The 72,089-nt window shown below is 45.8% G+C and overlaps 1 protein-coding gene across 2 annotated transcripts; it reads left to right on the forward strand.

Moving 5' to 3' along the window:
• Positions 1 to 27,650: 27,650 nt before the first annotated feature.
• LOC125517504 (autophagy-related protein 18h) lies at positions 27,651 to 34,194 on the forward strand. 2 transcript variants are annotated; one of them, XM_048682714.2, is made up of 10 exons: positions 27,651 to 28,211; positions 28,888 to 29,349; positions 29,448 to 29,882; positions 30,006 to 30,251; positions 30,330 to 31,154; positions 31,230 to 31,393; positions 32,708 to 32,832; positions 32,913 to 33,536; positions 33,640 to 33,678; positions 33,801 to 34,194. In XM_048682714.2, exons 1-9 carry the CDS (start codon positions 28,038 to 28,040, stop codon positions 33,642 to 33,644), a joined length of 3,060 nt encoding a protein of 1,019 aa, XP_048538671.2. In that variant the 5' UTR covers positions 27,651 to 28,037; the 3' UTR covers positions 33,645 to 33,678; positions 33,801 to 34,194. The 2 variants fall into 2 exon arrangements, with proteins under 2 accessions (XP_048538671.2, XP_087380950.1); XM_087524824.1 differs by having other exon boundaries at positions 27,652 to 28,211; positions 33,640 to 34,194.
• Positions 34,195 to 72,089: the final 37,895 nt, after the last annotated feature.

Genomic DNA, 72,089 nt, shown 5'->3' on the forward strand with positions numbered 1-72,089 from the left:
AGGATGTTGATACTACTTCCTCAATCCATGAGCACCTTGGTGAACTTGTATCCTCCAACCTGAGGTGCCACCACTAATGCCAGATGACCCAGGTTATCCACCCGAGGCGGATGATCTTCTCGACTCCACACAATGGGCTGTTCAGACTAGCGCAAGTAACGGGGCACTGCCGGTTCAACGGAGTTCACTGCCCTTTTATGAAGCTTCTGATCACGCTTGCACAGACTTGTGGTGAAAACATGCTACTGCCTACTATTCAATTGCTTCGGGTTGCTCTAGTAACCCGATTGCTGTTGTTGCTGCTGACCCCCTGATGATTGTAACCACCTTGGTTGCCCTGATTGCCTTGATTGCCATGTCCGCTCTGATTACTGTGGAAACTTGAACCGGAACTGCCTCCACCGTAACCTGGCCCATGAGATCCGGGGCCTGAACCGCCGCCCGGTCCATGATCATACCAAAAAAATCTGAATTTTTGAATTCCTGCATAATATAACAATCCTTCCAGAGGTGCGTGGCCGGCTTATCCCGCTATCCGTGCTTCGGGCAAGGCTGGTTCAACAGGTGAGACAGGCGCTCCGAATTAGGACCTGGTCCTCCACCACGCAGGGGCGGTTTACCCTTACGACGCTGGCCCTTGCCCTGCGCGTTGGTATTAGCCACAAAATCTAAACCGCTATCCGCTTTACGCTTACCGCTGTGACCCACAGGGTTATGTTGCTGCCCTTTGGTACTGCCGCTCTTCTTTCCCTTCCCTGTCTTGTCGTCATCAGACTCGGGGTCCTTGGTACTATCAGAGTTGGAGTACTTCACCAGAGCTGCCATAAGTGTTCCCATGTCATTGCAATGGCGTTTGAGCCGTCCCAACTTCAACTTCAGAGGTGTAAACCGGCAATTGCCTTCCAATGTTAAAACTGCTGTATCATCGTTGATGCGGTCTGATGAGTGCAAAATCTCTGAAACCCGACGCACCCAGCGGGTTGTTGATTCTCCTTCCTCTTGGACACAGGCAGCTAAATCCACAATTGACATGGGCTGCTTGCACGTATCCTTGAAATTCTGGATGAACCGGGCCCTTAACTCGGCCCATGACCCAATGGAGTTGGCCGGCAGGTTTTTCAACCATGTGCGAGCTGTTCCCTCCAACATCATGGTAAAGTATTTGGCACACGCCACATCGTCCACATCCAGCATCTCCATTGCCGTCTCATAGCTTTCCACCCATGACTTGGGGGGATAAATCGGCAGTGTAATTCGGCACCTTATGCGGGCCTTTGAAATCCTTGGGTAGCCGTACATTGCGCAGTGTTGGGACGAGACATGGTACCCCCAAAGCACCGGAGGTAACCCCTGGTTCCACCGACGTTGTTGGACGAACCGGAGTAAGTAGGCGGGCCTCATGCTGCGCTGCTAACTCGGCCTCTTGACGTGCCCTAGCGCGATCCACTACATCCTGAGCATTGCCACCGCCACCCGCTGGGTTGTGGCCACGGGGCGGATTACGATTCCGCGCACTGCTTGATATGGCCGGTTCATCGATATGCCTGTTGTAGCTTCGGCTCGGGCGGGGAGTAGAATGAATCCTTTCGCGGCTATACGAATAAGCCTGCTGCTGAGTCAAGGCCGTCTGAAGGAGCTCCCCGGCCCGTCGTGTTTCAACTGCCACTAGGGACTCGCCATCGATCGGGAGAGCTGCCAATCGCGAAGCGGCGGCAACGATGTTATACAACAGGTTAGAGTAATGACCTAGAGGCGTTGAGACGTGTCATGATGGGACATCATTCTGACGAGGCTGAGGGGCGGATCCATCACGCGCGGCTGAACCGATGCCCCGGTCCCAGGTGCCTCCGCACGGTTTACCACTGGCTGGTTGCTGGTGTTGGGGAACGTAGTAATTTCAAAAAAATTCCTACGCACACGCAAGATCATGGTGATGCATAGCAACGAGAGGGGAGAGTGTTGCCCACGTACCCTCGTAGACCGAAAGCGGAAGCGTTAGCACAACGCGGTTGATGTAGTCGTACGTCTTCACGATCCGACCGATCAAGTACCGAACGTACGTCACCTCCGAGTTCAGCACACGTTCAGCCCGATGACTTCCCTCGAACTCCGATCCAGCCGAGTGTTGAGGGAGAGTTTCGTCAGCACGACGACGTGGTGAGGATGTTGATGTTCTACCGACGCAGAGCTTCGCCTAAGCACCGCTACAGTATTATCGAGGTGGACTATGGTGGAGGGGGGGCACCGCACACGGCTAAGAGACGATCAACTTGATCAACATCTGTGTTGTAACACCCTCGATGCGACTATAGCTCCCACGTGTCGAGGCACGACTTAGAGACATAATCGCATTGAAGGCATATGTCGCAAGTTAGGCAATCTTCACAACATCCCATGTAATATAAATAATAAAGGGGAGATAACATAGTTGGCTTACACTCGCCACGTCAATCAAGTACATAAATAACATTACATCATCCAAACACTCATGGCCCGACTACGGCGCCAAAATAAAAGAGAACCCAACATGCGACAACGGTCCCGTTCACCCCCAACTGGGCACCACTACTGATCATCGGGAAAGGAAACATAGTAACGTTGAGAGTCTTCGTCGAACTCCCACTTGAGCTCATACGCGTCTCCTGGAGCGGAATCATCAGGCCCTGCATCTGGTGTAATAGTAATCTGTGAGCCACAGGGACTCAGCAATCTCGCACCCTCGCGATCAAGACTATTTAAGCTTATAGGTATGGCAAGGTAAAAATGAGTGGAGCTGCAGCAAGCGACTAGCAAGTATGGTGGCTAACTTATTCGCAAAAGAGAGCGAGAAGAGGAGGCAAAGCGCGAGCGAGAAACTAGAGAGCAACCTGCGCAAACATTACTCCAACATCGTGTCCACTTCCCGGACTCCGCCGAGAAGAGGCCATCACGGTAACACACTCAGTTGATTCATTTTAATTAATTAAGGTTCAAGTTATCTACAACCGGACATCAACAAATTTCCATCTGCCCATAACCGCGGGCACGACTTTCGAAAGTTCAATCCCTGCAGGGGAGTCCCAACTTAGCCCATGACAAGCTCTCACGGTCAACGAAGGAATAGACCTCCTCCCAAGACGTTCCGATCAGACTCGGTATCTCGGTAATTCAAGACACTTCGACAGGTTAAAACAAGACCAGCAACACCGCCCGAATGTGCCGACAAATCCCGATAGGAGCTGCACATATCTCGTTCTCAGGGCACACTCAGATGAGACTAGCTACGAGTAAAACCAACCCTCAAGTTTCCCCGAGGTGGCCCCGCAGGCAGCTCAGTTCGGACCAACACTCAGAGGGAGCACTGGCCCGAGGGGGGTTAAAATAAGATGACCTTTGGGCTCCGGTAACCCAAGGGAAAAAGAGGCTAGGTGGCAAATGGTAAAATCAAGGTTGGGCATTGCTAGAAAAGCTTTAATCAAGGCGAACTATCAAGGGGTTCCCATTATAACCCAACCGCGTAAGGAACGCAAAATCCGGGAACATAACACCGATATGACGGAAACTAGGGCGGCAAGAGTGGAACAAAACACTAGGCGAGAGGCCGAGCCTTCCACCCTTTACCAAGTATATAGATGCATTAAGATAACATAGCAATATAATGATATCCCAACAATTAAATAAAAGCTGTTCCAACAAGGAATGGCCTCCGATCTTCACCTGCAACTAGCAATGCTATAAGAGGGGCTGAGCAAAGCGGTAACATAGCCAATCAACGGTTTGCTAGGACAATGGTGGGTTAGAGGTTTGACATGGCATTTTGGGAGGCTTGAAAGCAAGTGGTAGGCATCGTAGCAATGGCACAGCAAAAGAGCGAGCAAACTAGCATAGCAAAGATAGTAGTGATTTCGAGGGTATGATCATCTTGCATGCACAGTTGTCAGAGTTGGCTGGATCCTCAAAAGCAAACTCAACGGACTCCTCGTTAGCGAACTCGTCTCCCGGCTCTACCCAAACAAGACAAACAAGCAACAAGGATACAATCAACCATGTGCAAACTCAAACAACACAATGCAAATATGATATGCTATGCGGGATGCGATGCGGGATGCAAAATGCAAGATATGACAGGAAATGCATGAACCTGGACTCAACTTGGAAATCCAAGTGTGCCACTGGAAATATGAGATGAAATCTCTTGAAAACGATATAAAGAACGCCGGAATCGGAGTTACGGTTTGGAAATGGCAAGCGATTCAAATATGACACCGGTCTGCGATTTACAGCAAGTAGGCATCTAAAAGCAACGAAATGTACATGCTATAGCACCCAAACATGACAACAAAATACATGGCAGGGATGCACACAAGATTCTTGACAAAATTCTAGCACTGAGCTACGGCCAATTCATCCATTAACAGGTTCAAACAAGCATGGCAAAAATGCAAATGACAAACAGATCTCAGACTTAGTGAAATTAACACTTGTCTGGAATTTCAGATCAGGTAGCCCTCTTCGGAGCAACAAAACTACATGCTACAGGATCTGAACAAGGCAAAGTAAAGCACGGAATGGAGCTACTCAAAGATCTTAACAAAAGTCCCTTAGTGACCTTGAGCCAAAAGGAATCAGAAAATACAATTGCAAGCACGTGAACATAGCAAAAACATAATCAGTTTTCAGACTTAGTGAAAACTGGCACATGCTAAAATATAACTCAAGTAGGCATGTTTACGAGCTCGATGCACTCACTACGGCACAAGTCATGGCAATACAAGCATACACCCATAAATAAGGCACAAAATTCAAGCTAGACATGGCAAGAACAATAACATAACATGCACGGATCAACTACAACATCATCGGCAAAATTGCAAACAAGTTGACAATCTGCCCAGATTCACAAAGTAGCAAAAGTAGAGCTCGATTGACTCAAGCTAGGGTGCTCCATAATTGCAAAAAAAGACATGGATGGATAGAGCACTACAAGGTTAACAAAACATCCTTACTGATCATGCTCAAAATAGGCACGGATCACTAGGAAACAACACGAACATATGGCATCATGAGATGAACAGCTCCAGGACTCAGTGAAATTACTAAGTCCCTGAAAACAGATTAGCAAGTGCACCACTTTGTAAGCTTGCACAAGACACCACACATATCCTAAAAATGCATGGGTTGCACCTCTGGAGAGATGACAAAACCCTTAACAAAACACATGTAGAACTCGCGGGCATATCATGCACACATTAATCATGGCAAAAATGACAAAAGTGCTAAACGGAGTAACAGATCTGACAATTAACTCAAGTAGCCCTCTTCTAACAGCATTTCGGGCATCAAGATGAGCTCAAATGAAAATGATGCAATGGAATGAAATGATATACTCTCTGAGATGAACATTTTGATATTCTATATGCATGAATCGGAGCTACGGATGCAAAGTTACGAAGCCGCGAACATGTGCACATGGACTGAAATTTCTGGGACTTGGTGAAAAAATCAACCTCTCTGGGACAGATCTAGGGTTTGCACGGAAACCGAGGCACGGCCGGATCTTGCCGGAACAGTGCTCGCCGGCTCGGAGCTCGCCGGAGTTGGGGGCCGCGGTGGCCGAGGAGGGAGGAGGAGGCCGGAGCCGGGTGGTGGCGCGGCGACCACGCGAGGAGGCGGTCGGCGGCGGCCGGCGCGGCGCGGTTGCTGCGGCTGGTGGTGGCGCCGGCGGGCGAAGGCGGCGGGGCCGGCGGGCGGAGGCGGCGGGGCCGGCGAGGAGCTTCGGGCGCCGGCCGGCAAGGGCGCACGCGGGCAGCGCGGTGGATGGCGGCGGCGGCGCGCGGTGCGGGAGGAGGGAGGAGGCGGCGCGCGGGGCGGCTGGGCCCGGAGGGCCGGCTGCGGGCTCGCCGGGCCGCGGCGGCGGCTGGCTGTGGAGACGCCACGTGGCGCGTGCTGAGAGGGCGCGGGCGGCGGCGGACGTTGTCCGGCCCGCTCCGGACACGTCCGGCGGCGGCGGTGGATGGATCTAGGGTTAGGGGGGAGAGTGGAACCGCGAATTTGAAGGAGGGGGTCTATATATAGACATAGTGGGAGCTAGGAGAGTCCAAATGAGGTGCGGTTTTCGGCCACGCGATCGTGATCGAACGCTCTAGATGATGGAGCAGAGTTAGGTGGGTTTTGGGCCAAATTGGAGGGGTGTTGGGCTGCAACACACACGAGGCCTTTTCGGTCCCTCGGTTAACCGTTGGAGTATCAAACGAAGTCCAAATGATACAAAACTTGACAGGCGGTCTACCTGTATTAAACCAAGGCCGCTTGGCAAGTCTCGGTCCAATCCGGAAATGTTTAATCCCCACACACGAAAAGAAAGCTAGAAAAGACCACCGGAGGAGAACGAAGCGCCGGAATGCAAAACTGACAACGGGGAAAAAGCTCGAATGCATGAGACGAACACGTATGCAAATGTAACGCACATGACGACATGATATGAGATGCATGACAATGATAACAACACACGGAGACAAAACCCGAACCCGAGAAAATAAATATAACTTAACACCGGAAACGGCAAGAGTTGGAGTACAAATTGGGAAAGTTACATCCGGGGTGTTTCAACACTCCACCACTACGAAAGGATCTCGTCCCGAGATCTAGGACTGAAAGAACGCCGGGTACTCAGAACGGAGGTGATCCTCGCGTTCCCAGGTAGCTTCACGGTCGGAATGGTGTGACCACTTGACTTTGAGAAATTTGATTGACTTGTTGCGAGTCTTGCATTCAGTCTCTTCAAGAATAGCAACTGGGTGCTCACGATAAGAGAGATCTTCTTGGAGCTCAATGTCCTCGAAGTTGATGGTGCGGTCAGGAGTCTTGAAGCACTTTCGAAGCTGAGAGACATGGAACACGTCATGAACATTTGCAAAGTTTGAAGGAAGCTTGAGTTGATAGGCGAGGTCGCCTCTCTTGCTGACAATCTTGAAAGGTCCCACGTATCTCGGGGCAAGCTTCCCTTTGATACCGAAGCGACGAGTACCTTTCATAGGAGAGACGTGGAGGTAAACATGATCTCCGATCTCGAAAGCCAAATCACGGTGCTTACTATCATAGTAGCTCTTCTGGCGGGATTGGGCTGCTTTGAGGTTATCACGAATGACTTTGCACATTTCTTCTGCCTCTATGATTAAGTCATTACCCAAAAGCTGACGTTCACTGGTTTCAGACCAGTTGAGAGGGGTACGGCACTTCCTGCCATACAGAATTTCAAATGGGGCCTTGCTCGAACTTGCTTGAAAGTTGTTGTTGTAGGAGAATTCAGCATAAGGAAGACAATCCTCCCACTTCATGCCGAAGGAGATCACACAAGCCCTGAGCATATCTTCAAGAATCTGGTAGACACGCTCGACTTGACCGCTAGTTTGAGGATGGAAAGCTATGCTGAAGCGGATGTTCGTGCCCATGGCCTTCTGAAAAGAATCCCAAAACTTCAAGGTAAAGATGCTGCCACGGTCTGAAGAGATCACTTGTGGAGTACCGTGCAGAGAGACAATACGAGAGGTATAGAGTTCCGCCAATTGAGTTGCAGTGATCGACTCTTTGATAGGCAGAAAATGAGCCACTTTGGTGAGTTTGTCGATGACAACGAATATAGCATCATTGCCACGCTTGGACTTTGGAAACCCAGTCACGAAGTCCATTTCAATGTGGTCAAACTTCCATTCTGGAATGGCAAGAGGTTGGAGGAGACCTGCTGGCCTTTGGTGTTCTGCCTTCACTCTTCTACAGACATCACATTCATTCACGAATTGAGCGATCTCGCGCTTCATTTGAGTCCACCAATAAGCTTGCTTGAGGTCCTGATACATCTTCATGCTCCCAGGGTGGATGGAGAGGAGAGAATTGTGAGCCTCGTTCATGATCACTTTACGGAGGTCACCTTTGGGTACAACAATACGATCCTCGAAGAAGAGAGTGTCCTTGTCATCAAGGCGGTAGCACTTGTACTTGGGTTCACTCTTGGCAATCCCAATCTTCACCTTTTTCACCATAGCATCAAGAAGCTGGGCTTGGCGAATCTGGTCTTCCAAGGTAGGAGAGACTTGAAGGTTGGCGAGGAAACCTTGAGGAACAACTTGCAGATTAAGTTTGCGGAAAGGTTCACAAAGCTCGGGTTGATAAGGCTTGAGAATCAGACTGTTGCAGTAAGCTTTCCTGCTCAATGCGTCAGCAATCACATTGGCCTTGCCTGGAGTATACTCGATACTCGGATTATACTCTTGAATCATTTCAACCCATCGAGTTTGCCTGAGGTTGAGATTAGGCTGAGTGAAGATGTACTTGAGACTCTTGTGATCAGTGAAAATGTCCACTTTTCTTCCCAATAGAAGATGTCTCCAAGTCAAAAGAGCATGCACAACTGCCGCCAACTCGAGATCGTGAGTGGGGTAGTTCTTCTCATTAGGCTTCAACTGGCGAGATGTATAAGCAACAACTTTCTTCTCTTGCATCAATACTGCGCCAAGACCTTGGAGAGAGGCATCACAAAAGACCTCGTACGGCTTGGATTCATCAGGCGGAGTCAGAACTGGAGCAGTGATCAATTTCTCTTTCAAAGTGTTGAAAGCAATATCACACTCCTGAGACCAAACGTACTTGACATGCTTCTGGAGAAGATTAGAGAGAGGCTTCGCGATCTTAGAAAAGTTTTCAACGAATCTTCGGCAATAGCTTGTGAGACCAAGAAAACTGCGGAGTTGCTTCACGTTCTGAGGAGGTTCCCAATTCACAATTGCAGACACCTTCTCAGGATTCACGGCAATGCCCTTGGCAGAGATGATATGACCAAGATAAAGAACCTCATCGAGCCAAAATTCACACTTGGAGAACTTGGCGTAGAACTGATGTTCTCTGAGCTTATGAAGAACCAAACGCAAGTGCTTGGCATGATCTTCCTTGTTCTTCGAGAAAACCAGAATGTCATCGAGATAGACCAAAACGAAGTCATTGGTGTAGGTGTTGAAGATGAAGTTCATCATGCGAGAGAACGTCGGAGGAGCGTTGACGAGACCAAAAGACATGACAGTGTATTCATATGAACCAAAGCTTGTCCTGAAAGCCGTCTTCGGAATATCTTGCTCACGAATTTGAATCTGATGATAACCCATACGGAGATCAAGCTTGGAGAATACTCGAGCACCTTTGAGTTGTTCGAACAGCTCGTTGATGTTGGGAAGTGGGTATTTGTTCTTGATGGTCTTCTTGTTCACTGGACGGTAATCAACACAAAGTCGGTCCGTTCCATCGTTCTTCTTCACAAAAAGAACACCACAACCCCACGGAGAAGAACTAGGCCGGATAAGACCCATTTTCTCTTGAATATCGAGTTGCTTCTTCAGCTCCTTCAACTCTTCAGGTCCGAGCTTGTAAGGACGTTTGCACACAGGTTCCGTGCCAGACTCAAGATCAATAACGAATTCAACTGGCCGGTGCGGAGGCATTCCTGGAAGCTCTTCTGGAAAGACGTCTTGATATTCGCAAACGACTAGAATTTGCGAAATAGCATCCAATTCACCCCTTTCATTGAGAGAAAACAGACGGATTGTATTATCCCGAGCGGCAAAGACAATTACATCCTCAGACGAATGAGTCAATTGAATCTGCCTGGCTGCATAATCAAGCTGAGCCTTGTGCTTAGAAAGCCAATCCATTCCGAGAATAAGATCAATATCCGAGTTACCAAGAATCATTGGAGAAGCCAGAAACTTGAAATCACCCATCAAGATAGAAATATCTGGAACCATCATACTAGAACTCAGACGCTTAGCCGGAGAGACGACTTGCATAGCTCTAGGTAAAGCCTTAGTACTAAAATTGTTCTCCGATGCAAATGGGAATGACATGAAGGAATGCGATGCACCAGAGTCAAAAAGTACTTTTGCGGGAATATCATTAATAGGAAGGTTACCCATGATCACATCTGACGAGTCCTCTGCCTGAGCTGCATTCATCAAATTGACCTTGGCGTGCTTGGGGTTATGCTTGACCACAGCTGTACTTGCCGATCTGACAGGAGGAGGAGGAGGAGGAAGACGCCTCTAGTTGAAACACTTGTTGGCATAGTGACCCTTCTGTTGGCACTTGTTGCACGTGACCTCTGAAAGCGGACGGTGATACGGAGCACTCGATCTTGGAGCTTGAGATGAAGTCTTGTTCTGAAAGCCAGGGTTGGGTGGGTGGGAAGAACCACTGCCACCTTTACTCTTCTGCTGATACGGCTGACGGAACGGAGGAGGAGGAAGCCAATACTTTTGCTGCTTGGCCACTTGAGTAGAGGAAGAAGGAGTAACATCTCTGACTCGCTTCTTGAAAGCATCACACCTCAACTGAGCAGCCTCTTGCTTCAGTGCCATGTTGTAGAACTCATCGTACCTCAAGGGTTCAAAGAGAACAAGAGCGAGCTGGATATATTCTCTGAGACCACCCCTGAACTGGTATATCATGCTCTTCTCATCAGGGACGTCCTGCTTGGCAAAGCGGGCGAGCTTCTGAAACAACTTATTGTAGTCATAGACAGACAAAGAGCCTTGCTTCAGGTTGCGGAATTCCTCACGCTTGCTTTCAACCACGCTCTGGGGAATATGATGAGCTCGGAAATCTCGACGGAAATCATCCCAAGTGATAACACGTCCACCTCTGGAGTCCTTGTACTGCTGGAATCATTCTACAGCTTGATCTTTGAGTTGGAAGGAAGCGAACTTGACAAAGTCCTCAGGCCTGACGTTACTGCACTCGAAATGCTTGCACAGATCCACAAGCCAATCGTCAGCATCCGTTGCCTCAACACAATTGCTGGAAGTCTTTGGCCCATTAGCAAGGAACTGGTTGTGTGTAGCAAAGTGATTCTGATTGCTGCCTTGATTCCCTTGGTTGCGCTCTTGGAGAATTTGCATGATTAACTGTGTTTTTGCATTGGTTGCGGCCATCACAGCTTGCCATGCCTTTGGAGGAGGTGGAGGTGGTGGCGGATCAGGATTCAGAGTCGTGCGCGTTGGAGGAGCCATCCTGAAGAGGTTGACCACCATTAGCACATTGACAGACAAATATTGAAGCTGAATCCAACGGAATGAAAATTGCAACATATAGTCTTCACATCCGAACAAAATGAACGAATGCATTCCTCTTGAAATGGTCACATATCCATAAATTGAGAAGCCACGTAGAATTAAGGTAGAGAAATAAATCAACAAGGTACGGATCAAGAACGAATAATCGGTAAGAAATCCCAATCTCAAACCAATATCCGTGGAAGAAGAACTAGAGCTACTAGAATTCCCACCTATGAAACTCCCAAACCTTTCTGGTTATGCAATCGGGTGTTGGGGATACAGGGGAAGCATAATATCTCACCCAAACTAGCAATTCCTACATCCAGCTGTATCCATCCTTCAACACATAACCAAGAAACCTTCGGAAACCATCTACCTCAACCTTCGAAAAGCATCCGTTATACAAGTTATGGCGATACTCCCGAATTCCCGCCCCAGTACTGGGTGGCGTCGAGGTTATCTCACCAATGAACTGCATAAAAGAGATTTTTGATGTCGGCGTACTAAACTCAGGTATTCCAGAACTGCAACGATAAAATTATGATGACAACACCTCAGAGCTCAACTCCCCAGGACACTTCCACTAAACCCCTGACAGGAGGCACCAAGACAATGTTCTCATCATAAAACCATCGGAACGATTCCAAGATACCCGCGTGATCCTAAAAAATTTTTTAGTGAAATTTGAGAAGAGAAGAGTCAAAACTCTACGTCAGGATGCCTTACCAGAGCGATGAGGAGACTGGGAAGTAAAAAGAATTCCTAAACTCTCCGATATATAATTCCTAATGACTCAAAACATTTTTCTAGACACAACTCGGCCGCTAAAAACGATCAAGCAATGGGGCTCCTAAGGTCGGGGAAGGCTCTGATACCAACTTGTAACACCCTCGATGCGACTATAGCTCCCACGTGTCGAGGCACGACTTAGAGACATAATCGCATTGAAGGCATATGTCGCAAGTTAGGCAATCTTCACAACATCCCATGTAATATAAATAATAAAGAGGAGATAACATAGTTGGCTTACACTCGCCACGTCAATCAAGTACATAAATAACATTACATCATCCAAACACTCATGGCCCGACTATGGCGCCAAAATAAAAGAGAACCCAACATGCGACAACGGTCCCGTTCACCCCCAACTGGGCACCACTACTGATCATCGGGAAAGGAAACATAGTAACGTTGAGAGTCTTCGTCGAACTCCCACTTGAGCTCATACGCGTCTCCTGGAGCGGAATCATCAGGCCCTGCATCTGGTGTAATAGTAATCTGTGAGCCACAGGGACTCAGCAATCTCGCACCCTCGCGATCAAGACTATTTAAGCTTATAGGTATGGCAAGGTAAAAATGAGTGGAGCTGCAGCAAGCGACTAGCAAGTATGGTGGCTAACTTATTCGCAAAAGAGAGCGAGAAGAGGAGGCAAAGCGCGAGCGAGAAACTAGAGAGCAACCTGCGCAAACATTACTCCAACACCGTGTCCCCTTCCCGGACTCCGCCGAGAAGAGGCCATCACGGTAACACACTCAGTTGATTCATTTTAATTAATTAAGGTTCAAGTTATCTACAACCGGACATCAACAAATTCCCATCTGCCCATAACCGCGGGCACGGCTTTCGAAAGTTCAATCCCTGCAGGGGAGTCCCAACTTAGCCCATGACAAGCTCTCACGGTCAACGAAGGAATAGACCTCCTCCCAAGACGTTCCGATCAGACTCGGTATCTCGGTAATTCAAGACACTTCGACAGGTTAAAACAAGACCAGCAACACCGCCCGAATGTGCCGACAAATCCTGATAGGAGCTGCACATATCTCGTTCTCAGGGCACACTCAGATGAGACTAGCTACGAGTAAAACCAACCCTCAAGTTTCCCCGAGGTGGCCCCGCAGGCAGCTCAGTTCGGACCAACACTCAGAGGGAGCACTGGCCCGGGGGGGTTAAAATAAGATGACCTTTGGGCTCCGGTAACCCAAGGGAAAAAGAGGCTAGGTGGAGAATGGTAAAACCAAGGTTGGGCATTGATGGAAAAGCTTTAATCAAGGCGAACTATCAAGGGGTTCCCATTATAACCCAACCGCGTAAGGAACGCAAAATCCGGGAACATAACACCGATATGACGGAAACTAGGGCGGCAAGAGTGGAACAAAACACTAGGCGAGAGGCCGAGCCTTCCACCCTTTACCAAGTATATAGATGCATTAAGATAACATAGCAATATAATGATATCCCAACAATTAAATAAAAGATGTTCCAACAAGGAACGGCCTCCGATCTTCACCTGCAACTAGCAACGCTATCAGAGGGGTTGAGCAAAGCGGTAACATAGCCAATCAACGGTTTGCTAGGACAATGGTGGGTTAGAGGTTTGACATGGCATTTTGGGAGGCTTGAAAGCAAGTGGTAGGCATCGTAGCAATGGCATAGCAAAAGAGCGAGCAAACTAGCATAGCAAAGATAGTAGTGATTTCGAGGGTATGATCATCTTGCATGCACAGTTGTCAGAGTTGACTGGATCCTCAAAAGCAAACTCAACGGGCTCCTTGTTAGCGAACACGTCTCCCGGCTCTACCCAAACAAGACAAACAAGCAACAAAGATACAATCAACCACGTGCAAACTCAAACAACACAATGCAAAGATGATATGCTATGCGGGATGCGATGCGGGATGCAAAATGCAAGATATGACAGGAAATGCATGAACCTGGACTCAACTTGGAAATCCAAGTGTGCCACTGGAAATATGAGATGAAATCGCTTGAAAACGATATAAAGAACGCCGGAATCGGAGTTACGGTTTGGAAATGGCAAACGATTCAAATATGACACCGGTCTGCGATTTACAGCAAGTAGGCATCTAAAAGCAACGAAATGAACATGCTACAGCACCCAAACATGACAACAAAATACATGGCAGGGATGCACACAAGATTCTTGACAAAAGTCTAGCACTGAGCTACGGCCAATTCGTCCATTAACAGGTTCAAACAAGCATGGCAAAAATGCAAATGACAAACAGATCTCAGACTTAGTGAAATTAACACTTGTCTGGAATTTCAGATCAGGTAGCCCTCTTCGGAGCAACAAAACTACATGCTACAGGATCTGAACAAGGCAAAGTAAAGCACGGAATGGAGCTACTCAAAGAGCTTAACAAAAGTCCCTTAGTGACCTTGAGCCAAAAGGAATCAGAAAATACAATTGCAAGCACGTGAACATAGCAAAAACATAATCAGTTTTCAGACTTAGTGAAAACTGGCACATGCTAAAATATAACTCAAGTAGGCATGTTTACGAGCTCGATGCACTCACTACGGCGCAAGTCATGGCAAGACAAGCATACACCCATCAAGAAGGCACAAAATTCAAGCTAGACATGGCAAGAACAATAACATAACATGCACGAATCAACTACAACATCATCGGCAAAATTGCAAACAAGTTGACAATCTGCCCAGATTCACAAAGTAGCAAAAGTAGAGCTCGATTGACTCAAGCTAGGGTGCTCCATAATTGCAAACAAAGACATGGATGGATAGAGGCACGGATCACTAGGAAATAACACGAACATATGGCATCATGAGATGAACAGCTCCAGGTCCCTGAAAACAGAATTAGCAAGTGCACCACTTTGCAAGCTTGCACAAGACACCACACACATCCTAAAAATAGATGGGTTGCACCTCTGGAGAGATGACAAAACCCTTAACAAAGCACATGTAGAACTCGCGGGCATATCATGCACACATTAATCATGGCAAAAATGACAAAAGTGCTAAACGGAGTAACAGATCTGACAATTAACTCAAGTAGCCCTCTTCTAACAGCATTTCGGGCATCAAGATGAGCTCAAATGAAAATGATGCAATCGAATGAAATGATGTACTCTCTGAGATGAACATTTTGATATGCTATATGCATGAATCGGAGCTACGAATGCAAAGCTACGGAGCCGCGAACATGTGCACATGGACTGAAATTTCTGGGACTTAGTGAAAAAATCAACCTCTCCGGGACAGATCTAGGGTTTGCACGGAAACCGAGGCCCGGCCGGATCTCGCCGGAACAGTGCTCGCCGGCTCAGAGCTCGCCGGAGTTGGGGGCCGCGGTGGCCGAGGAGGGAGGAGGAGGCCGGAGCCGGGTGGTGGCGCGGCGACCACGCGAGGAGGCGGTCGGCGGCGGCCAGCGCGGCGCGGTGGCGGCGGCTGGTGGTGGCGCCGGCGGGCGGAGGCGGCGGGGCCGGCGAGGAGCTTCGGGCGCCGGCCGGCAAGGGCGCGCGCGGGCAGCACGGTGGGTGGCGGCGACGGCGCGCGGTACGGGAGGAGGGAGGAGGCGGCGCGCGGGGCGGCTGGGCCCGGAGGGCCGGCTGCGGGCTCGCCGGGCCGCGGTGGCGGCTGGCGGCGGAGATGCCACGTGGCGCGTGCTGAGAGGGCGCGGGCGGCGGCGGACGTTGTCCGGCCCGCTCCGGACACATCCGGCGGCGGCGGTGGATGGATCTAGGGTTAGGGAGGAGAGTGGAACCGCGAATTTGAAGGAGGGGGTCTATATATAGACATAGAGGGAGTTAGGAGAGTCCAAATGAGGTGCGGTTTTTGGCCACGCGATCGTGATCGAACACTCTAGATGATGGAGCAGAGTTAGGTGAGTTTTGGGCCAAATTGGAGGGGTGTTGGGCTGCAACACACACGAGGCCTTTTCGGTCCCTCGGTTAACCGTTGGAGTATCAAACGAAGTCCAAATGATACGAAACTTGACAGGCGGTCTACCTGTAGTAAACCAAGGCCGCTTGGCAAGTCTCGGTCCAATCCAGAAATGTTTAATCCCCACACATGAAAGAAATCTAGAAAAGACCACCGGAGGAGAACGAAGCGCCAGAATGCAGAACATGGGTTCGAGAACTATGTAGACATGACCGAGACACGTCTCCGGTCAATAACCAATAGCGGAACCTGGATGCTCATATTGGCTCCTACATATTCTACGAAGATCTTTATCGGTCAGACCGCATAACAACATACGTTGTTCCCTTTGTCATCGGTATGTTATTTGCCCGAGATTCGATCGTCGGTATCTCAATACCTAGTTCAATCTCGTTACCGGCAAGTCTCTTTACTCGTTCCGTAATACATCAACCCACAACTAACTCATTAGTTGCAATGCTTGCAGGCTTAAGTGATGCGCATTACCGAGAGGGCCCAGAGATACCTCTCTGACAATCGGAGTGACAAATCCTAATCTCGAAATACGCCAACCCGACAAGTACCTTCAGAGACACCTGTAGAGCACCTTTATAATCACCCAGTTATGTTGTGACGTTTGGTAGCACACAAAGTGTTCCTCCGGTAAACGGGAGTTGCATAATCTCATAGTCATAGGAACATGTATAAGTCATGAAGAAAGCAATAGCAACAAACTAAACGATCAAGTGCTAAGCTAACGGAATGGGTCAAGTCAATCACATCATTCTCCTAATGATGTGATCCCGTTAATCAAATGACAACTCATGTCTATGGTTAGGAAACATAACCATCTTTGATCAACAAGCTAGTCAAGTAGAGGCATACTAGTGACACTCTGTTTGTCGATGTATTCACACATGTATTATGTTTCCGGTTAATACAATTCTAGCATGAATAATAAACATTTATCATGATATAAGGAAATAAATAATAACTTTATTATTGTCTCTAGGGCATATTTCCTTCAGTCTCCCACTTGCACTAGAGTCAATAATCTAGTTCACATCGCCATGTGATTTAACATCAATAGTTCACATCACCATGTGATTAACACCCATAGTTCACATCATCATGTGATCAACACCCAAAGGGTTTACTAGAGTCAATAATCTAGTTCACATCGCTATGTGATTAATACCCAAAGAGTACTATGGTGTGATCATGTTTGGCTTGTGAGGGTAGTTTAGTCAATGGGTCTGCCACATTTAGATCCGTATGTATTTTGCAAATTTCTATGTCAACAATGCTCTGCACGGAGCTACTCTAGCTAATTGCTCCCACTTTCAATATGTATCTAGATTGAGACTTTGAGTCATCTGGATCAGTGTCAAAACTTGCATCGACGTAACCCTTTACGACGAACCTTTTGTCATCTCCATAATCGAGAAAGATATCCTTATTCCACTAAGGATAATTTTGACCAATGTCTAGTGATCTACTCCTAGATCATTATTGTACTCCTTTGCCAAACTCAGGGCAGGGTATAAAATAGGTCTGGTACACAGCATGGCATACTTTATAGAACCTATGGCTGAGGCATAGGGAATGACTTTCATTCTCTCTCTATCTTCTGTCGTGGTCGGGTTTTGAGTCTTACTCAACTTCACACCTTGTAACACAGTCAAGAACTCCTTCTTTGACTGTTTCATTTTGAACTACTTCAAAATATTGTCAAGGTATGTACTCATTGAAAAACTTACCTAGCGTCTTGATCTATCTCTATAGATCTTGATGCTCAATATGTAAGCAGCTTCACCGAGGTCTTTCTTTGAAAAACTGCTTTCAAACATTCCTTTATGCTTTGCAGAATAATTCTACATTAACTCCGATCAACAATATGTCATACATATACTTATCAGAAATGTTGTAGTGCTCCCACTCACTTTCTTGTAAATACAGGCTTCACCGCAAGTCTGTATAAAACTATATGCTTTGATCAACTTATCAAAGCGTATATTCCAACTCCGAGATGCTTGCACCAGTCCATAGATGGATCACTGGAGCTTGCATATTTTGTTAGTACCTTTAGGATTGACAAAACCTTCTAGTTGCATCATATACAACTCTTCTTTAATAAATCCATTAAGGAATGCAGTTTTGTTTATCCATTTGCCAGATTTCATAAAATGCGGCAATTGCTAACATGATTCGGACAGACTTAAGCATAGATACGAGTGAGAAACTCTCATCATAGTCAACACCTTGAACTTGTTAAAAAACTTTTTGCGACAATTCTAGCTTTGTAGATAGTAACACTACTATGAACGTTCGTCTTCCTCTTGAAGATCCATTTAATATCAATGGCTCGCCGATCAATTGGCAAGTCAATCAAAGTCCATACTTTGTTCTCATACATGGATCTCATCTCAGATTTCATGGCCTCAAGCCATTTTGCGGAATCTGGGCTCATCATCGCTTCCTCATAGTTCGTAGGTGCGTCATGGTCAAGTAACATGACCTCCAGAACAGGATTACTGTACCACTCTGGTGCGGATCTCACTCTGGTTTACCTACGAGGTTCGGTAGTAACTTGATCTGAAGTTACATGATCATCATCATTAGCTTCCTCACTAATTGGTGTAGTAGTCACAGGAACAGATTTCTGTGATGAACTACTTTCCAATAAGGGAGCAGGAATAGTTACCTCAGCAAGTTCTACTTTCCTCCCACTCACTTCTTTCGAGAGAAACTCCTTCTCTAGAAAGGATCCATTCTCAGCAATGAATATCTTGCCTTCGGATCTGTGATAGAAGGTGTACCCAACAGTTTCTTTTGGGTATCCTATGAAGATTTACTTCTCCGATTTGGGTTTGAGCTTATCATGTTGAAACTTTTTCACATAAGCATCGCAGTCCCAAACTTTAAGAAATGACAGCTTAGGTTTCTCGCCAAACCACAGTTCATACGGTGTCATCTCCACGGATTTAGATGGTGCCTATTTAACGTGAATGTAGTTGTCTCTAATGCATAACCCCAAAACAATAGTGGTAATTGGTAAGAGACGTCATAGATCGCACCATATCTAATAAAGCACGGTTACGACGTTCGGACACACCATTACACTGTGGTGTTCCAGGTGGCGTGAGTAGTGAAACTATTTCACATTGTTTTACCTGAAGGCCAAACTCGTAACTCAAATATTTTACTTCTCGATCATATTGTAGAAACTTTTATTTTTGTTATGATGATTCTCCATTTCACTCTGAAATTCTTTGAAATTTTCAAATGTTTCAGACTTGTGTTTCATCAAGTAGATATACTCCTATCTGCTCAAATCATCTGTGAAGATCAGAAAATAATGATACCTGCCGCAAGCCTCAATATTCATCGGACCACGTACATCAGTATGTATGATTTCCAACAAATCTGTTGCTCGCTCCATTGTTCCGGAGAACGGAGTCTTAGTCATCTTGCCCATGAGGCATGGTTTGCAAGCATCAACTGATTCATAATCAAGTGATTCCAAAAGCCCATCAGCATGGATTTTCTTCACGCGCTTTACACCAATCTGACCTAAACGGCAGTGCCACAAATAAGTTGCACTATCATTATTAACTTTGCATCTTTTGGCTTCAATATTATGAAAATGTGTATCACCACGATCGAGATCCAACAAACCATTTTCATTGGGTGTATGACCATAGAAGGTTTTATTCATGTAAACAGAACAACAATTATTCTCTAACTTACATGAATAACCGTATTGCAATAAACATGATCCAATCATATTTATGCTCATCGCAAACACCAAATAACATTTATTTAGGTTCAACACTAATCCCGAAAGTATAGGGAGTGTGCGATGATGATCATATCAATCTTGGAACCACTTCCAACACACATCGTCACTTCACCCTTAACTAATCTCTGTTTATTTTGCAACTCCCGTTTCGAGTTACTACTCTTAGCAACTGAACCAGTATCAAATATCGAGGGGTTGCTACGAACACTAGTAAAATATACATCAATAATCTGTATATCAAATATACCTTTGTTCACTTTGCCATCCTTCTTATCCGCTAAATACTTGGGGCAGTTCCGCTTGCAGTGACCAGTCCCTTTGCAGTAGAAGCACTTAGTCTCAGGCTTAGGTCCAGACTTGGGTTTCTTCACTTGAGGAGCAACTTGTTTGCCGTTCTTCTTGAAGTTCCCCTTCTTCCTTTTGCCCTTTCTCTTGAAACTAGTGGTCTTTTCAACCATCAACACTTGATGTTTTTCTTGATTTCTACATTCGCCGATTTTTGCATCACGAAGAGCTTGGGAATCGTTTCCGTTATCTCTTGCATATTATAGTTCATCACGAAGTTCTACTAAGTTGGTGATGGTGACTAGAGAATTCTGTCAATCACTATTTTATCTGGAAGATTAACTCCCACTTGATTCAAGCGATTGTAGTACCCAGACAATCTGAGCACATGCTCACTGCTTGAGCTATTCTCCTCCATCTTTTTAGCTATAGAACTTGTTGGAGACTTCATATCTCTCAATTCGGGTATTTACTTGAAATATTAACTTCAACTCCTGGAACATCTCATATGGTCCATGACATTCAAAATGTCTTTGAAGTCCCGATTCTAAGCTGTTAAGCATGGTGCACTAAACTATCAAGTAGTCATCATATTGAGCTAGCCAAACGTTCATAACATCTGCATCTGCTCCTGCAATAGGTTTGTCACCTAGCGGTGCATCAAGGACATAATTCTTCTGTGCAGCAATGAGGATAAACCTCAGATCACGGATCCAATCCGCATCATTGCTACTAACATCTTTCAACTAAGTTTTCTCTAGGAACATATCAAAAATAAAATAGGGGAGCTAAATGCGAGCAATTGATCTACAACATAGATATGCTAATACTACCAGGACTAAGTTCATGATAAATTTAAGTTCAATTAATCATATTACTTAAGAACTCCCACTTAGATAGACATCCCTCTAATCCTCTAAGTGATCACGTGATCCAAATCAACTAAACCATGTCCGATCATCACGTGATATGGAGTAGTTTCAATGGTGAACATCACTATGTTGATCATATCTACTATATGATTCATGCTCGACCTTTCGGTCTCCGTGTTCCGAGGCCATATCTGTTATATGCTAGGCTCGTCAAGTTTAACCTGAGTATTCCACGTGTGCAACTGTTTTGCACCCGTTGTATTTGAACGTAGAGCCTATCACACCCGATCATCACGTGGTGTCTCAGCACGAAGAACTTTCGCAACGGTGCATACTCAGGGAGAACACTTATACTTTGATAATTTAGTGAGGGGTCATCTTATAATGCTACCGTTAATCAAAGCAAGATAAGATGCATAAAAGATAAACATCACATGCAATCAATATAAGTGATATGATATGGCCATCATCATCTTGTGCTTGTGATCTCCATCTTCGAAGCACCGTCATGATCACCATCGTCACCGGCGCGACACCTTGATCTCCATCGTAGCATCGTTGTCGTCTCGCCAATCTTATGCTTCCACGACTATCGCTAGCGCTTAGTGATAAAGTAAAGCATTACAGGGCGATTGCATTGCATACAATAAAGCGACAACCATATGGCTCCTGCCAGTTGCCGATAACTCGGTTACAAAACATGATCATCTCATACAATAAAATATAGCATCACGTCTTGACCATATCACATCACAACATGCGCTGCAAAAACAAGTTAGACGTCCTCTACTTTGTTGTCGCAAGTTTTACGTGGCTGCTACGGGCTTAGCAAGAACCGTTCTTACCTACGCATCAAAACCACAACGATAGTTTGTCAAGTTGGTGTTGTTTTAACCTTCGCAAGGATCGGGCGTAGCCACACTCGGTTCAACTAAAGTTGGAGAAACTGACACCCGCCAGCCACCTATGTGCAAAGCACGTCGGTAGAACCAGTCTCGCGTAAGCGTACGCGTAATGTCGGTCTGGGCCGCTTCCTCCAACAATACCGCCGAACCAAAGTATGACATGCCGGTAAGAAGTATGACTTGTATCGCCCACAACTCACTTGTGTTCTACTCGTGCATATAACATCAACGCGTATAACCTGGCTCGGATGCCACTATTGGGGAACGTAGTAATTTCAAAAAAATTCCCACGCACACGCAAGATCATGGTGATGCATAGCAACGAGCGGGGAGAGTGTTGTCCACGTACCCTCGTAGACCGAAAGTGGAAGCGTTAGCACAACGCGGTTGATGTAGTCGTACGTCTTCACGATCCGACCGATCAAGTACCGAACGTACGGCACCTCCGAGTTTAGCACACGTTCAGCCCGATGACTTCCCTCGAACTCCGATCCAGCCGAGTGTTGAGGGAGAGTTTCGTCAGCACGACGGCGTGGTGACGATGTTGATGTTCTACCGATGCAGAGCTTCGCCTAAGCACCGCTACAGTTTTATCGAGGTGGACTATGGTGGAGGGGGACACCGCACACGGCTAAGAGACGATCAACTTGATCAACTTCTGTGTCTAGAGGTGCCCCCCTACCCCTGTATTTAAAGGATCAAGGGGGGAGAGGTGCGGCCAGCCTTGGGGCGCGCCAAGAGGAGTTCTACTCCCACCGGGAGTAGGACTCCCCCCCTTTCCTAGTTGGAATAGGACTTTGGAGGGGGGAAGAAGGAAAGAGGGGGGCCGGCCCCCTTTGCCCTAAACCAATTCGGTTTGGGCCTTGGGGGGCGCGCCCCACACTTCCCTTGCTTCCCTCCTTTTCCACTAAGGCCCATGTAGGCCCATTAAGCCCCCGGGGGGTTCCGGTAACCTCCCGGTACTCCGGTAAAATCCCGATTTCACCCGGAACACTTCCGATATCCAAACATAGGCTTACAATATATCAATCTTCATGTCTCGACCATTTCGAGCCTCCTCGTCATGTCCATGATCATATCCGGGACTCCGAACAACCTTCGGTACATCAAAACATATAAACTCATAATATAACTGTCATCGTAGCGTTAAGCGTGCGGACCCTACGGGTTCGAGAACTATGTAGACATGACCGAGACACGTCTCCGGTCAATAACCAATAGCGGAACCTGGATGCTCATATTGGCTCCTACATATTCTACGAAAATCTTTATCGGTCAGACCGCATAACAACATACGTTGTTCCCTTTGTCATCGGTATGTTACTTGCCCGAGATTCGATCGTCGGTATCTCAATACCTAGTTCAATCTCGTTACCGGCAAGTCCCTTTACTCGTTCCGTAATACATCAACCCACAACTAACTCATTAGTTGCAATGCTTGCAAGGCTTAAGTGATGTGCATTGCCGAGAGGGCCCAGAGATACCTCTTCGACAATCAGAGTGACAAATCCTAATCTCGAAATACGCCAATCCAACAAGTACCTTCGGAGACACATGTAGAGCACCTTTATAATCACCCAGTTACGTTGTGACGTTTGGTAGCACACAAAGTGTTCCTCCGGTAAATGGGAGTTGCATAATCTCATAGTCATAGGAACATGTATAAGTCATGAAGAAAGCAATAGCAACAAACTAAACGATCAAGTGCTAAGCTAACGGAATGGGTCAAGTCAATCACATCATTCTCCTAATGATGTGACCCCGTTAATCAAATGACAACTCATGTCTATGGTTAGGAAACATAACCATCTTTTATCAACGAGCTAGTCAAGTAGAGGCATACTAGTGACACTCTGTTTGTCTATGTATTCACACATGTATTATGTTTCCGGTTAATACAATTCTAGCATGAATAATAAAAATTTATCATGATATAAGGAAATAAATAATAACTTTATTATTGTCTCTAGGGCATATTTCCTTCAGCTGGTGCCTGCTCCTGGTGTGTTAAAGAGGTTTCTTCCCTCATAAACAGGCGGCAGGTGAGACCGGTACCTTCTCCTCATGACATCATCTGACACACTTTGGTCCAGCATAAGCCGATAGGCCTGTGCCTCTAACCCGGCCCGCTCAGCGGCCATCCTGGTGTTCTCTGCTGCCAGATCTGCCTTAGCTTGAGCTATCTGATCCTTCACCTTTGCAATCTCTGCGTTATGCTGATCCCGGTTTGTCGCGTCAACCTCTACTGCTAGCAACGTTGCCAACGTGTCAAACAAATCAGACAAAACCTGAGTCGATGGTGATGCTGAGCCCCCTGCTCTGGCTGGTGTTGCCGCTGCTGAACCGGAAATCACCGCTGCGGCGGTAGAAGAGTGCTGGGCCGATTGTGTACCGGCCATTAAGATCGCAACTCGGCTTGGCGGTTCAAGGAAGTCTGGAATACTGTCGCCATCGGAACCACCACTAATCCGGCCATCATGCAGCTGGTAAAGCGACTCGGTCTCTCCGGTTGAAGACTCGTCATCAGAGTAGACGACGGTTTCGCCACCAGATACTGATCTATCCTCAGATTCCGCTCCGTGGATGACTCCCACGAAGGCATGCTTCACGGCAGGCTGAACGCGGGCGGGTCTTGCGCGCTGAGCTGTCTCGATGATGTCGGTGCAGATGTCCGGCTCAGAGCCCGGTCCATCGATCTTGCCAATGAAGACGTGTATTCCGCCAAAGGGGACCCGGTACCCGTACTCGATAGAGCCGGCCTCGGGGCCCCATCCTGCGTCATCGATGTAGAGCTTGCCACGACGACTCTTGGTCATCCGACCCACAACGTATCCCTTGAGTCCTTCGAAGCTGCCTTCAAGAACTCGAAACCATCGTGTGATAGCCCCACTGTGGGCGCCAACTGTCGTGGAATTGTCACGGCAGATGTCCTCGTGAAAGGACTTAGTCGTGTAGCCATCGCAACGGGTTAGCTAAAAGGGGTTAAAGCGGACAAGGGGTGCAAGGGTTTTTACTGGTTCGGCCCCTTACGGTGAAGGTAAAAACCTACGTCCAGTTGTGATGGAATTGCTTGGGTTTCGATAACCAGGGAGCGAATCCGCTTTGCCTGGTTCTCGAATTATTGTTTATTCTCCCTAAACCGCCGCCGGGTTGTCCCTTTATATACATAGGTCGACGCCCGTCGGTTTACAGAATCCCGAGCCCGGCTCATAAACATGTCCGGCTCGGTCTCTACTCTTTCTATCTTATAACACAAGTTTACATATCAATGTCAGTTTATGTCTACAGGCCTTAACCCGCCTTTGGGCCTTGGGCCTTCATAAAGCGCCACCATCTTTGTCTTTATGGGCTTCAAATATAATAATCATTATGGGGATAACCCGGCCTCTCCTGGCCGGTTTATGTCCAGTAGTAATACCCCCAACAAGCTCCCTAGCCCTTCGGGTTTCAACCGCCGCTGGAGTCCCACCCTCAACTGGTAAAGCCGCCAATCGCGTCACTGCAGCAATCATGTTGTCCAAAGGGGTGGAATAGTGACCCGACGGTGTTACCATGTGTTGAGGCTGGTGTTGTTCATATACGGAGAACTTGTCACGCGCGGCTGACTCGGCATCCCACCGCTTGGCGCTTCAGTCATCCGATTTACCACCGGTGGGTTACTGGCCCCGGCTCCAGGGATGTTGAAGAGCTCCCTTGACTCATAAACTGAGGGCAGATGACTCCGATATTTTCTCCTCAGAACTTCATTCGACGCGTTCTGATCCACCGTGAGCCAGTATGAATCTGCCTGAATTCGCTGTGCTTGGGCACTTAAAACGACCCGCTCTGCAGCCATCCTGGCATTTTCTGCTGCTAATTCCGCCTTAGCTTGCGCTATCTCATCACGTAACTTAGCTATCTCTGCCTTGTGCTCCTCCTGGTTGTCTGGGGTTACCTCAACCTCCATCAGAGTCGCCAGAGCATCCAACAGATCTGTTAAGATTTGAGCCGGCGGGCGTGCTGAACCGCCAGCCCCAGCTGCCGTTACCGCTGCTGCACTAGAAGTCATAGCCGCGACGGCTGTCGAACCAAGAACCGGCTGGGTGCCAGCCATGAAGATCGCCACCCTGTTCGGCGGCTCACGGGGATCCGGAATACTATCGCCATCAGAACAGCCCCCAAGCCGCCCGTCTTGTAGCTGATACATTGAGTTGGTCTCGCATGTAGACGACTCATCATCAGAGCAGATGGTTGTCTCACCGCCAGAGACAGCCTTCCAACTCAGCCCTGTGGGTGAACCCAACGAAGACATGCCTTACAGCGGGTTGAGCCCGGGCTGGTCGTGCACGCCGAGCTGTCTCGATGATGTCGGTGCAGATGTCCGGCTCAAGGCCCGGCTCGCCGATCTTGCCGATGAAGACATGGATTCCGCCGAAGGGGACCCGGCGTACTCAATTGAGCCGGTCTCGGGGGCCCAGCCTGCATCGTCGATGTAGAGCTTGCCGCGACGACTCTTGGTCATCCGCCCCACAGCGTATCCCTTGAGCCCTTCGAAGCTACCCTTTAAGAACTCAAAACCACCGTGCGCTGGCCCCACAGCGGGCGCCAACTGTCGTGGAAGTGTCACGACAGATGTCCTCGTAGAAGGACTTAGTTGTGAAGCCATTGCAATGAGGCTACCTTAAAGGGGTTAAACGGGACAAAGGACACGGAGAGTTTATACTGGTTCGGCCCCTTGCGGCGAAGGTAAAGGCCTACTCCAGTTTGAGATGGTATTGCTAGGGTTTCGATTACCAGGGAGCAAACACGCTTTGCCTGGCTTTTGATTTGTTGTTTCTTACACTAAGCCGCTGCCGGGTCGTCCCCTTATATACATGGGTTGACGCCCTGCAGCCTACAGAGTCCCGGTCGGCTCATACAAACGTGTCCGGCTTGATGACTTATCTTACATGACTTACAATACAAGTTTACATATACATGACGGTTTACACTTACGGGCCTTAAGCCGCCCCAGACTTGGGCCTTTTAACAAGCCTATCTATGAACCGCCATCCTCAGTATATTCTTGGGCTTCATTTGGATGAGCCGCCATAATAGATGACCCGGCCCTTCCTGAACGGGTCATATCTGATAGTCATATCCCCAACAGTTAGTGAATGGATGGCATGTTCAGCCGTATGATACGAATATAGGACGCATGAGATGAACATAAGGCGTCCGGATATAGATGCTCTAACGTGACGCCAGTCTATTTTTCTATACTGGCGAATCGGTTTAGTCTTGTACTCTTGTTGCTAGACACTGGGAGAGCAGCCTGCTAGCAGAGCAAAGCAACGAATCTGAATCCGGCAAGCTGGTCAAACAACTTCGTGCCCAGCACGGTACCACCCCCTCGTTTTTCAAACGCGAGCCAACCAGAGCAGATCCATCTTGAATCAATCAGGCAGAGTATATCCGCCCACCCACCAGACCACCAGCAGGATACTCCTCCGAAACCCCCACGTCTACCCGTGCCCCGAGAAACGGCACGCCAACAACGGGATAAGCCAGCCCCGCGGTTTCCCCGGTCGCAGCCGTGCAACCCAAGCCTGGCGGACCGATGGATGGCAACACGATGTGCAACCCGAACGCCGACGCCAACGCCGACGTGCGCGCAGAAGCAACGTGCACCGGCGCAGATAATAAACAGTGTAAATAAAAATGTTCTTTTTCCGCACAGGAGGAAGTGGGATGGCGTCCGCGGCACAGCACCGGGGCGCGCGGTCGCGTGGGCAGCAGCTTGCTGCAGCGGCGGGTGAAAGAGAGAGAGAGGGAGGGAGAGAGGGGAGAGGAGATATCCCTTTGCCATATTCCCCGTTGCGTGCAGGCACCCCTCCCCCGGGCCGGGCGCTGGCCACGCGCACCCGCGGGGGAACCGTCGGGTGACGGGTGGGGCCCGGGCGGCAGGGGGCGCGGGGGGCGTCGGGGTCGGGGACGGGTAGCGGGGGAGGGGGGAGGCGAAGCGGAGGGGATGGATTGATTTCTCGGGATTTATTTAAGGGAGAGGAGGGAGATAGGCACACGAAAGCAACAGCCAGGAGAGAGACCAAGAGAGGAGAGAAAAGGGAGAAGCCAAGGGAAGAGGAGGAGGAGGAGGAGGAGTTGTTGGCTCTGGTTCTGGTTCCGGTCTGCGTGGAATCGCCGGAGGAGAGGGGAGGGACGGCGGAGGAGGGAGATGGTCGAGAGCTGACTGCGCGGATCGCGGTGGCCGGAGGGGGGGATCGGCCGGAGCAGGGACACTGCGGATGGTATTGGGCTTCGCCGGCGCCGGAGGCGGCGATCGCGGATGGGCGGCGGGGGCCGCGGGTGCTAGTGGCGGCGGAGTCGGAGGGGTCGGTGCTCGCGTCGGTCTCCGGGGAGGAGGTGTTGCAGGAGCAGGAGGAGCGCGGGGGGATGAAGCGGGGGAAGGGGGGGAGGAATGGGCTGCTGCCGAGCTCGCTGCGGATCATATCGTCCTGCCTCAAGACGGTCTCGTCCAACGCCGGCTCCGTCGCCTCCACGGTGCGCTCCGCCGGGGCCTCCGTCGCCGCCTCCATCGCCCCCCAGGCCGAGGACGAGAAGGACCAGGTCGCCTCCGCCCGCCGCAACCACCTCCAAAACTTCCTTTTTTTTCCCCACTGTTGCAGACAACTGTTGTTGAACTTGCTACTAGTGTTACTTCTGCTCAATTATACTCGCAACTGTACACTTGATTGCATGCCGATTTTTGGTAGGTCGTTATGGTCTGTCAGTAATCCGACTTGCTAGATCTTATCTAAGCATAGATTCAGAATTCCATGGCCAACTAACCAAGTCGGAGTTCAGTTGACCATCAATGAAGTTGAAGTTGGCACATAGTAGAATTGTTAATTAAGATATACGGAGTAACTAGTTGGACGTTTCCAGTCCTACAATACAATGGATGAAATTCTAGTTAGCTACATACATGGTGGACAGTTTGGTGAATTCAAATTTCCTATTTTTGCCACTATAATGCTGCTGTGATATTGCCAGCTGTCTGTTTGATACCAATTTGCACATCCATGCTACATTTAAGCTTGTGTTAGGATGGTATGTTTCCTTTTTTTCTGGAATCAGCTCAACAGGGGTATCTTGTTTCTATTGTACTTATTTGGTTAATGCTTGGTTCATCTTCTTTTATTGTTAGTCAACCGCTCTTAATTCCTTAACCTACCGTCGTGCTTCCTTATATCTTTGCAAATTCACTGACAGTATTCAGTCTTGACGTTTCATATGTGAACAGGTTTTGTGGGCTGGATTTGACAAATTAGAGCTTTGTGCGTCATCTTTCAAGCATGTTCTGCTCGTTGGCTACTCTAACGGGTTTCAAGTGCTTGATGTTGAGGATGCTGCAAATGTTTGTGAATTGGTCTCAAAACGCGATGGTCCAGTTACCTTTTTACAAATGCAACCCACACCACTTTACTCTGAAGAAACTGAAGGATTTAGGGCATCACATCCTATGCTTCTGGTTGTTGCTGGGGATGAGACAAATGGCTTGGGTATGGTTCAGGGTGGTCGTTTAAGTGCACTGATCAGGGATACAAGCACTGAACCTCAATCTGGAAGCTGCATTTCTACCCCAACAGTTGTTCGCTTCTACTCTTTGAAGTCTCACACCTATGTACATGTTCTCAGATTCCGGTCTGCTGTATATATAGTTCGTTGCAGCCCCCGGGTTGTGGCCGTAGCACTTGCAGCGCAAGTAAGTTCTTGGTTTTCTTATTTCGTAGTGTAAATGATATTGGCAAAGATGCACAAACTTGTATATATGTGTTCTTATATTTTTCTGCTACATTCCAGATCTACTGCTTTGATGCTGTAACTCTTGAGAACAAGTTCAGCGTCTTATCATATCCTTTACAAGGGGCACCTGGAGCAAACATTGGGTATGGTCCAATGTCTGTTGGCTCAAGATGGTTAGCTTATGCTCCCAATGGTCCTGTATTATCCAGCACCGGTCGTCTGAGCCCACAGAACCTCACACCTTCTCCAGGAGTGAGCCCATCTACTTCTCCTAGCAATGGAACCTTAGTTGCTAGATATGCAATGGAGTCCAGTAAGCAAATAGCTGCTGGTATAATCAATCTTGGTGATATGGGGTACAAAACACTGTCAAAGTACTGCCAAGAACTGCTGCCTGATGGTTCTAATTCTCCTCTGTCATCAAGTCCAGGAAGGAGATCCGGCAAACTTCCCTCCACTGTGCATCCACTTGAAGCTGACAATGCGGGAACGGTTAGTTGAGGCTTGTCTATGCTTTCTTTTTTTATCTTTGACAAGTATAGCACATTAAAGAAAATATGTATTCTTTAATGCGTCAGTGTTTCAGATTAATGATATCTTATTGGACTTTTGCAGGTTATCATCAAGGATGTTACCTCCAAAGTTGTTATATCACAGTTTAGGGCTCACACCAGTCCTATATCTGCTCTTTGTTTTGATCCTAGTGGAACCCTTTTGGTCACAGCCTCTGTTCATGGCCACAACATAAATGTTTTCCGGATCATGCCAACCTGCATTGCTAATGGCTCAGGTTCAAAACGATATGATTGGGCATCATCTCATGTTCACCTTTACAAACTGTATCGTGGCATGACAGCAGCGGTATGGTTACACAGAAACTATCAAGTTCTGTTAAAAGAACCATGTCATTATTTTTAATTACCTTGTGTTTACTTGCAGGTCATACAGGACATATCTTTTAGTCATTTTAGCCAGTGGGTATCTATTGTTTCAGCACGAGGCACTTGCCATATTTTTACATTGTCTCCATTTGGGGGTGATTCAAGTTTGCAGCCACAGAATTCTCACAGTGACGGGCCGCCTCTTGCTCCATGTCAGTCAAGGCCATGGTGGTCAAAGCCATCATTTCTTATGGATCAACAGCTTCATCCTGTGCCATCAACTGTGACAAATTCGGTGGTCAGTAGGATAAAAAACAATGGTTCTAGTTGGCTAAATACAGTCAGCAACGTGGCTGCTTCTGCAAGTGGAAAACTATCAGTGCCATCTGGTGCTATAACTGCTATTTTTTACAATTCCATTTACAAAGGTTCTCTGCCGGCTCCGTCGAAGGCTAATGCTTTGGAGCATTTATTGGTGTATTCACCGTCTGGTCATGTTATTCAACATGAACTTCTGCCTTCTTCGGGTTCTGAATCCTCTGATAACAGCCCAACAGTTGGGCCTGGCAGCCATTTGCAGCTCCAAGATGATGAGTTGCATGTTACCGCTGAGCCAGTTCAATGGTGGGATGTTTGTCGTCGGACAAACTGGCCTGAAAGAGACCAGGACATTGCAAATGTTGTATTCCACAACCAACTAAACAGGATGATGACACCGGACACTTCTGACTGTGAGGATAGTGACCATTCTGATTTCACTCCATCAAATGATGGTGTATCCAGAAAAGAGGTTATGAAAGTTCAAGAAAGATCAAGCTGGTATCTCTCAAATGCAGAGGTTCAGATAAGCTCATGGCGGATTCCCATATGGGAGAAGTCTAAGGTTGGCCTGCAATGTCTTGATACCATCACTAAATTTTACAGAATGGATATTGAACAATCTTTCATGTATATGTAGATTTGCTTCTACGTGATGGATCATCCTGCTACAGAGTCAGGGGAAGCTGTTAGCGTTCATGGTGGGGAAATTGAGATTGAAAAGCTGGCTCTTCATGAGGTTGAACTCAGGAGAAGGGAACTGCTCCCTGTGTTTAAGCAGTTCCACTATCCTGAGCAAAATAGGTAATGCCAAATCATCATGAAAGAAAAATGTTATTCTAGTCTTTTCTGTTTGTTGTCTACTGTTCTATCTCTGTTAGTTGCTGGCTGCTTATGTTTTTTTTTCAGATAATATTTTTCCCACTATTTAATGATATCAAGGGGTTGAATTTCATACCAATTTAAATGCTGCTATGGTCAAATTATATGTTTAGAACATCTCTGCCGGTAATCGTGCTCTGTTTTGTTTTGTATTGCTGTTGTACAGTTGTACACCAAGCTATAGGCAAGTAGTGCAATGCACTTAATTTTCAGTATTATCGTCCAGTGTCTTGATCTATAGTCTGAGCATAGGATGTCAATTTTGTGTTGCTAAATATGTTCATAAGTTTGTAAATATCAGCAATTTCTAGTTCAAAGATATCAATTTCTGTTTGTAAATTCATAAGTTATGTTAAATGATAATTCTTGAAAAGGTCATATGCTTCTGTAAACTGCCAAGAAGCTCCTGAAGCAATCACACTATTCTGTCACTGCCCAAAATTAGATAACCTGTAATGTCAGCGCTGACGTGTATTGTTACTCTCAAAAGTATTGATTCTACCTGTCTAACTGGCTTGTCTAGCACACATTTTAATGGAAAATTATAAAGTTGGACTCGCCCAAGTTTTCTTCCAAGCTTACAAAGGATTATGTTTATCTGTGTCACCAAGTCTTGTTTATACTTGTGAATTTTGGGCCCCTGTAACTAATCTACTAAATCAACTCAGGGATTTCCCCAAAATCTACCTAATGGATTATCTCATTTTTTTGCTCAAAAGGGGATCCTTTAGCAACATACACTTAAATTCTTTGAATTACTCTCTTGCAAAACTCTTTGTCTTCCCTCTTGTAAGTGTAGGATATAGTTTAATTTTCTATTGCTAAAGTGTAATTTTGCCAGATTTAGCAAGCGATAAGTGATGCCATTGTCGTTGATGAACTTAGTAGACCTTTGGTTAGATTATCACATTTCTCCTCTCAAATGCTTTTTTATTTGACATCATCATCTGCTTGAAGTTTGCATATGAACGTGTCATGCTTGTCGTTTTTCAGGGCATAGGTTTGCACTATCATATACTTTTTACCCAACCAATGCAACTTTTGAGTTACCCAGGGAGTATTTTATTTGTTACTAACTCATAGTCATAGTGCTGGAAATAAGTACCATGGAGATAAACAGGGCAAAGGAAATAAAGAATATATTGAGTTTTGTTACTTGGTGCTAAGTAGTCAAACCAAGTTTTGTTTTTCATCAGTTATTGACATGTGAAATAAATAATATATTGAAATGTGCAGCAACCTTGCAAGCCGACAATTTCAGAATGCATTATCCGCCATTGACAACACACAGTATAGCTCGGCAAAGGATAGTGATGCATATGGACCCAAACCAGTGCCTCATATATCTGGATTTTACACTGGTAAATATACGTTGTGAAATTTGAACTTACTGTTTATCTCCATTATAATTGTTTATTGAAAGAGATGCTTAATCTTGCAGATATGAGAAAAACAGAGAACATGAATGGTTTAGCTGGGCAGTTATTTTCTGGACCTATTCCTGCTGTGGATATGCTGCCAAAGGAAAAGTGCAATTCTATTGGATCTCCTGAAGCTAGAAATTTGACTGCCAATCACAAAGTAGATAATGGGAGCATTGGCTGTGTGTCTACACCAAACGGAACAAATGCATCCACCATCATGCCTCAGTCTATAGAGGGTGTGGATTGTTTACCATCACACATCAGACCATTGAGCAACTATTCCCTCTTGGATGGACCTCTTGATAATGGATCACCTTCTCCCGCAAGTAACGAATCATGCGGGCCTGAAATAACCAATAATTCTCTAGTCAGCAATGGTGCCATTACTGATATCCCAAGTGGAGGTCACACGGGCGTCAATTCTGGACAGAATGAAACACCTGGTTCTCAGAACTCTGGAGAGTTTACCCAGTATTTCCAAGAGGGCTATTGTAAAATATCAGAACTCGATGACTGCCGTGAGTTAACTGAAGCTGTTACTGATGCTGACAGCAGCAGCAGCCACTGCGAGAGAGAGAAGCCCGAGGAAGATGGGGACAACGATGACATGCTTGGAGGGGTTTTCGCCTTCAGTGAAGAAGGTAATACACAACGCAAGTGATGATAGAAAGGTCATCATTGAACTTAATTGTTGGTGATTGTACTTTTGTGTTTGCGCTGATCTCTGTTCTGTCTTTGTGGCAGGTTGAACTTACTATACTGCTTTACTTGGGATAGATAATGGTAAACAGTTGCCACACCATTCAGTGTGCAATATTATGTAGAAAATGGTGGAATTCTAGTAGGCTTCCGTGGAATAAAGTTGTGCCGCGTCGATAATCTAATGTTTGGTACATATTTGGAAGGTGAAGTTTGCGCTCCATGTTTATTTGCCGGAAGAGTTCACTCTGGAGTTTGAGTCGAAGATCCCTCCAGGCAATTTACTAATCCACGGAAGGAAGGGAGTTTGGTGTTTTTGTCGAGAAGCTGCCACTGCCTGCCGCGACACTTGGCCCGCCCTTTTTCTGTTTGCTTTGTACATACTGTAAGACCCATTTGTTTCGTGAGATACACTTCTGGGACATTTGGATGGTCTGAAACCCTGGCGAGCCATATTTGTTGACTGCTTCCTGCCAGGGCCTGTGAATGTTCCATGTTTATTTGTACATACTTTCATGTTTTATTAAGAGAAAGGAATGCTGGCAACGATTAATGTGACATAACTGTATAAACATTCAGTGAAAGATTTCTGTTTACGAAGTCGCTATGTTCTGCTCTTCCTTTCTGTCTGTGTTGCATGCTCAGTAATTGACTGCTGCTATGATGAATTACAAGTGGCTTCTGGTGTTGGAAGATAATTAGTCACAGCATTTTCTGTATGTTCGCAAGGACACTTGCTACGGAAATTACATGTGTGGGATGTGTGTGAATTTGGGGCAGGCTTTCAGGGTATATTCCCACGTGGAACCACCTTGTTCCGTTTCACTCACTCTTCCCGATAATCGGTTGTCGGGCCTCTTTTAATAAATTACTCTTCCCGATAATCGGTTGTCGGGCCTCTTTTAATAAATTAGAACAATGCCCGCGAGTTGCAATGGCATATAAATATTCTACTACGTTAGCTTGTGATTTACATGTTAATAATAATACGATTGTGTAAATAAATGTATCAATCTGATTGTGAATTACCTTATACTCCCTCTGTCCTAAAATTCTTGTTTTAGATTTGTCTAAATACGGATGTATCAAATCATGTTTTAATATTAGATACATCCGTGTCTAGACAAATCTAAGATAAGAATTTTGAGACGAAGGACGTATTTTGATTAAAAATTTGGTAAGTAAATTAAAATAAAATTGGTTCAGAAGGTAAGTAAATTAAGTTGATTGATTATCATATGGAGTACATGGAAGATTGGACGAATGGGTGGTGGGAAGAAAGGTGAAATGAAAATCTTACATTCTTTTTAAGTAGTGGAGATAGCAAAGAAAAGATAGAGATTTGAGGTATGTAGGTGTAATACTTTCTCCCTCTCCAACAATCCATTCCCCAATACCGATTTTGACATGTGGCCCCACTTGTCAATAACATCTCTCTCTCTTCCTCTCTTCTTGGATGGTGGCGCAACAATTGGCGGTGGTTTGATAGCGGCATGGTGGTTCGGCGGGGTGGCAGTGAATGACGATTAGACCTGGCCATGGGCAGCCCGGCCCGACCCGGCCCGAAAAAGCCCGACCCGGCCCGGCCCGACGCTGCTCCCGGGCCGGGCTCGGGCCTAGATTTTGAGCCCAGTGGCCTGGCCGGGCCGGGCCCGGGCCCATCATTTTTGCCGTTTTTTGAAGGGGCCCGGCGGGCTTTTGCATGTTTGGGCCGGGCTTGGGCCCAAAAACTAGGCCCGATGGCCGGGCCGGGCCGGGCTCGGGCCCAGGTTTTTTGGCTTGGGCTTGGCTAAGCCCGGCCCGGCCTGAGGTTTGGCCAGGTATAATGACGATAGTGCAGTAGTCTGACATGCATTGGCGGCGACACGCGTTGACGTGGCATGTATTGGGGAAGAGCCAACTCCCTCTCCATATAGGGGGAGTTGGGACTGTTTCTTTATGATCATCATTTTTTTAGTGGATCAAAAATTTATTGAAGAAAGAGAAGTTGTTGAAGCTGTCTTTTTTTTCTTTTTTTGGCCCAACTCCCCTAATACTAAAAACTTATTGAAGAAATGAGAGCTGTTGAAGATGCTCTACAATGGACGGCCCCAATTATTCGAACCATTATATTACATAGTATTGCTCGATGACTCTAACTGAGTTTAGAGCTGAGTTTGGAGTATACTTCCTCCATCCCATAATATAAGAGCGTTTTTGGACCAACGTACAAAACTACAAAGGTAGTTAACGAGACAATCATCTAAGTTATCCACCGTGCAAGTTTTGTTGCTGAGCATTTAATTTTTGTCTGAGAAAAATTCACTGTAGGTCACTAAACTTGAGCCAGTTGACAGTTTAGTACCACTACTTCAAAATACCCGAACTACGGTCCACGTACTTACGCAAGGGGTTCATTTTGGTCAGTATGTATGATTTCGTGTACGTATTTGCTGACTTGGTCGAGTCAGCGGCCGCCAGCTCGGTTTGACCGCCACCTGGTCGTGCCTAGGGTGAATACTAGTCCATCTGAGGTTTTTTTTTTGCAAAATCGCCGTGACCATTAAACCAGCCTACCTGGTTGGACCGCACCAGCTCGCTGTCTCCCTCTCCTCCCGCACCCGCTCGCTGTCTCCTCTGCTCCCGCACCCTCTCTGCTCGTCGTCCCTGCCGAGGTCGTCCTGTGAGCTCGTCGCCGTCGACGACGGCTCCATGAGCACGTCGTCGGACGCTGAGCCGCCGCCGTCCGCGCCGTTCGGGAGGGGCCTGCGCGACGTCCCTCTTGCTCCTTTGCGTCGCCGTGATGATGCCTCGCCGCCCCTGTACGGTACGTCGCCGTCGCCAGCAGCTCCGTTGCTCGATCTGCCCAATTTAGCTCCCATAAAGAGTTTTTAGTCGCATCAATTGCGCGTACGAGCTAGGGTTTGGGCGTTCGTTCAACTTTCTGACGGATTGGGTGTGGGTGGTAGGGTTTTAGCAGTTTCTTGATGAACTTAGTGGCAGGCCAAAAATAGGGATGCATCCTGTGTTAGGATGGGGGGTTTGCAGTTGATGGCCATGTTTGGAGAGATCTGTAGTGGTTAGGGTTCTTTCTCCCCCAATTTGTCATGGGTCCAAGGGCCTGGGGTTTAAGCGGTAAAGGTTGCTTTTAGTGTCAGAGTGTTAATTGGACCAAAAATGTTTTAATTTGCAATTACATTAGGGCAGATTTACCAAAAATGGTTGCTTTATGACCTGTAAGATCATACATTTGTTAATTGGAGGCCAGGAATCTGTGCTTTTCTCTTCTGAAAAAGTCTGAATTTTGTACTGTCTGAACCTCTCTGTAGTCTGAACTTTTTAACTTGATTGTTTTGCAGGACCCTTAGGCAACCACTTCTCTGTTGAGGTCATACATGGTGGCTATTTTCTGTGTGCTGGCAAGCATAGGGATTATCACAAAGGTCACTCCATTTGGTATGATTACTGTGACATAGATAATTGGACACCCAATGTTGTTGCCAGTCTAGTGGAGGAAATTGGATATGAGTTTGAGGGCATGATCAGGGCTTATTGGTTTGTTCCTGGATTGACAGTGTATAAGAATGGATTAAGAGAGATCAAGATAGGGGACAACACTATGACAGAAAACATAAAGGATTGTGTTATGAATGGCAACCACTTCCAACAGATATTCCTTGATCATGATGAGAGCATGAGATCATTTATATCTCCTGTTCCTATTCACTCTGATGATGAGGATCCTCCAATTGTCAGGTTCAGTGGCATTAGGCCAAAGAAGAAGAAGGCACACCAACAGCAAGTGGAGCAGGCAGAAAAGCAGCAAGAGGAGCAGGCTGAGCTCACTCTAGTGGAACAGGAGCAGGCTGAGCTCCCTCAAGTGGAACAGGAGCTGCCTCAGCATGATCAAGAGCATGAGAAAGATGAAGCAGAGTCAGAAAGTGGAGCAGAGTCAGAAGAAGATGATTTCATACCAAGTCCACCCCAGACAGGAACTACTTACCTTTTATCTCAGTTTGGGTTTAGGGCCAGGAAATCCTGTAGGTTTTTGAACATGGATGCAGCAGACACAGTTGGTTGTTTAGTAATGCAGGATTCAAATGAAGATTACATTCCACAAATTGTTAATTCAGACATTGATCTACAAGATGATGATGACTTGTTTGACAAAAATGTTGATTGTGAGAAAGGCAAAGGTAAAGCAGTCCAAGAAGAAGCTGATGATCCTACTGAAGATGTGGATATGTGTCTGCCATCTTCTGATGAAGATAAGGTGAAGCTAAATTTCAAAAGTTTTAGAGAGGAAGACCTGACTAAACCACAGTTTCAAGTTGGCCAGACCTTTGGATCTGTTGAGTTCCTAAGGAAAGCTACCAAAGAGTACAACTGTCAGGAGAGAGTTGACATTAAATGCCCTAAAAATGATAGGAAAAGACTGAATGCCATTTGCGAAGATGGGTGCCCTTGGACCTTGTCTGCATCATTTGATGGGAGAATCAACTGCTTCATGATCAAGAAATACAATCCAAAGCATACATGCATAAAGAAATGTTGTGTTAAGTCATTCACTGCTCCTTTTATGGCTGGAAAATATGTTGATTCCTTCAGAGCAGATGAAAACATGAATATGAAATTTTTTGCAAAGGTGGTTCAGAAAGATTGGAACATGACAGCAACAAGGAGCAAGATCAGAAGGGCTAAGAGGCTAGTGAATAAAGTGATTGAAGGAGATGAGTTGGAGCAGTACAACAGCATGTGGGATTATGCACAAGAATTTAGAAGATCAAATCCAGGCAGTTCTTTCTATGTGGGTGTCAGTGATGGCATATTTGCAAATTGTTATTTCTCTCTGGATGCCTGCAAAAGGGGTTTCATGCAAGCCTGTAGGCCTGTCATTTGTTTGGATGGATGCCACCTGAAGACAAAGTATGGAGGTGTTATGTTGTGTGCTGTTGGCATGGATCCTAATGACTGCATTTACCCTATAGCTTTTGCCGTTGTTGAGGTAGAGAACACTGACACATGGAAATGGTTTCTGTCAAATCTGAAGAGTGACTTGGGAATTGTAAACACAGAGCCATGGAATATAATGTCAGACAAGCAAAAGGGCCTGATCAAGGGAGTGAGGCAGCACTTTCCTAATGCAGAGCACATGCACTGTGTTAGGCATATATAGCAAAATTTTCAGCAAACACACAAAGGAGATGTTCTTAAGAACCGGTTATAGAAGTGTGCAAGGAGCACAACACCAGAACTGTGGGCTGCAAGCATGGAGGAACTGAAGGTCGTCAGCCTTGAAGCATACAAATGGCTTGAGCAGCTACCACCCAACACTTGGGTTAGGGGCTTCCAAAGAGAATTGGTCAAGTGTGATATTCTTCTGAACAACAACTGTGAGGTTTTCAACAAATATTTTCTTGATGCTAGGGAGATGCATCTCAGATCAATGATTGACAAGATCAAAACACAACTCATGGTCAGATTCTACAACAAAAGAAAGGAGGCAGAGGCCTGGCCTGGCTCAATATGCCCAAAAATTAGGAAAAGAATTGAGAAGAACATAGAGCTGTCGGCTACATGCATGGTTTTAGGGGCTGGTGATGGCATCTTTCAGGTTGACAACAGGAACATGACATACATTTTTGACATGAAGGAAGGAAGATGTACATGCAAAAGGTGGGATCTTAGTGGAGTTCCATGTCACCATGCAATTGCATGCTACAGACATGAGATGTTTGATCCTGAGAGTTTGATGCACTCCTGTTACAGAATAGAAGCATTCAAGCTAGCATACAAACCCATTGTCAAGCCTTGCAAAGATAGGAGTGAGTGGCAGAAGATGAATGGTTGTGAGATCAAGCCACCCGTCTATGAAAAAAAGTAGGGAGGCCTTTAAACAATACTAGGAGAAAGCAACCTTATGAGATTGAAAAGAAATATGGAACCAAGGTGATGAGCAGACATGGAATCACAATAACATGTTCATACTGCCATGAAACATGCCACAACATCAAAGGATGTAATCAAAGAAAGGTTGGCATTTTGCCAAATCTAGCAGAGAGAACAACAAGAAGGGGTCCAAGGGCCATTCCTGATGATGTGTCAGATGATGAAATTGTTTTGGCACAACAAAATGATGGCCAAGTCACAGAAGAGGATGGTCAACTTACACAGAAGGAGGTCCATGTTGATGGTCAAGTTACACATGAGGAGGCCCATGTTGATGGCCATGATACACATGAGGAGGTCATTGTCACACAAGATGATGAGGTCATTGCCACACAAGATGATGGAGCAGATACACCAGTTGTTTTTCAGGAAAATTCTTCACTTTTGTCCCTTCATTTTGACCTCTTTTGTCCAATCCTTTTTGTTGTACTGATGTTAGCATGCGATGTTTGTTTTGTATAGGTGCAGGACTTTGGACTTACAATGCTTCATAGGATGCAACAATCTAGACCTATTCCTAGGGAAGATACTAAAACCATTTTGCCAGATTCTTCATTCATCTCACTGGCAGCCAGTTCTCACACTGCAGCATAGACAACAACAGCTACAAATGAAGGCAACCAGACCATGAAGTCGCTGAAGATGAAGAGAGAGAAAGATAGACATATGGCAGCCAGGAGAGATGCAGCACTTGAGGCCATGAATGAGATGGCAGAGAAGAAAGCAGAGGAGGCAGAAGTAAAAAGGCAAGAAATTGCAAGGAGGAAAGCAAAGTCTTCACAAAGAAGAAGAAGAAGAGCAGCACAAGAGAAGAAAGCTCTGGAATTTGCAGCAAGGCAAGAAGCTGCAACAGCAAGAAAAACTGCATTGCAAGAAGAGAAGGAGGCCAGAACCCTTGAAGCAATGGCAGCTAAAGAAGAGGCAACACTGAAGAGAAAAGAAGATCAAGAAGCAAAGAGAGATATGGCAGCACTGAGGAGAAAAGAAGATCAAGAAGCAAGGAAGAAACAGCAAGAAGAGGCCAAGAGATTAAGAGCTGAGCAGAGGAAGCAGGCAGGACCAAGTGGACATGTGCCCAAGAAGCTGAAGAGAGTGAACATGTTTGATGAGTTTAGATGATTCAGTGATTTTGCACTTGTAATTTTTTTGGCAAAAACTACAATTAGACTCTTTGAAACTGTTGGAGCTGGGATGATTCAATGCTTTTGCACTTGTAATTTTTTTGGCAAAACTACAATGAGACTCTTTGAAACTATTGGAGTTGGATGATTCAGTGCTTTTGCACTTGTAATTTTTTGGCAAAAACTACAATGAGACTCTTTGAACTATTGTAGTTTAGATGATTCAGTGCAGTTGCACTTGTACTCATTCAATGACTTCATTCATTGAATTCAAAATGAAAAGTGTTGGAGTTCAGTGGCTTTATTCACTTAATTCAATTTGAAAACTACAATGAATCAATGGCTTTATTCACTGTTGGAGTTTAGATACTTAACTGCATAAAATAAAAAAATAAAAAAATAAAAAAAGGGTGGCCTGGGTGTCGAACCCAAGACCTGTGGTGTGATAAACTGCGTGCAATGCCAATGTGATAGGAACAGTGCTTTGCTCAAGTGTTACTTGACAACCTACTTATTATGCTTCCACTCCCCTCCCTGTTAACTGAATTATAACAGTTAACTGAACTTTAACAGTTGTCTGAATTTAGTTTGCAAAGAACTGAATTTTTACAGTTAACTGATTTTAGTTTACGAAGATAACTAAATTTTTACAGTTAAATGAATTTTAACAATTGTCTGAATTTAATTATCTGAGAAAGATTCAGGCAAAAATTCAGTTAAGACATAGTTCAATGAAGATAAAGATTCAGACAAAAATTCAGTTCAGATTCTAAACCTTAGCAGCTACTTCTTTTGGAATTATTGCCTTTTGGATTGTTGCCTTATATAGCAACAAGACTGCACCAACAACATTTTGTAGTAACAAGGCACTTATATAGCATCACAGCCAGTTCAACACTTAAATAGCATCAACACCAGTTCAACAACCAGAAATTACAAATAACTTATGTGCTTAATATACAAGCACACCTAACAAACTACTATTTTATAACTTATATGCGGAAAATCTGTATATTCCAGCATACCTAACTACATCTTCTTCATCTTCTTCATGTCTGCTACTTGAAAGCACAAGTGCTCCCTAGGTGGTTTTGATAATTGATGACAACATATCTCTTGTTGGATTAACACTTCTATCTAGCATGTTTCAGATAAGTTCAATAATGGAGTGGCATGGACTAAAGGTTGTGGGAACTCCTTCAAGATGCTAAGGACAAGGGATTGGCTAAAGCTTCAAGCTCAAGACTCTTCACTTCTACATTTCAGTGATCCAAGATCACATTGAGTCCATAGGAAAAGCCAATACTATCAAGGAGGGATGAGGTGTTGCTTAATGAGCCTCTTGCTTCATGTGCTTAATGATATGCTCCAAAATCCTCAACTACTTTCCCATATCCACATATGACCTAAACCCTAAGCCAAACTCGGTCCTACCGATTCTTCCTATCCGGCGCCACCGAGTTTCACCTGTCATAAGCCACTGCCAAACCCTAATCAGTTCGGTCTCACCAATGGGATCTCGATCTCACCGAGATGGGCTTGCAAACTCTCTGTTACCCATTGCAATATTCTCGGTCCCACCGAGATATGCAATCGGTCCCACCGAGTTTGCTTGACCAAATCTCAGTTTCACTTATTACCCAAATCGGTTCCACCGAGTTTGAGTAATCGGTCAAACCGAGTTTTGGATTTACCCTAACCCTAGCACATCGGTCCCACCGAGTTGATCCAGTCGGTCCCACCGAAATCTCTAACGGTCACTAGGTTTACATTTTCGGTCCGACCGAGTTTATTGATTCGGTCCCACCGAGATTGGAAAACTGTGTGACGGTTGGATTTTGTGTGGAGGCTATATATACCCCTCCACCTCCTTCTCATTCGATGAGAGAGCCATCAGAACACACACACCATTCCAACTCATATGTTCTGAGAGAGAACCACCTACTCATGTGTTGAGATCAAGACATTCCATTCCTACCATATGAATCTTGATCTCTAGCCTTCCCAAGTTGCTTTCCACTAAAACCCTCTTTCCACCAAATCCAAATCCTATGAGAGAGAGTTGAGTGTTGGGGAGACTATCATTTGAAGCACAAGAGCAAGGAGTTCATTACCTACACACCATTTGTTACTTCTTGGAGAGTGGTGTCTCCTAGATTGGCTAGGTGTCACTTGGGAGCCTCTGACAAGATTGTGGAGTTGAACCAAGGAGTTTGTAAGGGCAAGGAGATCGCCTACTTCGTGAAGATCTACCGCTAGTGAGGCAAGTCCTGTGTGGGCGATGGCCATGGTGGGATAGACAAGGTTGCTTCTTCGTGGACCCTTTGTGGGTGGTTGCTTCTTCGTGGACCCTTTGTGGGTGGAGCCCTGTGTGGACTCGCGCAACCGTTGCCCTTGGGTGGAGCCCTATGTGGACTCGCGCAACCGTTACCCTTCGTGGGTTGAAGTCTCCATCAACGTGGATGTAGGATAGCACCACCTATCCGAACCACGGGAAAAACATCCGTGTCTCCAATTGCGTTTGATCTCTCCAAACCCTTCCCTTTACATTCTTGCAAGTTGCATGCTTTACATTCCGCTGCTCATATACTCTTTGCATGCTTGCTTGATATGTATTGTGTGTGTTGAAATTGTGCCTAAACTCCACTTAAACCGAGAAAGCTTAAAAATTGCAACTTTAGCACTAAGTGTCTAATCACCCCCCTCTAGACACATCTACTTCTAGATCCTACAAGTGGTATCAGAGCATTGGTCTCCATTGCCTTGGTTTAATCACCATTGGAGGAAGATGGATGTGTCTACTCTAGGGAGTCTTAGACATAGAGTGCCTATTCTTGATGGAAAGTATTTTCATGAGTGAAAAAATGAGATGCTTGTAATCTTCAATCAATATCATTTGAACAAGTATATTGCTAGCCCTTGTGCACCCCATATTGATCCCTTGCATCCTACCCTAGATGAAGATATTGACATGATTCGCAATCTTAGAACTATTGAGCTCATCATTAGAGGATTGCCCAAAAATTTGATTGCTAGTTTGCCTACTCAAAATTGCGCCTATACTATATGGAAATTTCTTGAGGAACGGTTTCCCAATCATTCCTTAAAAACTTTGGTTGAAATTCTCCATAAATCTATTGCCTTGAGTAAGATGAACTCTAGTGATCCTAGTTTTGGTAAATGTCTTCTTGAACTTGCCAATCTTAAGCATGCTAAAGGAGATGTTGGAATCATTAATGATATCTTATTCAAAGCTATAAGAATTCATAAAAGTAACCACTTTGATCATTTATCTAATGAATTGCCTTCTCTAGGAAATGATGAGTCACAAGATCATGATGAACATGAATATTATGATGATGATGATAGTGACTTCGATCTCGATGATGCAATGAGACATTTTGGTCTTATGGCAAATCTTCGGGGATATGAATCAGGAGGAAAGGAATGGGTTCTTGATAGTGGATGTACTGATCATATGACCGGAGATGAAGAGATGTTTCGTGAGCTTGCTGAAAACAACGACCCTCGAAAATATGTCACCTTTGGTGATAATTCAAAGGGTAAAGTGGTTGGCCTTGGTAAGGTGGCCATCTCACATGATAGTTCCATTCAAAATGTCATGCTCGTTGAATCTCTTGGCTACAACTTACTTTCAGTATCTAGACTTGCTGATTTCGGTTTGAATGTCCTATTTACTGAGGTAGATTGCCAAGTATTTCGTCGAGACAATCATAAAATGGTCTTTACGGGTATGCGTAGAGGTGATCTTTACATTGTCGATTTCTCTAAAAAGGCACAACCTAAAACTTGCTTTGTTGCTAAATCCTCAAAAGGTTGGTTGTGGCATAGACGACTAGGTCACGTTGGCATGAGAAACCTTGACAAGCTTATTAAAGGAAATCATATCCTTGGAGTTAACGATGTCATATTTGATAAGGATAGACTTTGCAGTGCTTGTCAAGCAGGTAAACAGGTTGGAGGAAGACATCCCGTGAAGAACATCATGACCACAAGGAGGCCACTCGAGCTGCTTCACATGGATCTTTTTGGTCCCAATGCCTACAAGAGTCTCGGTGGAAATTCTTTTGGTCTAGTTATAGTTGATGATTTTTCAAGATTTACGTGGGTGTTCTTTCTTAATGACAAGTCGCAGGTCCAGAAGATCTTCAGAAACTTCGCTAGGAAAGCCCAAAATCAGTTTGATGTGAAGATCAAGAAGGTTCGGAGTGACAACGGAACGGAGTTCAAGAACGCAAATGTGGACACCTTTCTTGATGAAGAAGGGATTTCACACGAGTTCTTGGCTACATACACACCTCAACAAAATGGAGTTGTTGAGAGGAAGAACCGGACGCTCATCGAAATGGCAAGAACGATGCTTGATGAATACAAGACGCCAAAGCACTTTTGGGCAGAAGCGGTCGAGCCAGCTTGTCACGCAACAAATCGCTTATATCTTCACAAGCTACTCGGCAAGATGGCATACGAGCTTCTCACCGGTAACAAACCCCAAGTTGGATACTTTCGAGTATTCGGCTCAAAGTGCTACATTCTTGATAAGCATCGTCGTTCAAAGTTTGCTCCTAAATCTCATGAAGGTTTTCTACTTGGTTATGGATCAAACTCTCACACTTACCGTGTCTACAACAATTTCACCCGAAAGGTTGAAGAGACGGTAGATGTGAAGTTTGATGAATCTAATGGCTCGCAAGTAGAGCAATTGCCAATTGATGTAGGAGACAAAGACCCTTCAGAAGCAATCCGAGACTTGTCCATTGGCAAAATTCGTCCAACGGAGGTGAAGGAGAGTACTTCATCCGTCCAAGTGGAAGCTTCTACTTCACGACAAGGTGAACCAAGAATCGACACGGAAGCATCCACAAGTGGGACACATCAAGATGAAGAAAACGAGGAAATACGTCAAGACGAACATCAACAACCTCCTTCTCCACCACGACAAGAGAACGACGACATCAACAATGAAGAAGGCCAAGAAGAAGAACAAGATGAAGAAGATGTTCAATGAAGATCCAAGAAAAAGCTCTCACGAGTTCGAGCAAGAATTGCCAAAGATCATCCCGTCGAGCAAATCCTCAATGATATACAAACCGGGAGAATCACTCGCTCAAAAACTCGTTTAGCTAACTTTTGTGAAAACTATTCATTCATCTCTAGCATTGAACCAATGAAGGTTGAAGAAGCATTGGAAGATCCGGATTGGATAAACGCTATGCATGAAGAGCTACATAATTTTGAGAGAAACCAAGTTTGGACATTGGTTGAGATGCCCGACAACAACCACAACATCATTGGTACCAAATGGGTGTTTCGCAACAAGCAAGATGAACATGGACAAGTGGTCCGCAACAAAGCACGTCTCGTCGCCCAAGGATACACACAAGTCAAAGGTATGGACTATGGTGAGACGTATGCTCCCGTTGCTAGACTTGAGTCCATTCGCATCTTACTTGCCTATGCTAATCACCATAATATGACCTTGTACCAAATGGACATTAAGAGTGCTTTTCTAAATGGAGAAATAGAGGAGGAAGTTTATGTCAAACAACCTCCCGGCTTTGTCAATCCTAAGAAACCAAATCATGTTTACAAACTTCACAAAGCTCTTTATGGTCTTAAACAAGCTCCTAGAGCATGGTATAAATGCTTGACCAAGTTCCTTACTACAAGTGGTTTTGAAATTGGTAAAATTGACTCTACTCTTTTTACTAAAAGGGTTAATGGAGAACTATTTGTATGCCAAATTTATGTTGATGACATCATATTTGGTTCAACTAACCCTCTCTTTAGTGAAAAGTTTGGAAAGCTAATGTTAGAGAAGTTTGAGATGTCTATGATGAGTGAACTCAAATTCTTTCTTGGGTTGCAAATCAAGCAAACTAAGGAAGGTACATTTGTCTCTCAGACAAGGTACACCAAGGACTTATTCAAGAAGTTCAATATGCAAGAATGCAAAGGTATGTCTACACCCATGCCTACTAGTGGACATAATGATTTAACCAAAGATGGTGAACCAGTTGATCAAAAGGTTTATCGCTCTATGATTGGTTCATTGGTATACCTATGTGCTTCACATCCCGATATTATGCTAAGTGTATGCATGTGTGCACGATATCAAGCTGCTCCTAAAGATTGTCATCTTAAGGCTGTGAAAAGGATAGTGAGATATTTAATCCATACACCAAATTTTGGCATTTGGTATCCTAAGAGGTCTTCTTTTGATCTTGTTGGCTATTCCGACTCGGATTATGCCGGAGACAAGGTTGATAGAAAGTCCACTTCGGGTACTTGTCAATTTCTTGGTAGATCTCTTGTGTCTTGGTCTTCCAAGAAACAAAACTCGGTATCCTTATCCACCGCCGAAGCTGAATACATTGTCGCTGGTTCATGTTGCGCTCAATTACTTTGGATGACTCAAACTCTTAAAGATTATGGGATTTATGTGAAACATGTTCCACTGCTTTGTGACAATGAAAGTGCTATCAAAATTGGTCATAATCCTGTACAACATTCTTGAACTAAGCATATTGAAGTTCGTCATCATTTCATTCGAGATCATGTTGCTAAGGGTGACATCAATCTTAAGCATGTTCGCACCGATAAGCAATTAGCGGATATATTCACTAAACTGCTTGATGAGAAAGTGTTTTGCAGGTTGAGAGGAGAATTTAACATCACTGATGTTTTGAATTTGGAGTAGAAAACTCCATTGGATACATGCAAGACATGAGCTTATGACTAATCCATGATGTATCTCTTATGATAACTATCTTATGTCTTGGATATATTTGCACCTTGCATGTTGTCTAACCCATGTAGGTGCTTGGTTGAATCTAATTCCATGAGATTGCGACTCACTCACATCTTGAGCAATCTCTACAAGACCAAGACTCTACACAATAGTGGTTGAAGACAAGGAAGCACAAAACCATTCAAACATATCCTTTGACAAATTCTATATTAAGCTTCATGATTGTCATTTTTGGATACACAAGTGCTCTTCCTTGCAAGAACTAACCCATGTAGGTAGATGAACTCAAACTCCAAGTGGTGCTCCCAACTCTTGATGAACTACATCAACCTTGAGCACCCACACAAGTTCAACTACATGAGCAAGAACTACATCACTACCCAAGGTATGTTATTCCATCTTTGAGAAGCTTTACTCCAGGACATGAGTCAAAGCAACTCAACAAGATGTGAATACAACAAAATGCTTAAACGAAAAATGGTAACCCCATTTTGAGCTTAAACGATGAGTATGACCTATGATCAAGTGTTCTAACTTGACTCCTAAGTCAATATACTCTAACATAGGTGACTATGTCACCGCCCAATTCTAGATGAAGTTCTCTTGTGTTCCTTTCTGAGTTATTGCATTTGTCCCTTGCATATTTGTTTCTTTATTTTTTCAATCAAAAAAAAAACTTCATCTAGAAACCTTTTACCCTTTTTGTTCTGCATATTTCTGCATCAAATTCCCTGCAAATCCTTCAACTAATTCATTGCAAATCTTTGTGAGATCTTACCTGACTAGTGAGCTGAGGTGACAAGTGTTTTTCTCTGTGATGAACTCGGTTTCAGCGAATTGCCATTTTCGGTCCAACCGAATCCCTTCGGTACTACCGACATATGCCACTCGGTGCCACCGATTTCGCAACAGGAAAAACAGTCTGCCACATATTCTATATTTCTTCTGATCCAGCTCCACTCAATGAATCTTGTCCTCTACAAGCATCACAGTTTTATTCCCTGCTTTGTACTGAATCTCAAGGACCAAACCCATTCGACGGATTCCAGGAGAAACCTTCTTGGAAATTGATGTCAAAGGGGGAGAGAGAGATCGCATCAAAGCTTGTAGGAGAGAGAGATCACATCAAGGGAGAGAAACAGTCTCAAGGACCAAACCTACAAGAGAGACCTCAAGGGGGGAGAGAATACTCAAGGATCCCAGATTCTTGATGTTCAAGAGGAGAGATGCCACATGTCTTTTTTTTGGGGGAAAGACATGTTCATATGAACTCATTTGAATTTAGTTCTATTCATAACCTTCAGCTCTGATTTTCTATTTCCTATCTTCTCCCAATAACCCATGTAAGATTCAGGGGGAGCAAGACACCTAAGGGAAAAGAAATCAGCCAAATTCATTGCATATCTTTATTCTTGGGGACATGTTGAATCCAATGTGGTACCTTGTACTCACTCTCTACATGTCATCCCAGTCTTGGTATTCTTGTGGTTTCTTTTGTTTGCTCTGGCTAGTGGACGTACCTGTGTTATCTAACCTTGTTTGTGCAGGTTCATTCCATCCTAAGCCAACTCGAGACCACAAGGTAAGTATATGCATCAAAATCATGAGTATGAGGAGTTCTTGCTTATGTACATACTGTTTGCAAGAAGGACTCATGAGCATGAAGGTATCTTCTTTGATAATCTTTTGCTCTGATGCATATGGCCAAGATACATGTAACACATTGCCTACTCTGTCATGTTTATGCTCTCACATGTCTCTATATTTCATATTTACATGAGTGCATACATGTAGGGGGAGCCTATGCTTGCTACATGTTCTTCCAAAGCTTTACTTGCTGTTCTTTATATCTTTATCTAAAGCTTTGATGTATGTTGCCATCAATTACCAAAAAGGGGGAGATTGAAAGCACAAGTGCTCCCTAGGTGGTTTTGATAATTGATGACAACATATCTCTTGTTGGACTAACACTTCTATCTAGCATGTTTCAGATAAGTTCAATAATGGAGTGGCATGGACTAAAGGTTGTGGGAACTCCTTCAAGATGCTAAGGACAAGGGATTGGCTAAAGCTTCAAGCTCAAGACTCTTCACTTTTACATTTTAGTGATCCAAGATCACATTGAGTCCATAGGAAAAGCCAATACTATCAAGGAGGGATGAGGTGTTGCTTAATGAGCCTCTTGCTTCATGTGCTTAATGATATGCTCCAAAATCCTCAACTACTTTCCCATATCCACATATGACCTAAACCCTAAGCCAAACTCGGTCCTACCGATTCTTCCTATCCGGCGCCACCGAGTTTCACCTGTCATAAGCCACTGCCAAACCCTAATCAGTTCGGTCTCACCGATGGGATCTCGGTCTCACCGAGATGGGCTTGCAAACTCTCTGTTACCCATTGCAATATTCTCGGTCCCACCGAGATATGCAATCGGTCCCACCGAATTTGCTTGACCAAATCTCAGTTTCACTTATTACCCAAATCGGTCCCACCGATTTTGAGTAATCGGTCAAACCGAGTTTTGGATTTACCCTAACCCTAGCACATCGGTCCCACCGAGTTGATCCAGTCGGTCCCACCGAAATTCCTAACGGTCACTAGGTTTACTATTTCGGTCAGACCGAGTTTTCTGATTCGGTCCCACCGAGATTGGTAAATTGTGTAATGGTTGGATTTTGTGTGGAGGCTATATATACCCCTCCACCTCCTTCTCATTCAGTGAGAGAGCCATCAGAACACACACACCATTCCAACTCATATGTTCTGAGAGAGAATCACCTACTCATGTGTTGAGACCAAGACATTCCATTCCTACCATATGAATCTTGATCTCTAGCCTTCCCAAGTTGCTTTCCACTCAAATCTTCTTTCCACCAAATCCAAATCCTATGAGAGAGAGTTGAGTGTTGGGGAGACTATTATTTGAAGCACAAGAGCAAGGAGTTCATTACCTACACACCATTTGTTACTTCTTGGAGAGTGGTGTCTCCTAGATTGGCTAGGTGTCACTTACGTCGAGACAATCATAAAATGGTCTTTACGGGTATGCGTAGAGGTGATCTTTACATTGTCGATTTCTCTAAAAAGGCACAACCTAAAACTTGCTTTGTTGCTAAATCCTCAAAAGGTTGGTTGTGGCATAGACGACTAGGTCACGTTGGCATGAGAAACCTTGACAAGCTTATTAAAGGAAATCATATCCTTGGAGTTAACGATGTCATATTTGATAAGGATAGACTTTGCAGTGCTTGTCAAGCAGGTAAACAGGTTGGAGGAAGACATCCCGTGAAGAACATCATGACCACAAGGAGGCCACTCGAGCTGCTTCACATGGATCTTTTTGGTCCCAATGCCTACAAGAGTCTCGGTGGAAATTCTTTTGGTCTAGTTATAGTTGATGATTTTTCAAGATTTACGTGGGTGTTCTTTCTTAATGACAAGTCGCAGGTCCAGAAGATCTTCAGAAACTTCGCTAGGAAAGCCCAAAATCAGTTTGATGTGAAGATCAAGAAGGTTCGGAGTGACAACGGAACGGAGTTCAAGAACGCAAATGTGGACACCTTTCTTGATGAAGAAGGGATTTCACACGAGTTCTTGGCTACATACACACCTCAACAAAATGGAGTTGTTGAGAGGAAGAACCGGACGCTCATCGAAATGGCAAGAACGATGCTTGATGAATACAAGACGCCAAAGCACTTTTGGGCAGAAGCGGTCGAGCCAGCTTGTCACGCAACAAATCGCTTATATCTTCACAAGCTACTCGGCAAGATGGCATACGAGCTTCTCACCGGTAACAAACCCCAAGTTGGATACTTTCGAGTATTCGGCTCAAAGTGCTACATTCTTGATAAGCATCGTCGTTCAAAGTTTGCTCCTAAATCTCATGAAGGTTTTCTACTTGGTTATGGATCAAACTCTCACACTTACCGTGTCTACAACAATTTCACCCGAAAGGTTGAAGAGACGGTAGATGTGAAGTTTGATGAATCTAATGGCTCGCAAGTAGAGCAATTGCCAATTGATGTAGGAGACAAAGACCCTTCAGAAGCAATCCGAGACTTGTCCATTGGCAAAATTCGTCCAACGGAGGTGAAGGAGAGTACTTCATCCGTCCAAGTGGAAGCTTCTACTTCACGACAAGGTGAACCAAGAATCGACACGGAAGCATCCACAAGTGGGACACATCAAGATGAAGAAAACGAGGAAATACGTCAAGACGAACATCAACAACCTCCTTCTCCACCACGACAAGAGAACGACGACGTTAACAATGAAGAAGGCCAAGAAGAAGAACAAGATGAAGAAGATGTTCAACGAAGACCCAAGCAAAAGCTCTCACGAGTTCGAGCAAGAATTGCCAAAGATCATCCCGTCGAGAAAATCCTCAATGATATACAAACCGGGAGAATCACTCGCTCAAAAACTCATTTAGCTAACTTTTGTGAAAACTATTCATTCATCTCTAGCATTGAACCAATGAAGGTTGAAGAAGCATTGGAAGATCCGGATTGGATAAACGCTATGCATGAAGAGCTACATAATTTTGAGAGAAACCAAGTTTGGACATTGGTTGAGAAGCCCGACAACAACCACAACATCATTGGTACCAAATGGGTGTTTCGCAACAAGCAAGATGAACATGGACAAGTGGTCCGCAACAAAGCACGTCTCGTCGCCCAAGGATACACACAAGTCAAAGGTATGGACTATGGTGAGACGTATGCTCCCGTTGCTAGACTTGAGTCCATTCGTATCTTACTTGCCTATGCTAATCACCATAATATCACCTTGTACCAAATGGACATTAAGAGTGCTTTTCTAAATGGAGAAATAGAGGAGGAAGTTTATGTCAAACAACCTCCCGGCTTTGTCAATCCTAAGAAACCAAATCATGTTTACAAACTTCACAAAGCTCTTTATGGTCTTAAACAAGCTCCTAGAGCATGGTATAAATGCTTGACCAAGTTCCTTACTACAAGTGGTTTTGAAATTGGTAAAATTGACTCTACTCTTTTTACTAAAAGGGTTAATGGAGAACTATTTGTATGCCAAATTTATGTTGATGACATCATATTTGGTTCAACTAACCCTCTCTTTAGTGAAAAGTTTGGAAAGCTAATGTCAGAGAAGTTTGAGATGTCTATGATGAGTGAACTCAAATTCTTTCTTGGGTTGCAAATCAAGCAAACTAAGGAAGGTACATTTGTCTCTCAGACAAAGTACACCAAGGACTTATTCAAGAAGTTCAATATGCAAGAATGCAAAGGTATGTCTACAACCATGCCTACTAGTGGACATAATGATTTAACCAAAGATGGTGAACTAGTTGATCAAAAGGTTTATCGCTCTATGATTGGTTCATTGTTATACCTATGTGCTTCACGTCCCGATATTATGCTAAGTGTATGCATGTGTGCACGATATCAAGCTGCTCCTAAAGATTGTCATCTTAAGGCTGTGAAAAGGATAGTGAGATATTTAATCCATACACCAAATTTTGGCATTTGGTATCCTAAGAGGTCTTCTTTTGATCTTGTTGGCTATTCCAACTCGGATTATGCCGGAGATAAGGTTGATAGAAAGTCCACTTCGGGTACTTGTCAATTTCTTGGTAGATCTCTTGTGTCTTGGTCTTCCAAGAAACAAAACTCGGTATCCTTATCCACCGCCGAAACTGAATACATTGCCACTGGTTCATGTTGCGCTCAATTACTTTGGATGACTCAAACTCTTAAAGATTATGGGATTTATGTGAAACATGTTCCACTGCTTTGTGACAATGAAAGTGCTATCAAAATTGGTCATAATCCTGTACAACATTCTCAAACTAAGCATATTGAAGTTCGTCATCATTTCATTCGAGATCATGTTGCTAAGGGTGACATCAATCTTAAGCATGTTCGCACCGATAAGCAATTAGCGGATATATTCACTAAACCGCTTGATGAGAAAGTGTTTTGTAGGTTGAGAGGAGAATTGAACATCATTGATGCTTCGAATTTGGAGTATAAACTCCATTGGATACATGCAAGACATGAGCTTATGACTAATCCATGATGTATCTCTTATGATAACTATCTTATGTCTTGGATATATTTGCACCTTGCATGTTGTCTAACCCATGTAGGTTCTTGGTTGAATCTAATTCCATGAGATTGCGACTCACTCACATCTTGAGCAATCTCTACAAGACCAAGACTCTACACAATAGTGGTTGAAGACAAGGAAGCACAAAACCATTCAAACATATCCTTTGACAAATTCTATATTAAGCTTCATGATTGTCATTTTTGGATACACAAGTGCTCTTCCTTGCAAGAACTAACCCATGTAGGTAGATTAACTCAAACTCCAAGTGGTGCTCCCAACTCTTGACGAACTACATCAACCTTGAGCACCCACACAAGTTCAACTACATGAGCAAGAACTACATCACTACCCAAGGTATGTTATTCCATCTTGAAGCTTTACTCCAAGACATGAGTCAAAGCAACTCAACAAGATGTGAATACAACAAAATGCTTAAACGAAAAATGGTAACCCCATTTTGAGCTTAAACGATGAGTATGACCTATGATCAAGTGTTCTAACTTGACTCCTAAGTCAATATACTCTAACATAGGTGACTATGTCACCGCCCAATTCTAGATGAAGTTCTCTTGTGTTTCTTTCTGAGTTATTGCATTTGTCCCTTGCATATTTGTTTCTTTATTTTTTCAATCAAAAAAAAACTTCATCTAGAAACCTTTTACCCTTTTTGTTCTGCATATTTCTGCATCAAATTCCCTGCAAATCCTCCAGCTAATTCATTGCAAATCTTTGTGAGATCTTACCTGACTAGTGAGCTGAGGTGACAAGTGTTTTTCTCTGTGATGAACTCGGTTTCAGCGAATTGCCATTTTCGGTCCAACCGAATCCCTTCGGTACTACCGAAATATGCCACTCGGTGCCACCGATTTCGCAACAGGAAAAACAGTCTGCCACATGTTCTATATTTCTTCTGATCCAGCTCCACTCAATGAATCTTGTCCTCTACAAGCATCACAGTTTTATTCCCTGCTTTGTACTAAATCTCAAGGACCAAACCTATTCGACGGATTCCAGGAGAAACCTTCTTGGAAATTGATGTCAAAGGGGGAGAGAGAGATCGCATCAAAGCTTGTAGGAGAGAGAGATCACATCAAGGGAGAGAATACTCAAGGATCCCATATATTAAGGGGGAGAAAGAAATCTCCAAGGGGGGAGAGAATACTCAAGGATCCCAGATGCTTGATGTTCAAGAGGAGAGATGCCACATGTCTTTTTTTGGGGGGAAAGACATGTTCATATGAACTCATTTGTATTTAGTTCTATTCATAACCTTCAGCTCTGATTTTCTGTTTCCTATCTTCTCCCAATAACCCATGTAAGATTCAGGGGGAGCAAGACACCTAAGGGAAAAGAAATCAGCCAAATTCATTGCATATCTTTATTCTTGGGGACATGTTGAATCCAATGTGGTACCTTGTACTCACTCTCTACATGTCATCCCAGTCTTGGTATTCTTGTGGTTTCTTTTGTTTGCTCTGGCTAGTGGACGTACCTGTGTTATCTAACCTTGTTTGTGCAGGTTCATTCCATCCTAAGCCAACTCGAGACCACAAGGTAAGTATATGCATCAAAATCATGAGTATGAGGAGTTCTTGCTTATGTACATACTGTTTGCAAGAAGGACTCATGAGCATGAAGGTATTTTCCTTGATAATCTTTTGCTCTGATGCATATGGCCAAGATACATGTAACACATTACCTACTCTGTCATGTTTATGCTCTCACATGCCTCTATATTTCATATTTACATGAGTGCATACATGTAGGGGGAGCCTATGCTTGCTACATGTTCTTCCAAAGCTTTACTTGCTGTTCTTTATATCTTTATCTAAAGCTTTGATGTATGTTGCCATCAATTACCAAAAAGGGGGAGATTGAAAGCACAAGTGCTCCCTAGGTGGTTTTGATAATTGATGACAACATATCTCTTTTTGGACTAACACTTCTATCTAGCATGTTTCAGATAAGTTCAATAATGGAGTGGCATGGACTAAAGGTTGTGGGAACTCCTTCAAGATGCTAAGGACAAGGGATTGGCTAAAGCTTCAAGCTCAAGACTCTTCACTTCTACATTTTAGTGATCCAAGATCACATTGAGTCCATAGGAAAAGCCAATACTATCAAGGAGGGATGAGGTGTTGCTTAATGAGCCTCTTGCTTCATGTGCTTAATGATATGCTCCAAAATCCTCAACTACTTTCCCATATCCACATATGACCTAAACCCTAAGCCAAACTCGGTCCTACCGATTCTTCCTATCCGGTGCCACCGAGTTTCACCTGTCATAAGCCACTGCAAAACCCTAATCAGTTCGGTCTCACCGATGGGATCTCGGTCTCACCGAGATGGGCTTGCAAACTCTCTGTTACCCATTGCAATATTCTCGGTCCCACCGAGATATGCAATCGGTCCCACCGAGTTTGCTTGACCAAATCTCAGTTTCACTTATTACCCAAATCGGTTCCACCGAGTTTGAGTAATCGGTCAAACCGAGTTTTGGATTTACCCTAACCCTAGCACATCGGTCCCACCGAGTTGATCCAGTCGGTCCCACCGAAATCTCTAACGGTCACTAGGTTTACATTTTCGGTCCGACCGAGTTTATTGATTCGGTCCCACCGAGATTGGAAAACTGTGTAACGGTTGGATTTTGTGTGGAGGCTATATATACCCCTCCACCTCCTTCTCATTCGATGAGAGAGCCATCAGAACACACACACCATTCCAACTCATATGTTCTGAGAGAGAACCACCTACTCATGTGTTGAGATCAAGACATTCCATTCCTACCATATGAATCTTGATCTCTAGCCTTCCCAAGTTGCTTTCCACTAAAACCCTCTTTCCACCAAATCCAAATCCTATGAGAGAGAGTTGAGTGTTGGGGAGACTATCATTTGAAGCACAAGAGCAAGGAGTTCATTACCTACACACCATTTGTTACTTCTTGGAGAGTGGTGTCTCCTAGATTGGCTAGGTGTCGCATGGGAGCCTCCGACAAGATTGTGGAGTTGAACCAAGGAGTTTGTAAGGGCAAGGAGATCGCCTACTTCGTGAAGATCTACCGCTAGTGAGGCAAGTCCTGTGTGGGCGATGGCCATGGTGGGATAGACAAGGTTGCTTCTTCGTGGACCCTTTGTGGGTGGTTGCTTCTTCATGGACCCTTCGTGGGTGGATCCCTGTGTGGACTCGCGCAACCGTTGCCCTTGGGTGGAGCCCTGTGTGGACTCGCGCAACCATTACCCTTCGTGGGTTGAAGTCTCCATCAACGTGGATGTAGGATAGCACCACCTATCCGAACCACGGGAAAAACATCCGTGTCTCCAATTGCGTTTGATCTCTCCAAACCCTTCCCTTTACATTCTTGCAAGTTGCATGCTTTACATTCCGCTGCTCATATACTCTTTGCATGCTTGCTTGATATGTATTGTGTGTGTTGAAATTGTGCCTAAACTCCACTTAAACCGAAAAAGCTTAAAAATTGCAACTTTAGCACTAAGTGTCTAATCACCCCCCTCTAGACACATCTACTTCTAGATCCTACACTACTGCATCTTCTTCATCTTCTGGAGGTGCTCCGAGCGGCGAACCTCCATGTCAGCTGCCACCTTCCTCTTCATCTTCCTCTCTGGCTGTGCTGCACGTCCTGTGCTTGCAGGGCCAAGACCACTTCCACCTCCTTCTTGACGATGTCAGGAACATCGAGAAGCAACTCGACGTCAATGGGGTGGTGCTTGTCACCCTCCCTGGCGACGGGCGCCACCATCTGGACCTCCGGCTCGGGGACGACGGGCGCCGCCACATTGACCTCCGGCTCGTCGTCAGAGAGCACAATCACCTTCGGCTCCTCCCAGCCAGTCGACCAGGACGAGTCGGCGGCGTAGCCAGAGTCGTCGTCGGAGCCGGAGTCGTACTCCGAGTCAGACAAGATGTACTCGGAGATGTCATCACGCCCGAGGTAGTCGGGCTGGTAGTGGTCCCAGTAGGCCGTGTTGACAGGCGCGGGGACGGCTAGGTCGACGTTGTCGGCGTGCTCTGTTCGCGAGCCAACGCGCAACGGATCCGGCTGCCGCGACGCAGTGGCGGACCGGTACATCCACCATCGGGCTCGCTTCCCCGGGTCATCGGAGCGCGTCTCCTGCATCGCGAAGCGGAGAACAAGTGCATAAATGGATACCGTTGTGGTCGGGGTAGGCGCGGTCCAGCTCATCGTCCGTCATGACCTTCAAGAGGCCACGCGCGTGGTGACGCAGCATCGCGCGGCTGGGGAACCACTTCCGGATCTCCGTCAGGTCCGCGCGCATGGCCTTGTCGTCGCCTGTGAGGTCATCGATGACCCTCTTCCAGGCGGGGCTGTTCTCCATGTCCGCGGCGGCGGTATAGTGGTCGGCGGCGAGGGTTTTCTTGATGGCTGAGTGGGGGTTTGGTGTGGGGTAACCGAGGCGACGCGGTGAACTGAAGGTGTGTGGAGAGTGGAGCGGTGGACTGAAGGTGAGTGAAGAGTGGAGCGGTGGGTGGGTGGGCTTAAAGAGCAGAGAAGGAAACCGAAGAGACGTGAGCCATTGGTCCACTAGCAACTACTAAATAGTTAGGTTAGTACCTGCCCATGATCAAAGCACTACTACTTACCCCACTGGCATTGCCACCAACGTTCAATACCATAGGTCCTGGGTTCGAGACCCAGGCAAAACTCTTTTTGTGTAAATTTTTTCTTTAATCAAAATTTGGTACAGGCATACAAATTCAGTCATAAAAAATAGCAAATCTTTCCAAAAGAAGCAACACTGACAATTAACTTCAATTTCTTATCTGAACCCACTTCAATTTCTTATTTGATCCCAATTTAGTTATCTGAACCCAATTTAGTTAACATTTGACAGAAAATACAAATGACACAAATCTAGGGGGTTCATATTCATTTGACAGAAGGTACACATTCTAGGAAAGATACAAAGTCATTTTATTACAATGACACAAATTCAATCAAATTCATTCAGCATGCCCTTCAGCTTCCTTATCTTCTCCTTGGTGGCCTCTATGTGTTTGAATAGGTCACCAATCATGTACTCATGCTTCCTTTTCTCATGCTTCAAGTCATCCCTCTCTTGAATCACTTGGTCCCTCTCCTGCACTGCTTGGTCCCTCTATTTCTCTGCTTTAACCCTGAATACCTGATGAATGTTGTTTACTGACTTGTCTGTCATCTTCTTCTTCTCAAGTTCTTCCTTTAGATCAGTCAGAGCAAGTTGTGTGCTGCCTAATTGGCTCATTGCCTGCTCCTTCTCAGCCACCATCTTAGCAAAATCAAGCTTGAAATGCCTCAACTCATTCTCCATCTTTTGCCTCTCTTCAAGAACCTTCAAGTTTTCTTCAGTACTCACAACATTCTGTCTGAGCCTCTGTTTTTTCTCCTTTTCATACATGGTCCATATACTAGCTAGGCTCATCTTCAGAGCATCAGGCCACTCAGGGTCAACCCACTCAACATATCTGCATGTAGGTACCTCCTAACAATTTAGACCAGACCAAAAATTCAGTTAACTACTAGTATTCAGTTATGTGCATGATGATGAAACTTAAAACATAAAAATCCAATTAACTGCCAGTATTCAGTTCTGTGCATGATGATGAAACTTAAAACATACTACAAATGACTTCCTGTTTAACAGTGCCAAATGCAAAAAAAATACTAACCTTCTGTGCACAAGCTAGAAACCTTCTGCCACTATCAACAGATTCAAATGCCACATGCTTCTCACACAAAGATCCATGCCCACATCTAAAGCTAGGCAGATCTGTAGCCAAGACACTCCATTCCTCACAGGAAATTGTGGCAGGTGGCTAAACAAAAGAGAGACATTTGGAATTAATTGAGAGAGAAACCCTAGCTGAGAAACCCTAGAGTGGGTGTTCAATTGAGAGAGCACACTAACCTTGCTGGTCACAGAGTCATCTTTAGAAGAACTGGGAAGATCATCCCAGGACACCATGGTTGTTGCTAGCTGAAGATGAGAAGGGGATCTGTTGGTGATATTGGACAAAGGAGAGAAGGGATTTGGTGGTGCACGAAATTGAAGATGAAAGATGAGGAAGAAGGGGATCTGGTGGTGGTGGTGGTGGACTGGTGGTGGACCAAAGCTACATGTAGAGCGCAAGTTGCTGGGTGGGTGTTTGCAGCAGGTGCAAGTACATGCTTGCTTTTGAGTTCAGTTGTGTTGAGAAAGGGGGCCCAGGCTGACAGTAATTTGAAAGCAACGAGGTTAAGTACAATTCTGACAGAATTTGAATTAGGTAAACTACTGTCAGAATTAGTTTAACTGCACTTCTGACATCAAATACATTTGAGTAATTTCAAAGCAATTAGGTCAAGCAGACTTCACATTACTGACATATTATCCATTACAACCAAGACTTCATACTGAGCAAACAAAAGATCTCTACACTAGCATTTTAGTATGCTCAGTTTAGAACAAGAGATCTCTTAGAACACCTGCACCTACTCAATTAACAACACTTCACTTCATAATTAAGGTGCTCACACAAAGCACTATAACAAAAGCCATCAACAGCTTTAGCAGCAGCAAAATCTCTACCTAATCCTAAAAGCATAGCAATTTGCTGCTTGGTAGCATACTTATTCTCAATGGAGCTGGCATAATTAGCTCTTCCAGCCATGCCCCTTCCAGCTATGCCTCTGCCTGCCATTGATTCAATCCTCTGCCTCTCAAGCTCTTCCCTCCTATCCTCAGCTGCACCAATTGCATCTACAATAGCATCACCAACCAGACTCCTTGTTTCATCCAGATGCTGCACATATTCAAGCTCCCAGCGCTAGAAATCACAAGTGACCTGAGAACAGAAAATTACAGAGTGAATGAATCAATGGCAACCTAGTTAACCAACTACTGTATTAATCAGTGCAATGACTAGTTAACCTAAATACCAATTTAATCAGTGCTCTGCTTCAATACTACAGTGAGTTGACACGGCATGAATCAATCTACTGAACTGGCACTTACATGGTGGTTCACGCACTTGTAGAAGATCCATCCATCATGCTCATCGGTGCTAGACCGGTAGAACCTCACCTGCTCGCCACAATCCAGGCACCCGATCAATGGTACAGCAACGGAGCGGCCACGAAGTGCAGAGCGATGGAGCTGGAAGACGACATGAGGGAGGAGGCAGAGGAGGCAGAGGAGGGTGTCGGCAATGGCTGCGACGGCGGAGGGCGACAATGTCGACAATGGCTGCGGCGGTGGCGGCGGAGGCTAGGGTTCGGAGGAGAGGAAGAGAAAAGCGAGGGGATAAGGAGCAGGCCGACCAGGTGCGCGGTCGGTCCGACCAGGTGCGCGGTCGGTCGACCAGGTCTTGGCGATTTTGCAAAACCCCCCTCGAATGCAATAGTATTAACCCACGTGAGATCAGGTGGCGGTCAAAGCCTAGCTGGCGGCCGCTGACTCGGCCAAGTCAGCAAATACGTACACGAAAACGTAGATACATACCAAAATGAACCCTCTGCGCAAGTACATAGACTGTAGTTCGGGTATTTTGAATTAGTGGTACTAAAGTGTCAGTCAGCTCAAGTTTTGATACCTATAGTGAATTTTGCTCTTTTTGTCTATCTTCTCCAGGGAAGGGAATCTCACTCAATCTGTGTGGCTGTGTCATCAATCTAAACCAAGATGACTGGCAGCGAGACCGGCACGCTCGTGAGGATTTTGGGCATGAGTGACTGGCTAGGTCGTTAGTACTCCCTCCATCTCAGAATAAATATCTTAATTTTAGTAGTATAATTTTATTAAAGATTAGTCCAAAGTTGAGATAATTATGTTGGGGCGGAGAAAGTAGTATTCCCTGCGATTGTGTGGAGAATCATTAGCACATGAGCCCTGCATTACCGGTTAGAAGTTGGTTCTTTCTCTGGGTGCCCCAGAAAACTAGGAGCCACCCCTGGAGGCGATTAGGGTTTCGGTGGAGAACGGCGCTCGTCAACTCTCGTCGGCGGGGCGCATCAATCTAGGCTCGGTAGATGTCGACGTCTGCGGATCCTAGCTCCAGTTCAGGCGGGCCGCCGTCTCCTCGTGCGGCAAGGGCCCGATTGGAAGAGGCCACGGGGAAACTAGATCTCACCGAGGAGGAGGCGACTCCGCTCATGATTGATGATCTGGATGATGGACAAGAACAGAAGTGGCTCATCGCGGGCAAGATTCTGCATCACAAAGTCTTCCATATACAAACCATAGCCAATGCTCTGAGGCCCGCTTGGGGAAACCCTAGGGGCTTGTCCTTCAAGCCGGGGGGAGAAAATATCTTTGTGGCGGAGTTTGAGAATCGTCACGACCATGATCATGTGCGTGATGGATCTCCGTGGCATGTGAGTCAGCATGCAGTGATCTTGGCGGATTTTGAAGACTGCATGAGGCCGTCGGAGCTCAAGTTTGATAAGTTACAGCTATGGGCTCGGGTCCCAAACCTACCTTTCAATCTACGGAACGAGACATGGGGAAAAGAGATTGCGAAACAGATTGATAAGAATGTGACTTCAGTACAGTTTGACCCTGTTGGGGGATTCCTGCGAGCGAGGGTCACGATTGATGTAAGCAAACCTTTGCGTATATGGATTCTGATTGATTCAGCAAAGAGGAAGTCAAGGGACTGGTATGACATCCAATATGAACAAGTTCCTAACTTCTGCTTCTCGTGTGGTCGTCTTGGCCACTCCGATCTGGTCTGTCTGACTCCGGGTACTCGTGATGAGAATGGAGAACTACCCTTTAATACTAGCTTACGAGCATCGGAAGACATAAAGGGTCCTGTATTGAGTGATGGCTCCTCAAAGGAGCCGCAGAGTTCGGCATCTAACAAGAAAGATACCTCCTCTACGAACAGAAAAGTAGGGGCTTAGGCTGAGGTTACGTCTCCACTCAAGAAGAAAGCTCCACCGAAGAGGAAGGGTGGACCTCAGTCGGAAAAGGTGTACCGTAGGGTGGATCCTTTAGCCCTCTAGGGCACTGCTTCCCCTACAAATATGGTGGTGTTTAAGGCTTAGAGGAGCGATGACACAAACAGTGGGAACGATGACGGTGGTGCAAAGTCTACAGAGCCTGATCCAAAGAAGAAAAAGCCCCCCCCCATCCTCTGAAATTTCGACAGCGGCTGCTGGTCAGCCCTGCCAGGAGCCATGAAACATCTAAGATGGAACTGCCGGGGGCTTGGGAACCCCGAGGTAGTTCGCGAGCTTCGCAAGATTGTGAAGCAAGAAGGGCCTGCTCTAGTTTTTTTGATGGAAACAAAGATTAGGGCTAAGAGAGCGGAAGTTTTGCAGCAAAATCTTGGTTTGGCGGGATGTTTTGCGGTGGATAGTGTTGGGCTCAGTGGCGGCATTGGACTCTTTTGGTCAAAAGAGGTGTCGGTTGAGCTCAAGAATCACAGTTCCGGTCACATTGATGTAGTGGTCCGGCGAGTTGATACCACGTCTCAAGAGTGGAGATTCACGGGGTTCTACGGGGCTCCAAGAAGTGAGGGTCGACATAACAGCTGGAGTTGTTTGAGAAGATTACATGCTATACCTCACCAAGCATGGTTATGTCTAGGGGATTTCAATGAAACGCAGCACAGCTCGGAACACTTTAGCAGGGCGCAGAGGCCCGAGTGGCAGATGCGTGCGTTTCGAGAGACTCTGGATGAGTGCGCCCTGCAGGATATTGGGTTCTCGGGGGTGCCTTTCGCATGGAATAATGGTCAAGAGGGCGGCATGAATGTAAATGCCCGGCTCGACAGAGGTGTTGCGAACAAAGCTTTTCTTCAAAGCTTTGAGTTTGTACGAGCGCGTCATATAAGTGCGACAGAATCAGACCACTGCTTTGTCCTGATTGAGACTCGAGAAGCGCATATTTCACGAGGGTCAAAATAGTTTAGGTATGAGGACATTTGGTACTTCCATGCTGAGTATGACAAGTTTGTCGCTAATGCATGGCGACGAAATCATACTGGACAGGGGCTTGCAAGTATCCAAAACACCTTGAAACTTCTCCAAACTGATCTAGGGACATGGGGTGCTAAGGAGTTCGGGTGTCTTGCGAAAACGGTTTGAAAACTGCAGGAAAAGTCGGAAAAGTTAAGGCGTCAGTCTATTGGCAGAGGACCGTCCGATGAGGAAAGGGCTACAGTGCTGAAACTTAGGGAAGCACTGCGGCAAGAGGAGGTTTGAATTCGGCAGCGTTCAAGAGTGCCATGGTTGAGAAAGGGTGACCGAAATACGACATATTACCATGCACAGGCGGCGCAGCGGAAGAGGATGAATTGTATTGCTAACCTTCAACACTCAGATGGGTCCTTATGCGCGTCTGAAGTCGAAGACAAGGCAGAAGTGCAGGCGTTCTATCAGAACCTGTTTTCTTCCCAAGGTGTAAATGATATGAATGAGCTGCTGAATTTTGTCCCGGCTCGTGTTACCGCGGACATGGACGCGTCTCTGGATAAACCCTTCCAGCCCGATGAGGTGCGGATGGCTCTGTTTGAGATGTCACCGTCCAAAGCCCCGGTGTCGACAGGTTTACTGCGGGTTTTTTCCAAAGGCACTGGGACCTTATTCAAGGAGACCTAGTACCGGCGATTCTTGGTTTTTTGAATGGGGGAGAACTACCATTTGGCTTCAATGATACTTCCATAACTCTTATACCAAAGGTACGAAACCCGCAATCGATACCTCAGTACCGTCCCATCTCACTGTGTCCAGTTCCTTATAAAATCACAGCCAAAATGATTTCTATTCGGCTCAAAGAGCTACTGGATACAGTGGTGGGTGAGGAACAAAGTGCTTTTGTTCCCGGCCGCCTGATTACTGATAATGTGGTTGTGGCCTTTGAGAGTGTTCACACCATGAGAAGGCGGAAGAAAGGAAAGAATTATACGTGTGCTGTCAAGTTAGATAGGATGAAGGCCTATGATAGAGTGGAATGGCATTATTTACAGGCAATCATGATCAAGCTCGGCTTCAGCCTTAATTTTGTGAATCTAGTAATGAAATGTGTATCCTCAGTAAGGTTCATGGTTAGTGAAAGGATCAATATGGTTGACTAGAGGGGGGTGAATAGGCAACTAACAATTTTAGCTTTTCTTTAACAATTTAAACTTTGCATCAAAGTAGGTTGTCTAGATATGCAACTAGGTGAGCAACCTATATGATGCAACAAGGAGAGGAACACAAGCAAGCAAGAGATAAGAAACAAATAAGCTTGCTCAAATAAAGGCACGAGATAACCAAGAGTGGAGACGGTGGAGACGAGGATGTGTTGCCGAAGTTCCTTCCCTTTGAGAGGAAGTACGTCTCCGTTGGAGCGGTGTGGAGGCACAATGCTCCCCAAGAAGCCACTAGGGCCACCGTATTCTCCTCACGCCCTCACACAATGCGAGATGCCATGATTCCACTATTGGTGCCCTTGAAGGCGGTGACCAAACCTTTACAAACAAGGTTGGGGCTCTCTCCACAACTTAATTGGAGGCTCCCAACAAAACCACGAAGCTTCACCAGAATGGAATATGGCTCCGAGGTGACCTCAACCGTCTAGGGTGCTCAAACACTCAAGAGTAACAAAATCCACACAAGAAAGTATGGGGGAAGCAAAAATCCTTTGGTGGAATTGTAGATCTAGGTCTCCTCCTTCAATCCCTAGCAAATCAACAAGTTTGAGTGGCTAGAGAGAGAAATCGGGCAAGAGAGCTTGAGGTGCATTAATGGTGGAGTGGGAGAGGTCAAAGGTGAGAGTGGTAGGTGGGAGAAGCTCTCTTAAATACCAACCCTCTAAATCCAGCCGTTGCTGCGCTTTCAGCCCCGCAGCGGTACAACCGGTCCTTGTCCCGGTACAACCGGGACTCACGGTGTAGCTGCAGAACCCTACCAGGCGGTACAACCGGGCCACTAGGCGGTGGTACCGGTTTAAGAGAATGACCGGACCAACCGCCCAGCCACCGCACAACTACCGCCTCGAAACAGAGACGAGACCGGTACTTGAGCGGTGCAAGACCGGAACAACCGCATGGCCTTAAGCTCTTGGGCGGCGAAGTTCTGAGTGGAAGAACCGCTCAGACCACCGGTGGTACCGGTCAATGAGGATTGACCAGATCAACCGGGCCACCACCGCACAACTACCGCCTCGGAACAGAGACGAGACCGGTACTTGAGCGGTGCATGGCTGGAACCACTGTCCTAGCCTTTGTTGAGCAAGGTGGCGGTACCACCGCCTGGAGGCAGCGGTACAACCGCTCGGTCAAAGTAGGAGAGCGTCAAGGTCCAGCGGTACAACCGCTCCAGGGAGCGGTACAACCGCTGGGAAGAGCAGAAACACGAAGGAAAGACCGGGGGATCTCTCTCACACAACTGAGGAAGACAAAGGAGGGGTGAGGAAAGTGTACGTGAACTGATTCCCCTAGAGCTTCCTAATGAGGATTCCCTCTTGATAGTACGGGAACTCTATGACCAAAGAAAATAAAAGCGTAGAGGACACCTCTTCGATCTTTTCCTACGAGAGGCAATAGCAATCCGATGTAAGCCTAAGCATCGAGAACCTGAAACATATAGCACACGATTAGACCACAAAGGGTTGTCATCATCATCCAAAACATAAAGTAGGGAAATGCCCTTTCAATCTCCCCCTTTTTGGTGGATGATGACAACAACACGATTTTCAAGAGACAAGTCAAAGAATTCTAGACGGAACTCCCCCTGAATGTGTGCCCCAATAGGAACTAGCTGTTAGAAAGCATGGGCACACTTACAGGACTAGAATCCCCCTAGATTTTATAGACTCACCACCCTGAGCACAAAAAGGAGAGACAATATAATACTTAGAGTGCAATAATAACGAAAAAGACCGATGAATGAAAAGGTAAGAGGAGTAACATAAGTCTCACACACAGCAAGGAACGAAACAAGTCCATGAACAAAGACCGACACTAAAACACGAGAAAAAAGGGAAAAACCCATGTAAATCCCCGAGACCTATAGAACCCTCTCCCCCTTTGGCATCAAAACACCAAAAAGGAAAAGAGCGAAGCTAGCGTCCCAAAGCTCAGGCGTCCTCCTCTGACTCCTCGGTCGCATCTGGATCCTCATCATCAGAGTCGTCATCGTCGTCGTGATCGGATTCTTCCATGGCATTGTCAGCTGCTGCAAACGAGGAGGATGGCTGGGGAGGGGCTTCATCATCAGTCCAGGTGCTATGGGTGGAAATCCAACGCTCCTCTGGGGTGATGCTCTTCTCAGAGCCACTCTGAACCGGCATGTTGAGGTGCTTCATCATTGCAATTTGGCGACGTCGTGCCGGCTTCTCATTGACATGTGCCTCATACATCTTCTTCTGGATGCCAGCCTGGAAACAAAAGGTCTTCTTCACCTTGGCAATGAGTTTGGCCACCCACGAAGGCTTGGCCCCTGGCTCCAGCTCAAAGTCCTCATCGTCAGAAGTAGCATAGACATCCTCAGGAGCATTTTCAGGGAAGCGAGGCTCGGCATGCTTCTTCTTCTTAAGGAGCTTGACCTCATGAACAGTGAGGTTGTCTGGAGACGTGAGGAGCTCTCCAGGACGACGAACAGCCCACACAGAGTTCAGAAAGCACATGACAAACGGGGCATAGATTGGGACTTTACGGTAGATGACCATGTTGTACATCTCATGCCACATCCAATTTGACACATCAAACGTTGCTCCTGTCCCCACCATGGTCTTCATAGAAACCATCAAATCAACCAGATAACCATGAATCTCATCTTGATTGCCCACCTTGGGCAAGAGCACATTGCGGAACACTCGGTGCATGATGTCATAGACCTTCTCCAAATCCTTGGATTCTCCAATAATCCCACGGCCCCGAATGTACAGAGGGGCAAGCTTCTCCTTAAGCATGGACTCAGGAAAGTCATGAGGACGAATGCCACCCCTTCCTTCCAGACCGGTATCCTCGTACGCAATAGCATTGCAGAATGCCCTCCAGGGAACGTGAAATAGTTCATCGCGACACATGAAGGTGAGAGTGCGCGCATCATCTTCCCCAAAATGAACCGTGGCATAGAACTGATGGATGAGTTGAACATCAAAGTCACAGTTGACTGACATGAGCTTGATAAGATCAAACTCCTCGCAGAGAGCCAACGCCTCACCAAAATACTCCATGTTGTTCCTCCAATGGTCAAGATCAATTGTCCACTGCTTGGCATATCTGTTCTTGTTGTGCTCAAAGAGTTCATGAACAATCCGCACTTGCATCTCATTCCGGAACTGAACGGTGGTCCAGCGGGGAGCAACGGGAACCTCATACGGATTCTTTGATCGGTAGGCTTCCCAATCCTTGGCTTTCCAACGATGCAACGGCATAACCACACGTTGCTTAGCAGCTGCAGACTTTTCACGGCGAGTGGGCTTGGTGGGAATCACAACTTCTTCTTCATCATCAGACACAACTGGGCGCAGGGTCCTTCGTGCCCTCTTCTTGTTCTTGCGAGGAGCAGAGGGAGAACTAGAGCCACCTGAACACACACACACACGAAAAGAACACACAAAAACCCAACACGAATGAGAGGATTGCACCCACCATCAGAAAAGGAACAAGTTGCAACAAGAGAGAAGATAGAACAGTGCTTTGTGGTTGATATACTCCGGTTGTACCGGATCTTCCGCCGGTAGTACCGCTCCAGCGGTCGTACCGCCCGGAGGGGCGGTAGAACCGCTGACAGTGGCGCCACCAGGAAAGATAGATCTAACTGAGGAATATGAATCACACAAGTAATATTCCGAATTCTAAGTGCTGCAAACAAGACAGGAGGCAACCAAAGATCTCTTCTACTCCATAGTTCAACCACTAATCGCGGAAAGTTAAGTAATGCCCTAGACAAGGAAGAACCCTAGAAAGAACTAGGAGCAAAGAACACGAGGCATTACCACCATCCATGGGAAGAGATCGGGAGGCCTCCACGGAGAGAATCCATGGAGAGCCAAGGATCCGAAGCGCGAGACGCACTCCGGGGCAGGGGTAGAGATGGCCGGCGGCTAGGGCAAAGAGAAGAGGAACGAGGATAAAGGGAAAAAGACAACCCTTCATCCCCGTCGAGTATATATAGGCCCGTAGACATGCCCCGGTAGAACCGCTAAGGGGAGCGGTTGTACCGCTCGTCTGGTGCAGACCGGTGGTTGGAGGTGATACTTCCGGTGCCTGGGAGGCAGCGGTAGTACCGCTTGGCGACAGCCGGTAGTACCGGACATAGGTTACCGTGGGTTGGGCGGTGGAACCGCCCAAGCACCGATCCATTGGGACGACACAACTCGGTACCAGCGGTAGAACCGCCCGTGATACCGGTTGTACCACCCGACCACCTATACCCAAGCCAAGATCAAATGAGTGCAATCCGAAGGGAGGAAGAAAGAGCACAAAAGCAACACCCAAGGAGAACCCAACACAAAGAGCAAACAAGGAACGAGAGAAAACAACACGAGGACAACAAGGCTAACTCCAACCTCTCGAAGAGAGGACGACGGCCGAGGCCACCTATGTTTGAGTCAATTGGTATGGCACCACGAAGACTTATCCTTGGGTCCATGACCAAAACTCGTCTTTGAAGCACAAGTACCATCAAACATGGCTAATGTGAAAGACTCGATCAATTTATGCATAATAGGGGGAGGGAGAGTTCATTGAGAGAACATCATTCCCCCTATGTTCATGCCTACATCTAAACAAGACAACATGTTGAGTACGGTGGGGTGTGCAAGAGTTCAAGCAACATTGCTCGAATCAATGATATTTAGCTCATGCCTTAACTCGCGAAATCTTGCTTCATCCAAGGGCTTCGTGAAGATATCTGCAAGGTTATCATGAGTGTTGACATAGTTGAGCTCGATCTCTCCTCGCCTAATGTGATCCCGGATGAAGTGATACCGGATCTCAATATGCTTCGTCTTGAAGTGTTGCACCGGGTTGAGAGAGATCTTGATGGCACTTTCATTATCACACCAAAGGGGCACTTTGTCACAAATGACACTGTAATCCTTTAGAGTTTGCCTCATCCATAAGAGTTGTGCACAACAACTCCCGGCTGCAACATACTCCGCCTCGGTGGACGAGAGAGACACACAACTTTGCTTTTTGGAAGACCAACTTACCAAAGAGCAACCAAGGAATTGGCACCCTCCGGAAGTGGACTTCCTATCCACTTTGTCTCCCGCCCAATCGGAATCCGAGTACCCTACAAGCTTGAAGTTTGATCCTCTTGGATACCATAAGCCAAAGTTTGGGGTATGAGCCAAATATCGAAAGATTCGTTTGACCGCCACATAGTGACTTTCCTTAGGTGCGGCTTGAAACCGTGCACAAATTCCCACACTCAACATGATATCCGGTCTAGATGCACAAAGGTAAAGCAAGGAACCAATCATGGAGTGATATACCTTTTGATCCACCACTTTACCATTGGGATCTAAGTCAAGTTGGCACTTGGTGGGCATTGGAGTGGAAGCCGGCTTGACGTCACTTAGTTTGAATCTCTTGAGCATGTCTTGAGTGTATTTGGATTGATTGATGAAGGTTCCTTCTCTTCTTTGCTTCACTTCGAACCCTAGAAAGAACTTCAACTCTCCCATGGAGGACATCTCGAACTTTGAGGTCATGAGAGCGGCAAATTCCTCATTGAAAGCTTTGTTAGGAGAACCAAAGATAATGTCATCAACATATAATTGGCACACAAACAACTCCTCTTTGACCTTCTTAGTAAAAAGAGTGGGGTCGATTAGACCAACTTCAAAACAACGATCTTGTAGCAACTCGGTAAGGTGGTCATACCACACACGTTGGGCTTGTTTAAGGCCATAGAGTGCCTTATCGAGTTGATACACCTGATCGGGAAGGTAGGGATCATCAAAGCCGGGGGGGTTTCTTGACGTAAACCAATTCATTAATAGGACCATTAAGAAAAGCACTCTTCACATCCATTTGTTGTAACTTAAAGTTATGATGAGAAGCATATGCAATCAACATGCGAATGGATTCAAGACGAGCAACGGGAGCAAAGGTTTCACCGTAGTCAATACCCTTGACTTGGGAGTAGCCTTGTGCTACCAAACGAGCCTTGTTGCGAATGATCATCCCATGGGCATCTTGCTTGTTCTTGAATATCCACTTGGTTCCAATGACATTGTGGTTCCCCATTGGCCTTGGCACCAATCTCCACACTTTGTTGCGCTCGAAGTTGTTGAGTTCTTCATGCATGGCATTGAGCCAATCCGGATCTTCTAGCGCCTCATAGACCTTGTGGGGTTCCACACAAGAGACAAACGCGTGATGCTCACAATAATTTGCTAATTGTCTATGAGTGCTTACCCCCTTTTTTAAGCTTCCAAGCACATTCGTCATGAGATGATCCATGGTGGAGAGCTTGGATGCAATCTTGGCGGCACGACGCTCTAATTCCTCCTCGGTAGTGAGTTGAGGAGCGGTTACTTGATCATCTTGAGCGTCGTCATGAACTTGTTCTTGATCTTGAACTTGCTCGGGGGAGAGAACTTGACCTTGGGCATCACTTGGTGTGTCAACACCGTCTTGAGTATGATCTTGCCCTTGGTCTTGTTCATGAGGTTGAGGGCCTTCACTTTGTTCTTCGGAAGCGTGTGGGCCTTGGGTTGGTGATGGCTCCACTTGAGTGGAGCATTGTCCTTCTCCTTCGGCCACAAGGGGTTCCTCAATGGGTAGGATAAAACCAACACCCATTCTTATTATGGCTTGAGGAGGAATTTCATCACCTACATCACAAGTGCCACTTTGCTCCACTTGGGAGCCGTTATTCTCATCAAACTCCACGTTACACGTCTCCTCAATAAGTCTCGTGGATTTATTGAGGACACGGTAAGCATGAGAGTTTGTAGCATAACCAACAAATATGCCCTCATAAGCTCTAGCCTCAAATTTAGACAACCGAACACCTTTCTTGAGAATGAAACACTTACACCCGAATACCCGGAAGTACTTGAGGTTGGGCTTGTTACCGGTGAGTATCTCATATGGATTCTTGTTCAAGCCCTTGCGGAGGTAGAGCCGATTGGATGCATGACACGCGGTGTTGATGGCTTTGGCCCAAAAGTTGTACGGAGACTTGAACTCCGCCATCATGGTCCTTGCCGCATCCATCAACGTCCGGTTCTTCCTCTCCGCAACACCGTTTTGTTGAGGGGTGTAGGGTACGGAATATTGATGCTTGATTCCCTCATCACTAAGAAACTCATCCAAGGTGTAGTTCTTGAACTCGGTGCCGTTGTCACTTCTTATTGTCAAGATCTTTGCATTGTGTTGACGTTGTGCTTCATTTGCAAAGTCAATGACAGTTTGTTGGGTCTCGCTCTTCCTCTTGAAGAAATACACCCACGTGTACCTTGAGTAGTCATCCACAAGCACCAAGCAATACTTCCTACCTCCAAGACTATCGAAGGATGGAGGCCCAAAGAGATCCATGTGAAGGAGCTCCAAAGGCCTCTTTGAATAAATGATAGTCGTGGGAGGGTGAGCCTTCTCATGTAGCTTTCCTTCGATACAGG

The sequence above is a fragment of the Triticum urartu genome, chromosome 1A (genome assembly GCF_056163025.1).
Source record: "Triticum urartu cultivar PI428250 chromosome 1A, HENAU_Tu73, whole genome shotgun sequence".
NCBI classification, from domain to species: domain Eukaryota; kingdom Viridiplantae; phylum Streptophyta; class Magnoliopsida; order Poales; family Poaceae; genus Triticum; species Triticum urartu.

Excerpts from the sequence above, each read along its gene's own strand:
- LOC125517504 (XM_048682714.2), top strand. The coding sequence starts at position 28,038 with ATGAAGCGGGGGAAGGGGGGGAGGAATGGGCTGCTGCCGAGCTCGCTG. Across the intron at positions 31,394-32,707 it reads CACTATCCTGAGCAAAATAG|CAACCTTGCAAGCCGACAAT; the intron begins GTAATGCCAAAT and ends TGAAATGTGCAG. Across the intron at positions 32,833-32,912 it reads TATATCTGGATTTTACACTG|ATATGAGAAAAACAGAGAAC; the intron begins GTAAATATACGT and ends TTAATCTTGCAG.